Here is a 69,718-nt window from a genome sequence, read left to right on the forward strand (position 1 = left end):
AAAAATGACTGATTAATTTGCCCCCTCCGCCTGGAGGGACAACGCAGAAATTCAGTTGATTTCTCTAACAGGAAAAGAACTGATGCTTTGTACATACCTGAGATTCAGACCTGCTCCATGAGCTTGTGACCTGCACATTCGAGGCTGGGAGTGACTTGGCCAAGGTCAGGTAACAGCAGTCATTTATGACTCACAGAAATCCCAACACATGGACTGTCTGTCTTTGATCCTAACATGAACATCTCAGTATCAGAAAAGGAAACTGAGGCACCCAGAAATTAAGGGACTTGCTCAAGGCCACACCACCACATGGCAGGCCCAGGATTGAGGCCCAGGATAGTCACATCTGTACTTTCCAGAAACCACGCTCCCCTGTCAACTGGCTGCTTGCAGGGGGAGATGTATGTCCCTTTGGATTTCTCCCTCTACTGCTTATCACAGCAGGGTCACATATGGGATCAAATCTTTCCCCACCCGACTGTGGGCTCCCCAGGCATGAAGATGACACCAGCTCCATACCTCTGTGGCCATTGTAAGCACGTAGAAGATGCTCAAGATACTGAGTTGAACCGACTTTGTTGCTGCTTATGTCTGAGTGGAGATCACAGGGGGTTGGTTACCCAGGATAGCTTGTCCCCAGGCCCTGATTTTGTTTTGCCATTTTTGTGAGTCCGTCCCCAGGCACAAAGAATCTAGACCAAGGGAAGTTGTCCTCGCCTGGTACTGGGTAGCCAGTGTTGAAATCTTATCATAGTTTTTTCTAAAAGCTTTTTGTGATTCTTGGCCTGCCCCCGTGGATAAGCAGTTCCAATGCTCTGTGCAATCTGGGGCAGCGCTCCCGATAGCATGCGCGTGAATGCTGTTAGAATGATGTCAATCTCGTGAGTAAACACAGAGCAACCAGGGCTAAGGGATCTTTAGTTTTTGGCTTTGAGGATCACCTTCCAGTGAGACGGATGGCTGAGCCTGATTCTCCTGGCCCTGAGCTGCTGGGTGGGGCTGGGCCCCGGGTGGCGTGGAGCAGGGTACCACAATGCTGGTGTTGTTGACCCCGGAGGGTCCGGCCCCAGATATCGTGCACAGGCACGGCTGTCCCCAGGGGTCTGCAGGGGTCGGCAGGAGTGAGCTAGAAGCAGACCTGCTCCAGACTTGCTATTGCAAACTCGTGAAATTCCCATAGCATGCTGGGCCCTGTGGGGCCGTGTGGAGTGTGACAGACCAGGGATCTTGTGGCCATTTAAACTTCTTCAGGGGCAAGTCCATCCACCTCTCCAAGTCTCCATCTCGTCATCTGCAGCTCATAAGAAAGGCATGGCCCTGCTGTGCCCCGAGAGGGGTGGGAAGACCGTTCACGAGCTCGTTTGCTTAACCAAGCATTTAGTGATCATCTCCTAGGCGTCCTGCTCTCCTGCTCCGTGCTGGTGTGGGGGAGGGAAGACCCAGATGCGGGGCCGCTGGGCAGGACACACAGGCCTTTGAGGAGGGATGTGGGTGGCTGGGCAGGGCCTTGCCAAGGGAAGGCTCACAGCAGGCTGTCTTCCTCACTCCCGCCATCAAGCTCTCAGTTCCCCTGCTGCTGGGCCTCCCGAAGCCCTCCAGTCAAACACGGGACATTCTGGGGCTGTCCCTCTCAGCGTGCCCTGTGTCCCGGGCCCACTGCATGCCTGCCTCGTTGGCTACCAAGCCTGCCCTCTCTGGGCCACTCCCTTCCCTCCCTGACGACTGTCCTGCAGGGTGTCGGCACCACAGGCTCCTGCACACCTGTGGCCCCAGAGCCCCTGCATGTTCCTGCTTTGATCCTTACTTTCCAGCTCACAGCCTTCCCTCTCCACCCATTCTGTGGCTGAGTCTTTGTGTCCCTTTTTGCCCTAATTCTCTCTAGGGTGGTGGCGGGGTGCTATGCTCATCACAAAGCCCTGCATGTGCGCTCTTAGAAGCTCATCTTAGACATCTGTGTGGGACTAGGGTGCCCGCTCTTGGCCTCATCTGCTGCCTAAATCTGATCACCACAGCATCTCTTCCTCCCTCCGTGTGTGTGGCACACATCTGCCTTCCCTCTTCACCCTCGCCAGCACCCCCATGCAGCAGCTCCTGGGATCCAGCATCTACCCCTCACCTTCCCAACACCCTTCTCACTTGGAACCAGGGGACACAGCCTGCACAGTGCAGAGGTCTTGGGCTTGCTAAGGTCTCTTAGCCTGGGGTGACAGATTGAAGGAGCACTCTCTGCCTTGGGAGTAGACTGACTGCTCCCTGGCATGTGGGGCTGGGCGGACTGAGCTGGAGATCCCTGGACAGGGCAGGCTGCTGGCTCCCTGGGAGTTCAGGCCCAGGGAGGAGAGGCAGCTAAGGTAGGAGGGGGGTCTGCTGCGAAGAGACCTCGTTACAGACCCTAAGATGGAATATGAGACAGGTTTCTGGCGGTGATCCCACTGCGTTAGCTCAAGTAGACATGTCTGGAGGGGAAATCAGGTCAGGGAGGCCTATGTGACATTTCTCAGCCTAAAGATCAAGCACATGTACGCTTCAGCTTTGAAGTCCTTGCAGTGGTGGACTTTGTGGCCCTTATCACAGTGGGTATTGGGTACTCTGGCTGCTATCTTAATGTGTTTGCAGAGCAGCCCCAAGTCAGGGGGTCATCTCTGTAGCCCGGGCTTCCAGCCAGAGAGAACCCTGTACCCTCTATAAAAGCTGTGGGGATGAGTACTGGCTCCAGCAGTGGCCAGCCCGCGGTGTCCAGGATGAGGTGTCTCGTGGTGCTACTTGCAGTCCTCGCCCTCTCCCAGGGCAGTGGGGTCACCAGGTGGGTGTCAGGCCCCAGGGAAGGGAAAGGGCATCACTCGCACCTGCTCTGGGTGGGTCTCTCTCCTGGCGTCCCAAAGTCGCCCCCCCGGAATCTTCAGAGGCCATGCTGCAGGTCCCCAGGAAACGCACTCGGTCAATCCTGCCTTTGCATTTGGGACCTTTCCTTCTAAGTGTGCTCCTGCCACTGCAGGGGGGCGGGGGCGGTGAACAAGAACACAGGGTAAGATGGGCAGCCTGGGATATTAAGGGCATGGCTTCTAGAGTCAGACTGCCTGTGGTTTGATCCCCAGTTGCATCACTAACCTGACTATCTGTGCCCTGTTTCCTCTTCCACTGTGAAATTAGGATAACAGAAAGCATCCATCTTACAGGCTAGTCATGAGGAGTGCACGAGTGGGTGTTTGTAAAATGCTTTGCACAGTGCTTGGCACACGATAAGAGCTATGTATGCATTTCTCAACCAAAATAAAGTCCTCTGGGTGAGATTCCCAATTTCTGCTCCAAAATTAATAACTGATATTTCCTTTTTTGATAATTTTTTAAATGATTTTTTAAAAAAGTAATCTCTATACCCATCATGGGGCTCGAACTCACGACCCAGAGATCAAGAGTCACATCCTCTGCCGACTGACTCAGCCAGGCACCCTGTAACTGATATTTCTGGAGCTGCTTGCTACTAGGTGCCACTAATCCTCCTGGATTAGGTAGACATTATTGTTTGCATTTTACAGATGAGGAAGCTGTTGTTTAGGGAGGGTCCCTGAGCTGCCCAAGGCCCATGGTTCATGCTGGAGGAGTTGGGTCTTGGTCCCAAGGGGACCTATGCTCTTGCCACAAAATCATGCTATTTCTGGTTCCCAGGCTCGAGCCCAAGTGGCTCCTCAAGCCCTGAGCCTGGGGAGACCTGAATCCATCCCTGGGAAGCTGGATCCCTCAAAAGGGACCAGGGTGTCTTTGACCAGTCAGAGCTCCTTATGGTCTTGAAACTGAAGTTCTGTTGAGTGCCAGGCATTGGGTGGTCTCAGTGCAGGGACTGAGGGCAGCACCAGCGGAGCATGGTTTCCATGGTGATGGGACTTCCTAGCTCTTGGCTGGGAAGTGGGCCAGCATCCCTCTGAGGGAGGCTCCCTGGGGCCCTGTGCTGGACACAGCAGCGCAGCAGAGAGGCGGCTACCTCTGTGGGAGTCCCAGGCATCCCACGAGTAGATCCTGAGCTGAGCAGGAGCAGGAGCCAAGCAAGCAGAACACAGAGGGGCCTGGACACGAGGACACAGGAAAGGGTGGCTGTAGGATTGGTTCTGGGAGTCTCCTTCCTTTCGGGCTGTGTCTTCTTCTATCATCGGACACAAAGGCTGGGAAATGTCTCAAGGACCTTTTATTTCTGTTGGGTCCTGGCTGAAGTCACACTTGAGGGCTGGAGAAGAAAGGCACCGGAGGAGAGCCCATAAATCACATGCAGGGCTGCTCCATAGGGGACCCGTCTGGGGTGTGAACCCCACGAGAACACCCATTTTCTTTGAGGGTTTTACAGCTGCTGCCATTTGATCGCTCTCCAAGCACGTTCATAGCTGCGGTCTCCACTTGTCCTTCAGTCAGCCCCATGGAGGAGGAGGACCGCATGGCCCTTGGAACTGGGGGGACATGCGGGATCGGCAGCCTACATTCCTTCAACCTACAGGAGGGGGCGCTAGGCACCAAAGAGGTGAAGCTACAAGCTTGGTCAAAAGCATGGCTGGAGAGGGGCTGGAAAGGAAGGAGGTTGCCCATTTTGCAGAGGTGAAGCTGGAGCTCAGAGGGCTTTGAGGGGCTACCCAGGGTGCCACAGCCTACAGAGCTGGATCCAGAAAGCCTCCGCTGGTTTCCCTCTCGATTCTCTTCCGTTGATTTGCTTCCACTGTCCAACATCTAAACTCTGTTAGAAGCTCCCGAGGACCACACTCTGTCCTGAGACCCTTTGAAGAATTTTCACGCTACCCAGAGAGCCGGTCACAGGGGCCACAAGGAGGGAGCGTTTCCACAGCATGGAGCAGCGTCGGGGGGACGCCACCCCTCTCCAGGCCGAGTGCTCCCAGACGGCAGATACCGTACCCCTGTGCTCACACGGTGTCCGGCCTGCAGGAGGCAGGCTGCAAGGATTCAGAGACCTGAAGGAATGCTATTGTATCTCTCAGACCTCGGAGTTGCAAAACTCATTAGTAGGCTATCAATTAAATTAAATCTCCACCAACTTAATGAAAAGAGAAAGGACTAGGGACTGTCAGAGCGCATTGTGGTTAGTAAGGGGGAGCACCGAATTGCGGCACTTCTGGGCACCTCTCGGAGGCCGGCAGCCCTGAGGAGAAGCCCACCAGCATCATGAACTCTTCCCCGTCTCCTCAGGGTCCCTCTGCACAAAGGCAAGTCGGTGAGAAAGGCCCTGAAGGAGCATGGGCTCCTAGAGGACTTCCTGAAGAAACACCCGTATGCCATCAGCAGGAAGTACTCAAATTTAGAGAAGGTGGCCAGCGAGCCCTTGGCCAACTACCTGGACGTAAGTGGCTCTGCTCTCTCTGTGTGAGGGGGACCCCCCGGCCCCTGCCTCTTTCCTCTTCTAGGATTCATGGAGCCCCGTGGGCTGTGGAGGCCGCCCCCATGCCCCTCAGGCAGCTCTGCACTGGGCCAGCAGACCCAGCAAAGGCAAGGCTCTGAATGTCACCGCCAGCAGGGTCTGAGCTCAGGCGACCTGCAGACGACATCCCTGGGGGCACATAATCTGCTCCCCTGTGCACCACATGCCTGGCTTTTCCAGCCCGGGGGACCCATGTCTTAGTCTGGGCCCAGCAGGGATGGGGCACCAGTGCCCATCTGCGGCCACCCAGGACCCGACAGGGATGTGGCCTCTTCCTCTCTGGAGCCTGTCGCCCCCTCATCTGTCACTCTGGCAGTAGACAGGCAGCCTTGTCTCTCCTGTGCTCCTTCCCTCACTAGGTCATGCTCACCCCCGCCCCAACCCTAGTTCTGACATGGGGAGGTGGGCAAGGAGGCATGGCAGGGACAGCTTGGGTCGGGACTTGGGGTCTGTACCTCACTGGTGCCCCATCTCTGAGTCCCTGCCAGGGGCTGGGGGGGTCCCAGTCTTTCTACCAGGAAGGGCTTATGTTTTGATCTAATGTCTGCCTCTGAGGCTGAGGCAGCCGTGGTTGTAGTGCTTGTGGGAGGGGCGGGCAAGCGAAGCGGGTCAGAAGCCCTGGGTGGTGGGGTGGGGGGGGTTGCGAGGACCCTCCCCAGCGATCCTCATTCCCCCCCTTCTCCTTTGCTCTGTGCCAAGCATTGATCCTTATCCCTTTGCTGTCCTTCCCGCCTGCCACACTGCTATCTGTCCCCAGTGTCAGTACTTCGGGAGGATCTCCATTGGGACCCCACCCCAGGAATTCACCGTGGTGTTTGACACCGGCTCCTCCGACCTCTGGGTGCCCTCTGTCTACTGCAAGAGTACTGCCTGCCGTGAGTGAGCTACCTGGCAGCCCCCAGGCCCAGAGCCCAGGACTCTGCTGCCCGTGTGGTGAGGGGGGAGGTTGAACTCCCTCGGAGCCTAAGAGTCCGTGAATCTCAGTGACGTCCACAATGACTGAGGAGGCCCGGCCTCTTTGGAGAAAGGATGGTAAACGCCCCACGCAGAGATGGGGTCAGGCTTCACGCTTCAAGTGCCAGAAGCCAAAGTCAGATGTGGGTCGCTGGATTCTGGCTGCAGCAGGGGCTCCGCTGGGGGCTTTGGACAAGGCGTTGGGTCTGCTGGAAACAGGGAGAGGCTTTGCTTGCATTCTGGCCACCACTCAAGCTGTGGGGTGCTGGGGAGAACGTGGGTACAGGAGAGCTTGCTTTGACATTTCCAGCCTCCTGAATGTGTCCCATCTCCTCGCTCACCCCTTCCAACTGCCCACAGATGGAGAAGGGGTGCAAATCAGGGGCTTAATGCATAAAGCGCCAGCTAGAAATTAGGGGCACTTAGGCTATTTATTTATTTATTTTATTCATTTGAGAAAGAGAGAGAGTACAAGAGAAAGAACAGAGCACAAGCGAGCAGGGGAGAGGGGACAGAGGGAGAGGGAGAAGCAGACTCCCCACTGAGCAGAGAGCCCGCTGCCTGCCGTGGGGCTGGAGCCCAGGGACTCCAGGTCATGACCTGAGCCAAAGCAGACGCTCAACTGACTGAGCCACCCAGGCGCCCTGGTATTTACTTATTTAGTCTTTATGAGGAGCCCAGGCAAGCCGCTGACCCTCCTGAGTCTTTGGGTTTCCTTCCTATAAAATGGGACTACGTATGGTATGCCAGCGGGTGCTGGGGGAATAGAGGGCCAGGATCCGTTACTAATGATGAGTCGATGTTCAATACATGTAAATGATTTTATTTGATGCTTATTAATAATTGATTTCTTCAATAATCCTGGGAGATTGGTGCTCTTTTTATCTCCCTTTACCAGAGAAGGAAGCAAAGTTGAGAGAAGAAAAGGCTCTTGCCTAAGGTTACAGAGCTGGTAAGAGTAAAATGTCTATGGAAACCACAGGGACAGCTTGTTTTCTTTCTTGTTTTGTTTGGCAGCTACACAGGTAGCACTGGGTTCAGAGAGGTGGGCTGAGCAGCAAAGAATAATTTTCTTTACTAAACGTGGGGGATCAAGAGAGAATGCGTTGCTTATTTTCAGCAGGAAGGGTTGGTATTTAGACCATATTCTTACAAGGCCTAGTGAGGTCTCAGCCCTGGCCGGCGCCGTCAGGGGCAAGGAGACTATCTATGGGCCTCGCTAACCCTGGGTCTGTGTTTCAGAAAGCCATCACCGCTTCGACCCAGCCAAGTCCTCCACCTTCCAGAACCTGAATGAGCCCCTGTCCATCCAGTACGGCACGGGCAGCATGCAGGGCTTTCTGGGCCTTGATACCGTCACTGTGAGTGGGGCTTTGGGCCAGCCGGCGCTCACCCTTCCTTCCCCACTAGCTGCTTTGCCACCCAGACACACAGGCTCTGGCCGGCTGCTCCCCAGCTGGGGCTGAGAGGCCCAGCTGGGGCTGAGAGGCCCTTTGGGGCCCTGCCCCTCCCCGACTGGGGGGCCTGGTGGGTAGGGATGCAGGGAGGGATCTCATCCACCCTCTTCTCCTCCCTTCTCTCCTTCCCATGCCAGCCCTCACAGTCCCCCCGAGAGGCTTCTCCATGCCCAGTTTCCTTCTTCCCCATCCTTTGTCATCTGTCCTTGCCACAGTCCGTTCAGAATCCCGAGCCCGCGCCAGCACCGAACGCTTTGGTGTCATATGTGTGACCTCATTGTAAATTAGTTCTCAGGGAGGTAGTTTTCCCCATTGTGCAGATGAGGAAATTGAAGGTCCCATGAGTTGGTAACTTCCCCAAAGTCCCCAAGTCACACAGCCCGTGCTGGGCGCTCTGTGTCAGACCTATGCTTCCGACTCTCTGAGCAATGCCCTTGGCTTGACCTCACTCCTTTGCCCCAGAAGGGCCATCGAGTGGCATCTTTCATGTCAGGGAGCATCTGTGGCCCCTGAGCAAGGCTTCCTCTCCCTTCTGCAGCTCTGTGGCTTCTAAAGTAGTCAACACAGGGACGGGCACATAGTCAGTGCTCAGTACACATGAGCTTTCTGCTTTCCTTCTTCAGCCATTATCTTAAAAGCCAAGCAGCATCCCCTGGTGCTTATCACTTCCATCTTCCTTGAGTTCTTCCTGGGTCTGGCTGAAGGCTCTTTTGCTTTGAGCCCAAAGGGACACACACAGCTCTTCTCAGCTGACGGCCCTCTCCTCAGCCTCTTCCGTTGGCAAAGCAGGTGCCCACCCAGCTCAGGCCTCCCCAGGGGTCAGCACCAGACCGTGGAGGTCCCAGACCACTGGCTGAGGTGGCCCAGCAGACAGGGCCCAGGAAGGCGACTCCCCTGCCTGAGCCATGGTGCACCGGGTGGCCCTCATGTGCCCACCTTGGGCAAGGGATGGGGGAGAGAGCCATGGGGGTCTGGCCCCCCTCAGCGGGCCCACACGGCAATGAGGCCAAGTCGGGGCATGGGAGGAGGGGAAAGGTTGATGGGGGTTAGGGAGCGTGAGCAAGGGGTCAGAAGCCTGAGATGAGGGGTGAGAAGCAGGATCAGAAGGTGACGGTGCTCTAGGACACTGGTGGGGGGTGGGGTGGGAGGCTGTGGAGGGTCGTAGCAAGGGGTGACGTGACTGGACGCCCATTTTCAAAGATCACTTTGGCTGCCTGAGTGGGGGACGGTTTGGTTATAAGGGGCTGGGTGGAAGCAGGCTCAGAATGGCCTGGTGGGCACATCGGCCTTCCCAGGCCGAGGGCAGATTAACAAGAGATGTGGAGGCAGCACTTCCTTAGCATCATGCCATTAACGTCCAACGGCCAAACATTTAGTAAGTGCTCGATACAGGTTCAGCATTAGTGAAACAGAGGCCAACACTGCTGTCAGATGCAGGTGTTATTATTTCATTTAACAGGTGAGGAGATTGAGGCTCAGAGAGGTGCTCGTTCAGGGTCACACAGGCAGCACAGGACAGAGCAAGGACACATAGCCAGGGCTCTTAGATGCAAAGCGTGTATATGTTCTTTCTGTCCGCAGTGCTGCCCACAGCTCTTCGCTGGCCAAGGGCCCCTGTGCCACTGCCAAGGGGGCCGCAGGCTGGCAGGGGGCCTCGGAGCATCCCTCACCCCACCCCGTTCTTTGGGCTTACCCATCAACTTCTGTACCTTGAACACTGCTGTCTTCACTCTTCCCTGGGTCCTCTCAAAACTGGACTCAAAACCACAGAGCAGGGCTGGGAAACAAGGGTGTTCTCTCTCTTGAGCTCCCCAGGGGCTGGGCCCCAGGGGCTGACCCGGATACTGGCCTGCCCCAGATCTTCCTGCCTCTGGCCCAAGGAGGTCACTCTGCTTCTCTCGCATCCCTTGCAGGTCTCCAGCATCGTGGACCCCCAGCAGACTGTGGGCCTGAGCACTCAGGAGCCTGGCAGCGTCTTTACCTACTCTGAGTTCGATGGCATCCTGGGGCTGGCCTACCCCTCTCTCGCCTCCCCGTACTCAGTGCCTGTGTTTGACAACATGATGCAGAATCACCTGGTGGCCCAAGACCTGTTCTCTGTGTATTTGTCCAGGTAGGAGCTATCCCCAGCCAGGGCAGACTTACACGGCCTGGCAAGGTCTGAGGGATATCAGCCCCTTTGGGACACTGCAACTCAAGCCTGCTGGCCAGAACCCAAGCAAACCTCTCCTTGTTTCCAGGCAGACCCAACTTATTTTTTTTTTTTTAAGATTTTATTTATTTATTTGAGAGAGAGAGAAAAAGAGAGAGATCATAAACAGAGGAGAAGGATAGAGGGAGAAGCAGCCTCCCCGCTGAGCAGAGAGCCTGATATGGGGCTCCATCCCAGCACCCTGAGATCATGACCTGAGCTGAAGGCAGACGCTTAACCGACTGAGCCTCCCAGGCTTCCGGACCCAACACCTTGTCCAAAGCCCCCAGCGGAGCCCCTGCTGCAGCCAGAATCCAGCGACCCACATCTGACTTTGACTTCTGGCACTTGAAGCATGATGCCTGACCCCATCTCTGCGTGGGGACGTTTACCGTCTTTTCTCCAAAGGGGCCGGGCCTCCTTAGTCATTGTGGACATCACTGAGATTCACAGACTCTTAGGCTCCGAAGGAGTCCGACCTCCCCGCTCACCACATGGGAAACAGGCCTGGGGGAGACATCACCCTGAACTGGTGCCTAAGTCACACCTGGAGCCCAGAGCTCCCTCTCCTTTCCTCTTTTTTTCCCCTCCCCTCTCTTCCTGCCCCGTGATGGTGCAGCTCAGCTGAACAGAGGGGCAGGTGGCAGGATAGAGAGAAGGGCGCTGCCTTCAGGGGAAGGAGGGTGCTGGGGAACCGAGGTCAGGGGAACCCAGGCAAGGGGGCACTTGGTACACTCATGCGTTCATTCCAGAAGTGTTGGTGGGTGTGACTGTGCAGGTGCTGCGCCAGGAGACGGGGCTTCGTCAGCAAACAAGGCAGACTGGGAGTCCGCTCTCTAGCAGGCGAGGCAGACGACACGCAATTACACAATTATGCTTAGGGCTGCAGGCAGGTCGGGGCGCAGGGAAGGCTTGGAGGTGACGGGGTAGCCCAGTCTAACGGGGGTGGGCGTGCTGGGTGGCGGGGGAAGCTTCGCTGAGGCTCGGGGTGGTGATCCAGGTGAGGCAGGGAGGACAGCGTGTGCTAGGCCCGCGGGTGCGACAGGGCAGCCTCACCAAGCCGGGAGGTCAGAATGCCGCAACACGCCTTTCCTTGGTTTCAGGAATGGCCAGGGGAGCATGCTGACGCTGGGAGCCATAGACCCGACCTACTACACAGGCACCCTGCACTGGGTGCCCGTGACCGTGGAGGAGTACTGGCAGTTCACCGTGGACAGGTGAGTGCGCCACAGCCGCCTCCGGGTGGGGGGCTGCGAGGGCCTGGGATCAGCCCGTGAGCGCTGGGAGCTCATGAGCCTCTCACATCAGACTCAGAGTTAGACACTTCCAAGGCCGGTGACCTTTGTCAGTGAGGACGCTGACGTTTCCTGCTGCTCTGCTAATAGGAGCCCGGCACTGACCAGGCCCTACTGCCTGAAGGCATTGCAATGACTGATATTGGGGCTGTTCTCGTTCATTCCTCACTGAAACCCTAGGGGGTGGGTTCCACACTAGTGTCCTCACTTTATAATTTACTAACATCAAGTCTGAACCTTGTGACCATCCCTCGAGGAAGTCAAGGAAAGAGTTGCTAGCATACCCGTCTTGTGTCTGAGAAGCCCGAGTCCGGGCAGGTTGGTGACTCGCCCAAGACCTGCAGCAAGTGAACGTCAGGGAGAGGACTTGAAGCCAGATCTTTAGGCAACTAGGGCAGTACTCATTTCACCCCTTAGTGCACACAACTTTGCTGGGTTTTAAAAAAAGATTTATTTATTTATTTGAGGGGTGAGCTGGGGGAGGGGCAGAGTCTCTTAAACAGACTCCTTGCCCAGCACGGAGCCCAATTCAGGGCTTGATCCCAAGATCACAACCCGAGCTGAAACCAAGAGTCAGATGTTTAAACGGCCTGTGCCACCACCCATGTACCCATGACTTTGCTGTTCTATTGAAGTTTCTGTCCCATGGAAGGTGGGACAGCCTTGATTTAGCCACTGACTTGGAAGTAAATGTTTTTAGGTCTTTTCTCTGAGCTCAGCAAGTTTTGGGGACTCTAGGAAGGAGCCCAAGGGAAAGGTCCAGCCTTTCCTCCCTGCCTGAGGATCCTGGCGGGGGAGGATGGGGGGGGGCCAGGGAGGGCGGGCTGCATGCTGGACACACTGCGAGGCTGTCCTGTTTCCACTCTGCAGCGTTACTGTCAATGGTGTGGTGGTGGCCTGTGATGGTGGCTGTCAGGCCATCCTGGACACAGGCACCTCTATGCTGGTTGGGCCCAACAGCGACATCCTCAACATCCAGTCAGCCATTGGAGCCACACAGGACCAATATGGGATGGTGAGGCCTGGCCCATTTCCCTGGAGGGGCTGGGATTTCTCAGGAGGCCTTCACAGTGGTCTTCTAGCTTGGCGCATCATTGCTGTCAGAGCTCTCGTGTCTCATGCAGAGGCCGAGGTCTGGCCTCCCGTCCCCCAGGAGGATCGTGCATCCCTGACTCTGCTATACCCCCTTGCTCCTCCTCCACCCACGGGTCTCTTTGCCTCCTCCCTGACAGCTAAGTGCTCCGGGGTCCTGGGGAGGTCTGGCTGAGCCTGGAGAAAACTCGGAGGCCCATCCTCCTTTATCTCAAGCTGGGGTGTGTTCCTGCACTGGCTGACAGCAGGTCCCTCTCAGTGTAACTCTTCTGAGGCCTGGGGGTCTCCCTAGAGTCCTCTGAGTGGGCAGGCCCTCCTACCTCTTGGCTCCAGTGCAGAGGAAGGGGTCCTGGGTTGGCCCTTCTCTGGCCTCACCCAGCCCCATCAGATCTACCGTCCATCTAAGATGACCTCCTTCTGGTCTAGTTTGACATCAACTGCGGGAACCTGGGCAGCATGCCTTCGGTGGTCTTTGAGATCCACGGCAGAAAGTACCCACTGCCCCCGTCTGCCTACACCAGCCAGGTAGGAGTTCTCAGGAGAAGAAGCCTGGGTCCACCTAGCACTCCTCCACTCTCCTGGCAAGTCAGCCAGTTGTAAAGTGGCGGGGCCCCAAGGGAAAATGCAGGAAGTGCATGTAAACGAACTGGCCCTTCTGAGTGGGCCTCCCTCATGGCCGATACAGCTCCATCCTGGGAGAAGCGGGGCAGAATGAAAGTAGAGAGCCCCGCAGCCCAAGGGAGGGTTGGGTTGGCAGGACCACAGCCCGCTCCCTGTGGGAACTGCATCCACCGCTCCAGCTTCTAAGCCCAGAGGCCTGCAGCATGCAGCATCGTCCAGGATTTTTGTAGGTAGCCTGGGCTTCGGGACCCGGCCCTTAACCCTCCTCACCCACTGGCCTCAGCTTTGACCCAGCCCTGAGTACACACAACGGGCAAGGCCTCAGGCCCCTGGGCCTGGTCTGGCTGGTCATCAGGGCAGTAGGTGCTGAGTGGAAGGGGGGTGCTAGAGAGGACAGGTGAGGAGGAGTGGAGTGAGGGGACCCCAGTGAGTAACCTTGCATGAAGTCACTTGATTTTCTGAATATCAATTTCTTCATCTTTTGAGTGGGATGAATCTGATACTTGTCTGCTTCCCTCGGAAGGTGATTTCAAGGATGAAAGAAAATACGAGCTGAGAGAGGGACTGTGGGGTGTGGTAGGGGGAGGCCCACCGTCAGACACGGTGACCTGCCTCGGGCCTAGCTGTATCTCTGCCTCGCCTTTCCCAGGATATGGGCTTCTGCTCCAGTGGCTTCCAGGGTGAAGGCGATTCCCAGCTGTGGATCCTGGGGGATGTCTTCATCCGGGAGTATTACAGCGTCTTTGACAGAGTTAACAACCGCCTGGGACTGGCCAAGGCCATCTGATGGCACTGCTGACCATGGACCACGCATGCATATCCCAAACATGCATGCATGCGTGCACAAACACACACACGTGTGCACTTATAGATCAGGTTTTCAGGCACATGGTTCAATAAATACCATATCTCTGCAAAGTGTGGCTTCTGTGGGGCCAAAGCCCTGCGCCGTTATGATGGTGGGGACTGACTGTCCCGCGGCTCTGACCACAGTGGGGCTACGTGGCTGGGAAACATTGGTGGGTGGAGACTTTCGCAAGGGAATTGGTCACTTCAAGCTTAGGTCAGGTAAAAGCGAGACTTGCCTTTCTGGTCTCCCACTCGAGATCTTTCTGGGGGAAAGGGTGCAGTAGGAGAGACCTTGGCAGGTTGAGGCTTGTACCTGGGGAGCAAGGCATTGGGGTGTGGGGCTGGGAAGAGAATGTTGGCCCAGGGAGAGGAAAACTCTAGGTCTATTAAAGAAAGAGCTTCGGGGCATTTTGGAGAACACAGTGGAATAGGCAGGAGGCATCTGGGAAGGCCTAAGGGTCCTGAGGCTGCCATTAACCTTGTGGAAGAACCACACTTGAGAGCTCCGTCCTCAATCCTAGATGCTCCGAACCTGACTCCCGGCACATGGAGAGGGGCTCTGCCGCTGGGTAGATCCGCCTTCAAGGGCTCTCAGAGGCTGTGACTCAGAGCAGCGGCCAGGGCTCAGTGAGGACTCCTAGCTCTCAGGGGGAATCCTTAGTGCTGGGCTGGGTGGGGGGGACCCCTTAGAGCTCAACGGGGACCCCTAGCGCTCAGGGGGGACCCCTAGCTCTCACTGAGGACCTCTATTGCCCAGCCACGTCTCTCTAGTGCTCAATGAGGGAAGGACCCCCTAGGGCTCAATGAAGACCCCTAGGGCTCAGCGAGGACCCTAGTGCTCAGGGTGGACCCTATAGCTCTCAGTGAAGACCCCTAGTGCTCAGGGGGACCCCTAGTCCTCAGTAGAGACCCCTAGGGCTCAGGGGGACCCCTAGTGCTCAAGGGGACTCCTAGGGCTCAGGGGGGACTCCTAAGTCCACAGCTGTCAGTGGACAGACCATTCCTGCTCCCAGGTCCCTGCAGTTCTTTCTGAAGGGGAGAGGCCACATGGGGAATGCAGACCAGAGAGTTAGAACAGAGGGGGCCAGGTGGATTTCAGAGGTTGTCCCAGGTATGCTACCTTGAGGCCCCATGGGGGTCAAGCAAACAAGCTTCTTGGGGGTGGGGATTTCAGTGCTTGGAACCCCTTTGGCGGGCTCCCTGGACAGTGCTCAGCTGAGCTGCACACATTTGCTTCCTTGACACTCCTTCCTTTTCCTTTGTGCCCCGGCCCTTGGCAGTCTCCCAGCATAATTGATCAGGCTTCTGTTTTCCAAACAACAGCCAGTCTGGCCCCTAATTTTGTGATTGGGCTTCAAGTTACACCTTTATAGTGGCTGAACTCTCAGAAGGCTTGGAAAGGTGGCTGGGGCCAGGTTCACACCTAGCCCCCACCCCCCCTTCCTGACCACGCTTGCCCTGCAAACAGCTGGGGAGCAGGTGAGTCATGCAAGCAGCAGTCCCAGAGAAGGAGCTTGAAGCTACAGATCTGGCCATGACATTTGACCAAGGAGACTGTCCTTTAGGAAGAGAAGAGGGGGAGGAGCTTCCAGCAGAAGCTGCTGAGGGGTCCTGGGGAACCCTGCCCGGGGGCTCCTCTTGGGGTCCTTCTCGGCTGTATGCAAAGACAAACAAGGTGAGGGGCACAGGGCAGTGGAGGTGCTGTCCCCAGGGCCTTCCTGGGTCTGTGGCTGAGCCCCCAGTGGCCTTGGGTAGGCAAGGAGCAGGGCTGAGCTGCGGGGGTGGGGTGGGGTTGGGGGGTGGGAGTGCCTGCAGGAAGAAGAACTCAGGCTGCAGGTTCAGGTGAGCTGAGGAGCCTGGGGTGAGCTGGGCAGCGGCTCCAGGAGGGGGTTCAGAGCGAGGGCCTTGATGCTTGGGTCTTACAGGGTCAGGGAGGACAGCATGGTGCCAGGGGACAAGTTCTGGCTTTGGGTGACTGCTCTAAGCCTCACTTTTCTTATCCAAGACCAATACTGCCTGTTTGCCAAGAAGGAGACAGAACTGGGCCACTTGCATTATTTTTAGGCTTCTTGTAGATTAAAAAAAAATGCCAAACAAGCTCACAAAAATTGTGTCATATTTCAGTGGTTTACACTTAGCAAATTGCATTTTAAACATCCAAATTTCCGGAAAGTCTATACTTGATGACTTTGATAAATGGGAAACTTGGACCAAGGGGCATCCCCCCGCAGCCCCCGGCCCACTTGACCAGTGGCACTCCCCGACCCGAGAGCCCCCAGAGCGTGGAGGCCACGCGGTGAGGCAGCCCCTCCCGGGATTTCTCGTGGCTGCAGAGGCCGCCTGCCCGCAGAGCTCTCCACACCCCAACCCCTTTGTCCAGTTTTTACTTGTCCTTCAAACCTCAGCTGCATGCAAATCTCAGTGACGCTTACTGGTCTCACATGGGGTTCCTGTCTACCTTCCTCACTGGCTGGGCTCCCCGAGGACGACTCTGCGTCTTGCCATCTTGGGCGCTGAATTCGTGGCCTGTGCTCATCCAGTGTTACCGAGCCAGCGACTGAATGAACCGGCGATGGGTGGGCGATGGGCCTCAAGAGACGCTGCCTGCGGCCGGCCTTCCTCCTCCCCTTGGGTCTCACGCCCCTGCTCGGCATTCGGGCATTCAGGCATTCAGGCATTCAGGCCTGCGCTGCACCTTCTCCCTCCTGTTGCTAAGCCTAGAACACTCCTCATTCTTTGCTGTCCCTGGGGAAGGACAATGAGGGAGAGAGAAGGTGGCCCAGCGGGCTCTGGGGTTTTAAGGTTCTGCAGGGGTGGGGGGGGGGGTGGGGTGGGCAGGGGCCCGGGGTGGGTTCTGTACCAGGCTCAGCTCTCTGAGGGGTCGGCCAGGTGTTGCAGGGGCCTGGGAAGGGCTGTCAGCCCGCGGATGTGCCTGTGAGGAGGGGCAAGGCGAGGCCCGTGGGGGGCTGTGACGCTGGCTCAGGTTCCCGTGAGGCTGGGCTGCCCCCTGCCCGCTGTCCCACCTGCACTGTGTGCCCGGGAGAACCGGGTCAGGGAGGCCGCTGTCTGCCCAGCTGTCTGCTGCCCTGGCCACCGCCACCCCCTGGGCGCAGGCCTCTGGGCCCTTGTGCCTGCTGCTCCCTTCCCCAGCTACGCCTTCCGCTCTCCCTGACCTGTGAGTTGCTCCATGCTTCAAGATCAGCTCAAGTGTCCCCTGAGGTGACACTGCACCCCACCAGGCTTCTCTTCGGGCTTCCGACTTGCTCGGCAGGCACCTTCACAACGGCTTCTCCTGTTGGAGTTACTCACTTGCACATGGGTCTCTGCCGAGCTTCTGCTGGAAAGCACGGGCCTTGGACCTCTCTGAGTCCTCAGCTCCCCGGGGAGTTCCTGGCACACCTGGAGGCTGAGCGAGCGCCCAAGGGTGGCTTGTGCTTTGTGACATGAGCGGGCAAATCTATGACCAGGTAGCATGAATCATAAGTTCTGAGAAACTTGAGTTCACAAAGACACGAGCATGCACACATGTGGTGAGCACACACACACACACGTGCACATGCACACGCAGGCACACGTGCGGCCAGCCCAGCGTCCCTCCTGGCCCCGTGCACACGGTGCACACGCAGGCAGAGGCCTCAGCCCAGAGTCCTGTTTCCTGTCCCTGTCCCTCCCCTATCACTCAACTGCCTGCCAGTTCTTCTCATGCTAATGAGAGGAAGCTTTGGCCAGAGAGATGCTTGGAAAGGAAGCCTTTGAAATGGAAATGTTATGACAAAATGATGGATTGTTTTCTGAGCTGTGCAGTTGGTTTCTTGCTGGCAGCAGCACAAGGGAGGATATAACCGCATGGGAGTGGTAGAGGTTGCCCCTTGTCAGGAAGCCCGAGGAGCAAGACAGGCAAGGGAGACACACACTCCAAGAGCAGGAAGTGGGCCCTGGGAATGTGGGCTGGGGGATGGCCTGGGCAGGGACAGGGGCTGGCCTGGCCACCGCCCCACGGCCCCGGTGGTGGCTGCTCCCCTTCTCCCGTGCTCCCACCCCCCCCTGGCCAGGGAATGCAGCAGCTTCCTGCTGAGAACAGGTGGGTCTGACCTGCCAGGCGTACCTAGCACCCTGCAGACCTGGCCTCTGGGCCTTTGCTCAGGCCATTCCCTTTGCCTGAAGCCCTGTGCACTTTCTCCCACTTGTGAACTGCTCTTCATTCTTCAAGGCCAGCTTAAAAGTCACCTCCTCTGAGAAGACCCCTACTGCACACGATGCCCACCTCAACCAAGCCCTCCAAACCTCAGCAATACATGACCCCTGGCTGCTCGGTTGACGTGGGGCTGATTAGAATGGTCACCTTTTATTAAAAAGTAGTTTTTGAGTATGTACTGTGTATGAAACTTTGTCCTACGCACCATGTCCCTCAATAAGCACGACAGAGGCAGCCTCCGCTCTCATGGAGCTCTGCGGGGTCATGGATGATGGAGATAGTACATGTGGTAACTGTGTAGGGTGTGGGAAGGCTTTGGGTACCGTGGGAGATAGGGGAGAGTGGTCACGAATGCCACGAGAACAGCATAGGCTTTAAAATGAGGGGGGCAAGAAGGCTCCCCGAGACCGAGGCATTTGAGCGAAGGCATGCAAGACGGGGTAAGGCCTGAGGATATGGAAGAGGGACAAGCGTTGTGGGTAGAGGAACTGTGGGTGAAGGTTAATCAGTACTTCACAAACAGAAGCTACCAGTAGAGAAATATGATACATGATTGTTTGCTTACCTCTTACCTTTCTGAGATGACCCTTTGAGGGTAGGGGTCACATCTCAATCCTTTTGAATCCTTCACAGCGCTCAGTGTTCAGCGGATGCATGTTGAATGAATGAATAAACTCCCAAGCTGTCCTTTTTAAACCCCTGCCCCCGACTCAGCTCTTGTCCCCGAGCGCCCTCTACGGGCCTAAGTTAAACGCCAGCTCCGCACATCTTTATCCTGCGCGTCTTCTCTCCGCCCCAGGCCACCTTGGGTGGGGGTGGGGGACACAATGGCCAACCAAATCATAGAATTTACCGAGTGCCTACTAAGTCCAGGGCACAGTGCCGACTTCCGCAGGAGGCACAGACACAGGGCCAGGGTCCCTGCCCTCAACCCCCTCCCTGGACCTCTTGGTGGCTAGCTTTTCCCTTCTCTGTTTGTTGGTATCCTCCCTCTCTGATCTGGCCGGCGAGGATGTGCCTGCTGTGTGTGTGTGTTTGGGGGTGGGGGTGGGGGTGGGGGGGTGGCTTGGGGATAGCATTGGCCCTTCCAGATCGTCAGGACAGGACTTCCCCTCCAGAGGAGTTGCAGCCTGGGTCTGATGCACAAGGCACTCACTCCCTGGAGCCTGGGGGCTGGGGCCAGGGCCAGATGAGATGCAGGCCAACCACCGTGGTCTCCCCAGCTCTGGCTGCAGAATTGTGCCTCCTCCCGGAGGACTGCTCATGGCCCTGCTGCCTCCTCTGGGCTGTCGGTCTTGGTCTCTTCCACTCAACTCTGAAGGTCCATCTATAGGTGCTGAGCTCCCCACCTTTTGTCCAATGGCCCCAGCCATGAAACCCAAGAGCCCCTTTCTTTCCCAGGGCTTTGTTTAGCACTGAGATCAGAATAACTGTGTCCTTAGAGCTTTATTTTTAGGACCTCTGAGAGGGAACAAGGAGCCTCCAGAGAGGCCGCTTCTGCATTGGAGAGTATCCCAGGCAAGGACCAGCCTCACCTTCTGCAGCTTTGAACTGTAGCCTGGGAAGTTCTGTAAGCCAGGCCCTCCCATGGGAGTGCCAGATCTCAGCCACAGGGCCCGCATCAGCTCCCTCGGGGGCATTTCTCATCTGATAGCATCATTCATAGACAGGGAGTTCCCCTGGGACTCCCTGAGTCGCCTTGGAGGCCAGTCTCTGGGCCTTGGCTTCCGAGACAGTGAAGCGGCCGCCCCAAGCTGAAGCGATGCTTGAGCCAGAGCCCCATTATCTGGACGTAAGGCCCTGCTGGGTTTGCCTAATATGCAAAGAGCTGAGAATCCTCATCCGCTTTCCTGAGTCTGCACATTCCTGGGGCATGGCCACAGCCACTTGGGGGAGACACAGGCCAGTCAGGGGGACAGTGAGTCAGAACTTGAGAAACCAGGAACCATGGCCTTTGAGCTGAGAGTCACTCAGATGGACCTATGAGCAGGCTGGTGTGGGCTGCATGGATATTGTGGTCACTGGGTGGCCACGGGGCCGGGGATCTGGCCTGGGTCCCAAGGACTGGCTTAGACCTGTGCTGCCCACGGGGTGCTCCCTGGCAAAGGCCACTGGGCACTTGTGCCTGTGTCTCCCCCACGACCCCTCGCTCTCTCTGACCCCCTCGTCCGTCACCTGGTGTGGTGTCCCAGCCCCACTCAGGCTGCCGTACACATCACCACAGACCCGGCGGCTCAGACTCAGACCCGGCGGCTCAGATACAGGCATTTGTTTCTCATGGTCTTGGAGGCTGGAAGCCCAAGATCAAGGTGTTGGTGGGGCTGGTTTCTCCTGAGGCCTTGCTTCATGGCTTGCAGAGGGCGGCCTTCTGTGCACACACCCACCCCTCATGTCTCTTCCTCTTTTTATAAGGACACCAGTCATATCCAATCAGGTCTCCATCCGTATGACCTCACTTAACTGCCTCTTTATTTTTTAAGGGTTTTATTTATTAGAGAGAGAGAGAGAGAGAACACAAGTAGGGGAGTGGCAGGCAGAGAGAGAGGGAGAAGCAGACTCCCCCTGAGCAGGGAGTGGGACTCAGGGCTGTTCCAGGACCTTGGGATCATGACCTGAGCCGAGGGGCAGATGCTTAACCCACTGAGCCAGCCAGGCACCCCTTAACTGCCTCTTTACAGGCCCATCTCTAAATGCAGTCACGATGGGGATTACGACTTCAGCAGATCCATTTATTTGGAGGGACAATTCAGTGGCTCACAAGTGGCATTCTGGGGGGGTGTCCCCCCCTCCCCACAGTGTCTGTCCATCGGGCTCCCCAAAGCAGCCTCTCCCCTGAGGCTGCCGCTGCCCTGGCTGCTCGGGAACCTCCAGCTCATTCTGGGATTGGCCGGCTGAGGGGTGCGGGTTCCAGGTGGGATCCGCCTGTCTCCCCAGGTGAGGGCAGAGGAGCACTGGAAGCACCAGAACCAGAGGAAGCAGGGGGCTCACGTGGGGCACCTTCTGCATGGCCGGCCGGGCCTGGTTGTTTTCTCCCGTGGCGGATTTACCCGATTTACCGATTTACCACATTTACCGAATGCCTAGCTCGAAGGGGTTTGAGGCCCAGCGAGGAGCGAAACACGAGGTCTGTGCCCCTAGAGTTTTGCCGGCTTGAGAGCTGTGGGCAGCTTTATCACGGCGATTTAGGCAGTGGGACCACGCTTGACATCTCAAATATTCTGTCCTATTGTCCTTTCAGCTGGTTGTGGCATCCTCAAAAAGGCTGGTCATCCCGAAATCACACTCCATTTGGCAGACCGTATCTTTCACCAGTGAGTGTCCCACTTTTTGGTCTAGAAGGTCTGGCCCCGTTCAGCCGGTGCTTCTGAGCCCAGGACGTGGGGCGGGTCCGAGGGAGCAAAGGGAGGCCCAGACTCTGCCGACCCAGCCAGAGGCTCTGGTGGGGCGCCCTGTCGCTCACCGACCTGTCCCTTTCTCGGAGGCGGGGCTCTTGGAGCACCCCCCCTGCTGCTCCAGAGGGGCCACCTGGAGTTGGACAGCTTCTGGGCAACCTCAAAGGGCCCCCAGATGAGATGTGACCTTTATAATCCCAGCAGGGGTTGTTGGAGGGTCTGAGAGCCGAAGCCAGAGGGCAGCCGACAGCTGGGACAACTCGGGACAGTGGGGAGGGGGCCCCCCGCCCCCCTCAGGCCGCAGGGAGACTCCGCCCTGCTGCAGGGCCCACCGGCCTGGCCCCCTGGAGAGGCAGCGTCCTTACCACTTGCCCTTGAGGCTTTTGGCGACTTGGACAATCCCCTAGGTCTGCTGGTGGGCAGCCCCCTGTGTGGGGCCTCGGAGCCGAGGACTCTTGCAGCAGGCTCCCAGGTGCTACAGGGGATGTCGGGGTGGGGGGACACCCCCACAGCCTTTCCTGATGAAATAAGAGCCAATCCTCCAGGCTGGGTGTTTCCAGAGGCTCTCGTTGGACAGCAGAGGCTGGACCTCTCAGGTGAGTCTCTTCCTCCTCCGGCAGGGGTGGGGGGTTGGGGGTGGGTGTCTGGTAATCACCAATGCCATCTCCACCTGACTTCCTGAGGAGCTGCTCCCTTTAACTCTCTGGCCCACTGTGGGTACACTACTGTAGTGCACAGGCTCTGGGGGACTCCGAGGGGGCTAAGCAAGAGCACATGTTCGCAGACAGCTGAGTTTGAGAGCTATGCTGTTGATCTACTCTGTGTCTTGGACAATTTCTTTTTTTCTTTTTTCTTTTTTAAAGATTTTTATTTATTTATTTATTTATGAGAGAGAGAGAGAGAATGAGAGAGAGAATGCATAAGTAGGGGGCAGGGGCAGAGGGAGAGGGAGAAGCAGACTCCTCGCTGAGCAGGGAGCCCAAAGAAGGGTTCAATCCCAGGACCCTGAGATCATGACCCGAACCAAAGGCAGATGCTCTGCAGACTGGGCCACCCAGGTGCCTCCAGCTGATTTCTTTATAACAGATACGATCAGTTCTCCCTTGCCATGGCATCGAATTAGTGCAAATTTAGTGACTGGAAACAACGCAAAAGTATGATCTCATAGTTCTGGAGGTTGGAAGTCAGTGGACTAAATTAAGGTGTCAACAGGACTGCCTTCTTTGGGGGAGTTCTAGGGGACAATTTATGTTTTTGCTTTTTCCAGTGTCCACAGGCCGCTGGCATTCCTTGGCTGGGGGCCTCATCACTCCGATCTCTGCTTCCATTGGCATATCTGACTGTGGCCTCTTCTGCCCTCGTGTAAGGCCCCTTGTGATTCCATTGGGCCCATCCACATAATCCAGGATCATCTCACCACCTTGAGATCCTTAACTTAGCCACATCTGCAAAACCCTTTTTGCCACGTTAAGGCAATATATTCAAAAGTTTCAGGGATTAGGACATCTTTGAGGGGGCATTATTCTGTGTCTCACATCATCCTATTGCCCTTACTCTTAAGTGCATATCGAGCTCCCTTCCATGAGGTCCAGATCCAAGGGAAGGAGGTTCTAGTAGATGTGGGGGCTCTCCCTCCACCCACCTAAGACTGTCCTCCTTGGACAACTGATCAAGAGTCCACTTCCCCTTATCCTCCAGGGGTGACTTTTCCCTATAGTTTTTGTAGGACAAGCTCATTAGAATACTATCAGTACCCCTGACATTGGCACCCCAATCCACAGCAGGATGATCTCCTTATAAAAACTCAGCTGAGCACTAAGATGTCACAGCCAGATACTTGTCCTCTCAAATCCCATGCCCAGCCTACCAAACTTCATTGTCTTCTTCACTGAGAATTGTTTCTGTGAAGAGAGGGAGAATGTTTAGCTTATCAGTGCCTAACTTGGGGAGAGGATACCATTGTGGAGGAAAGGAAAGAAGGAGTGTCCTCCAAAACTTGGAACTGCCAATGCCTGGAGGCCCCTCTGAGGTCCCAGAGCTGGTCTTTGGGCCCCTCTGGGGATTAGACTTGATTTCAAGTGGTCCAGGAGCATGTGGTCATTGAAGCCAAGAGTCTGGGGAAGACAGTGCTAACTTGACACTGGGTTTGGGGAAAATAAATAGAAGGTCCTTGTCCTCACTGTAGGCTAGAACTGTGTGGAACTCCTTTCACTGAGAGGTGGGACTGTCTTGATATAGAAGCAAGTTTTTAAAAGTTGAGATAAATTTGAGGTTGTCAGATGGGGTTCATCTCTAACCTTGACATTCATTAGGCTCTGTGATCTTGACATTTGTGGGCCTCAGTTTTCTTAGCTGTCAAATGAGAATATAAGAACTACTCACTGAGGACAGTAATAAGGAAAGTGAAGAAATAGATGTGAAAGCGTTTTGTATGAAGGGATATGCTACATGGGAATGTTATTGTTATTAAGGGAGTGTGAGCAAACTGGGAAATAGTCGACTGCAAGAGTCAAGGGACCAGGGGCAACTTCACCTTGGGACATCCATACCCTGTGGTCACAGTGGTCCCGGAATTGAGCTGATGTGGGAAACCTTATATTTTCCTGTGGTGAAAAAACCCACAGCCCTCTCCCCATGTGCTCCTCTCATTCTTCTCCTTTTTTTTTTTTTAAAGATTTTATTTATTTATTCATGAGACACACACACACACACACACACACACACACACAGAGGCAGAGACACAGGCAGAAGGAGAAGCAGGCTCCATGCAGGGAGCCCGATGTGGGACTCGATCCCAGGTCTCCAGGATCACGCCCTGGGCCAAAGGCAGGTGCCAAACCGCTGAACCACCCAGGGATCCCTGCTCCTCTCATTCTGACCATCCCTTCCTCTGGACCAGCTCCACTTTGGTGAATAATGTGCTATGAAATGCTTTACCCCATGTTGGTTGACAGCCTTCCAAAAAGGCTTCCAGGAATCCCTGTCTCCATGGATTTATTCACCTGTGTAATGCTTCCCCTTGAGTGTGGGCTGGATTTAGTGCTACAAAAAGAATACCCAACGTGATGGAGTACCACTTCCAAGGCTGTTTTGCAAAGACAAGCAACCCTCTCACTTGCTCACTCTGAGGAAGCAAGTCGCCCTGCTGTGGCCTACTCTTTGAAGATGTCAAGGAACTGGTGGTAGCCTCTAGCCAACAGCCAGAGGGCACCTGTCCCCCTCACTCCAACAGCCTTGGAGAAACCGAATCCTGCCCACAGTCATGTGAGGGAGCTGGAAGCTCCTGCGAAGGGGTTGGAAAGTCATGTGTGGGGCTGGAAGGTCACGTGTGGAGGCTAGCCGGTCCTCGAGGGGGCAGGAAGGTCATGCGAGGGGGCTGGCAGATCCTGCGAGATGGCTTGGAGGTCCCGCGAGGGGACTGGGAGGTCATGTGTGGGGGCTGGAAGGGCTGGAAGGTCATGTGTGGGACTGGAAGGTCCTGCGAGGGGGCTGGAAGCGGATCCACCAGCTTGGAGCCTTAAGATCACTGCAGTACCAAATGACACGTTGTTCAGCTGCATGACAGCCCTGGAGCCAGTGGACCCAACCGAGCTGAGCCTGCTGACCCACAGAAACCATGAGACAATAAATGTATTTTTTAAACTGTTAGATTTTGGGGTAGTTTGTTACACAGCGATAGATAGCTCCTGCACACTATTCAGCAAGAAGGCCTCACAGTATTATTACACTTTTAATTTAGTGCATACACCTGAACACTTCCTCTGTGCCAGGCACATGGTATCAGGGTTCTGATGCTAGGAGATGAACCAGACGTACCCCACTCTCCAGGAGCTCCCAGTGGATGGAGACAGACACACATGGGGTGGGCAAGGTGAGATCAGAACAAGCTTCATGGAAGAAAGAGTGTTTGGAATGTCTTGGGGGATGGGAAGGATTTCAAAAGGCAGAAATAAGGTGAAGGGGGGTCGCACCTAGCCTGGGTGGCTCAGTCGATTAGGCATCTGACTCCTGGTTTCCCTCGGGTCACAACCTCAAGATGGTGAGAGGGAGGCCCACCTCGGGCTCCTCGCTCTCCAGGGAGTCTGCTTGGGATTCTCTCCCCCACCCCGCACCCCCGCTCTCACTCTTTCTTGCTTTCTCTCTGTGTCTTTAAAATAAATGAAAAAAATCTTAAAAAAAAAAAAAAAAAGAAGAAAGAAGGTAAAAGATATCGCACGGGGGAAGGAACAGGGGTGGTTAAAAGTGTTCTCCAGCACATGACACGGAGCTGCCCAGGGAGGAGAAACAGCCGGGCAGATCAGGCTCCCCTATTCTGCGTGGGGTTAGCACCAGGCAAAATTAGAGGGAGGATGCCTCTTCCCATAGCCTCCTAGAGACGGGATGACGGGGTGACGGGCGGTCAGGCTGGTGGGGGCGGTGGGGAGGGGAAAGGGGGGGATGCGTGGCTCTCCCTGCCTCCTGGGCTTGCCATCCTGAGCCCTGAGCCCTGAGCCCCACGGCGCCACGTGCAGCCCACGTCAGCTACTGTTCTTTTTCAAGGGACATGATCTGCTTTCTGCAATGTCCCTCCTTCTTTTACTCTCCTTCTCTCGTTTGTGGAGCATCCGCTGTGCGCCAGACGCGGTGGGGGAAGGTGGCACTAAGGGGCACAGCCGTGGCTCTGGAAGGGTGTGCAACCTACTGATGATGAGTTTTCAGTCTAGATTTTACCCGCCTTTCACGTGGGTCAGATGCACATGAACTGCGCCCCCCTTTGGGTAGCACCTCTTACCGTTTGCTAAGCAATTTCATGTGTTATCCAGTGAATTCTTAGGCTAAGAGGGCTCGGGATGGCGGCCCGTGGGCCCGCAGCCAGCACAGAGCGTGGGTGTCCCCACTCTCTGGGGCCAACGGAGCACAACCCCAACAAAGGAATAAAGTGACTGCTGGAAGGGACGCATCTGCTCTTGCCGAGTGTGTGCTCGGGGAGGTTTGTTTCCTGGGTGCGTGGGGCAGAGATGGAGGGTGCGGCCAGCAGAGCTCGAGCGCCCAGGCCCAGCGAAGCAGCGCATCAGGTGTGTACGTCCTCTCGCTGGAAAACACCTTTGTGCCTGCGGCCTGCTTTGCCGCCCTGCTCTGTCCCTGAACCTCCTTACGGCTCCCACAGCCCTCTTGCCTCCCTCCTCCTTCCCCACCCCCAGCCCCAGATGCTCCTCCGGCCCTGGGAAAGGACTTCAGGGACATTGTGTGCGAGCCAGGCCAGTGGGGTGTGCCGGGTTAGTCGACCTTGACCTCAGGGATCCTTCACTGGGACTGTAAGGCCATTAAGAAACTCCACAACATGACTCAAGCATCTGAATAAAAACAACTTCACTGTACTGGTCACGAGTGGGAGCTGTTTCCAGAAGCTGCTCAGGCTCTGCTGAGATGGTGGCACTCCAGGCTTGGGAGGAGGGTGGGGGCCCACCCTCTGGGGACTTGCCTAGTACCCCCAGCACCCGTAGTGCTGGCTGCCTCCTCTCCTCTCCCTCCCACCCACACCTTGCCTGTCACGCCTTCCCTTCTCTTGGTCGCTCCCCCTGGCCTGAGGAGGCAGCAGGGGGAGGGAGGACAGCCCTTCTAACCCCTAGCCCACTCTACTCCTTGACATAGTCGTGAGGGGTAACCCTGCCACCCAGCACCCTCCACGGAGGCCTAGCCCCTGAGCCAGGGGCAGTGTTGTGGGGACCACACAGCCTCTGGTGTCAGTGCTAGTGGCTGTCTCTTCTCCTAGCTGTGTGACTTAGCTGCTCTGAACTGGTTTCTCCATTTGCAAAATGGGAGATGATGATTTTTTTTAAAGGTTTTATTTATTTAATTGAGAGAGTGAGAACCAGAGAGATCACAGAGCGAGAGGGAGAGGGAGAAGCAGACTCACGGTTGAGCAGGTGAGGTCATGTGCTGAGATCATGACCTGAGCTGGAGGCAGACGGACACTTAACCAACTGAGCCACCCAGGTGCACGGAGATGATAATTTTCATGGATTGAATTGTCTCTCCCACCCCCCCAAATGGTATGTCCAGGTCCTAAGTCTTAGTGTCTCAGAATGTGACCTTATTCAGAGTTAGGGTCCTCACAGAGGTAACCAAATTAAAATGAAATCATTAGGGGGCGCCTGGGTGGCCCAGTTGGTGAAGCATCTGCCTTTGGCTCAGGTCATAATCCCAGGGTTTTGGGATCAAGCCCCAGGTTGGGCTCCCTGCTCAGCAGGGAGTCTCTTTCTCCCTCTACCCTCCCCCTGCTCATGCTCTCTTGCGCGCGTGCTTGCTCTCTCTCACTCTCTGTCTCTCTCAAATAAATAAATAAATAAATAAATAAATAAATAAATAAATAAAATTTTTAAAAATAAAATAAAATGAAGTCATTAGGGTGAGCCCTAATTCAATATGACTGGTATCCTTATACCAGGGGGAAATGTGGACACAGAAACAGACCCAAGGGGAGATGATGTGAAGAAATTAGAGAGAGGAAAGCCGTCTGCACACAAGGAACCACCTGGCGGCACTGTGATCTTAGACTTCGAGTCTCTGGAACCATGGGACAATCCATTTCTGTTGTTGGAGGCACACGCCCCGAAGTAGTCCTTGGTGGCAGCCTGCGTGTAATGCACCTGTCAGAAGATGCACATGAACATCGGCCCCCGGGGAAGGCCAGCTCCCCATGGCGTCCGGGGGAGACGCCCCGTGGTAAGCTGCGTTGGCCAGACCCGCTCTGCTCCACCGACGCCTAGATGCTGAGATCTGGGGAAGTCACTGAACTTGTCAGGACCTCCGTTTTATCACCTCTAAAGAAGAGCAAATCCCAAAGCCCTCCTGAATACCTTCCAGGCTCCTTGTGAAGTTCAAATGAGATAAAAACACACACAGGGTGATTTTATCCACCCACCACCCCGCATTAATTACTGCTGCAGTTAATCCTGGGACTGGAGGGGGACGCCTGGGAGGCTCAGCGGTTTAGCGCCGCCTTCAGCCCAGGGCTTGATCCCAGAGTCCGCGGGATGGAGTCCCACATCGGGCTCCCTGCATGGGGCCTGCTTCTTCCTCTGCCTGTGTCTCTGCCTCTCTCTCTCTCTCTCTCTCTCTCTCTCTCTCTGTGTGTGTGTCTCTCATGAATAAATAAATACAATCTTTAAATAAATCCTAGGATAGGAGGGGATTCTAAGAACACAGAGAGGTGTCCAGGGAAGCTTGGAGGTGGGCATTCCTACTCTGTGGGAGAATGAGAGTATCTTAGGGGCCCGCAGTGGCTGCTGGTACCTACTGCCCCATCTTGAACTCAGGTATGCTGCAACCAAGAGGCAAGGGCCCTACTTACATTTTGAACAGTTTTTGGAGATCCCTCACGAAGGGGGAAATTTCCTTATTTAGTGCCTATTCTACGAAAGGGGGTTATAGATGACGTCTCATTTGATTCTCTTGACGTCCCTAGTAGGCACAATGAGCCCCAATTTACAGTTGAAAAGGGTTGGGTCTCAGAGAGTTTGAGTAAGCTGGTCACAGTCACACAGCAAAACTGCGATCCGAACCTCGCGCTGTAAAACCAGGGCTCCTTCCACACGCCGACGCTCCAGGCAGCTTCCCTACCAAGTAGAGTGATCCATGTCTGATTTCCAGGAAAAAAGCTCCCACCTACTATTAAAACAGTCGAATGATCATTTCACTTACATAGGATGCTTCAGAGGAAATCGTAACCAGCCTCGGGTCATCCCAACGCCTCTTTGCTGTCCAAGTAACTATTTTTAACCTTTAGTCTTTTCTGTCTTTTGCCTTCTTCATCCAGCTTCCAGGAAGGCTCCAGCCCATTGCTCTTTCTACTCACTTACTGAAGCTTTTAAAGAAAAGCCCTTCGGTTTCCAACACGCTGGACTCGGGCACCCCGCCCCCAGCTCCCAGGCCTAACTTCCTCTGTGGCCACCTGTGGTCCCAAAGAAGAGAAAGAGAGCCACAGCGCCCTGGTCCTCCAGCCCTGCGGCGGTCCCCACCGTCTCCAAGATGAGGCGGACACTGTGTCGGGAAAGGGAAGCCATGTCCTCCCTTTCTCCACCCAGGGAAGCATCCGGTACTTTAGTCCTCAGGACCACGAGACCGTCCCCATCCCTCTCCTCTCTCCAGCCAGGCTCCCTCCGGCCAGGGTTTGTGGACCCTGCCCGGCCCCCACCCCCAGCTTCAGAGTCTTCCCAGGGGAATATGGTAACGGGCTGCCTCCCAGTGGGGCTGACTGTTGCTTAGCCTCACTCCGAGGCTTTGTCCCAGGCCACTCGGCCTCCGGGATGAAGGAGTCAGGGAGCAGACCGGTGGCTTGCTCCTATTCACAGGGACAGCTCTAATTCGTAGAGAGGCCGTTTCGCCTCCCCAGGGGCAGACAGAGCTGCAACCTGGAGACTGTCTGAGGGAAGAATAGGCCCGCTGTCTGTACCCCCCAGAAAGTGCAGTGTGTGATATGGTGGCTACTGCTGACCTGCTGCTGCTTGGGAATCTTGGAGAAAATTGAGAATTCAGGCCCCATGGAAAACTCTGTGCCAGGAAGTTACTTTAGCCCAAAGTCTCCAGGTAACTGGGTCACAAGTATTGTCATTTGGGGGAGCCGGGGGCCTGCACCTCAGCTCTCCTATGGCCTTGGCTCTGCCTTGGATTGTTTCCTTGCTTCTCTTCCTCCTCCACTCCCTTCATCTGTTGAGCATCTATTATGTACCCGACGCTGTGCCGGGCTTATAACCTTAGGAAAGGCACAGCTGTGGCCTCGCAGGGTTTACAAGCTGTGAGGGGGTTTTTATGCTCAGCTCCATCTACTTCATCTGACCTTTGGCATGTTTTACCTTTGCTGAGGGATTTAATGTATTAGCTCACGTGACAATCTTATGGGAGCCTGGTGTCACTTATTATTTCTGTTATTTTTTTCCCTGCTGTATTTGTATTTATTATCTGTTAACAGTAGAGCCCTAGGGTGGTGGTGGGAAGGAGGGGGCTCAGCCCCGGCCCGCAGCAGGTTCAGAAGAGCAGAGGATCCACCCCAAACTCCCAATGAGGGTTGCTGCCCCGTTCTCTGCGTGCATCTGCCTGGCACCTCCGCCACGGGAGTAAAATAGCATTCATCATCCGCTGACATTTCGCAGGCAGCTTTTTCCCTCTGCTTCTCCTGAGAGGCAATGACAAAAGTTGGTGTGATCTTCCTTTTACCCATCACCCCAGGTCCCTGCCACCCCCGGTGCCTTTTCATCCCCGCGTTTGAGGGCAGCCGTTCTCCTGTCTCAGGGATGTGGCTGGGCAGACACTGTGGTCTCTGGGGACACTGGGTGGCTTTACTCCTCTCACTTCAAAGGGCCTTTGGAGGCTCCACTCCATGGGGGAATGCGTTTTATTTTTTAGAAGCCTGGAATCAGCTGTGGAGGAGGGCAGGGGCTCCTTGGGTGTCCCCTTTCCTCCTGTCCTCCCCGCCAGGACCTAACAGAAAGGGAGGGGGCCTTGTCACCAGTGGGCAGACCCCACTGGTTCCTCTGCAGCTGCTGGGAGGTGATCTGGGCAGGACTTCCAGGGAGAGAGGACTGCCTTGGGCCTGGGCAGAGGGCAGTGTGAGGGGAGCAGTTCAAACTGCCCCCGGAGGCCAAACTGCCAGGGTGCTTGAGGAAGGTGGCCTTCTGGAAGCTCAGGTGTTGCCCTGGGAAGCTGCAAAAGGGTCTGAGACATGGTCCTGTGAGTGACCTTCAGAGCTAGGCCTTTAGAGAGAGAAGGGGTCCTAGGTCCCCTTGGGCTCCTCTGATCCTGTCCACCAGGCAAAGCAGCCCCAGGGAGAAGGAGGCAGGGGGTATGCTCCAGGCCAGGCTTCCCTGTGCCCCTTCTCGGCTGCACCTGTACAGGCTGTGATCCTGTAAAAGCGATGCTGCACCAGCCAGGGGGAGCAATCCGCTCACCAGGCCACCAGCCTGGAGCCAGAGCCCAGCATAGGGCTTCAGCATGATCCCACATGTGTGAATCCAGAAGTGCCTTGTGACATCTGGCCAACTCCACACACTTGGGAATGAGGGATGGGTAGGGAATTGGAGAGTGGTCTGAAAGAGAGCAATTAGAAAGGGACTTAGAAGATTGTGAGGAAGATACCCCAAAGCCCAGAACCCTGAAGCTCAGGCCTAGGACAGGAATCCTGCTTGTCCAGGTCTTAGCTCAGTGATGTCTTATCCGGGTTTTACATGACTCAGTACTAAGTGAGAGCTCGAGGCTAAAGTATGGGAAAGAGATTGGGGTTTTTAGAGCACGAAAGGCCATACAGATGACTAAGTCCAGCTTCTTAGGGCATGGACTAAGGACAACAAGAAAGAAGAGAAGCAGTGCATTTGTTAGGCTGTCATGGAATGGGAGATGGTGGTGGTATATCTGGCTGCAGCACTGTGTCTGGCAGGGTGTGTGGAGCTGGGTGTATTCCAGATTGTGTGCTGTGTGTGGATTGTGTGGTTTGGACTGTGTGAAGTGGAACTGGGCAGTGACCTGCAGCCCAGATGCCCAGAATTCTGATGCTGATGCACTTTTGAGATACGTCCAGACTTAGGCATTGGGCCTGAGGAAGGTGCAGGCCTCCTTACTTGAGGAGATGAATGGTGGTGGTGGTGGTGGGAGCATAGAGTAAAAACTTCCTTCTCTGTCTTTTGGGGAATTCCAACTCCATTTCCTAATCCTGGGAGTGTAGTGTGCTGAGCAGGATCCACTCCCAAGAGGGCAGTTCCTCGGGTGAGCCTGCTATAACCACCCTCCTTAGGTGGGCCTGGAATCTGGGCACATGTGTTAGGGCCTTGTTGCTCTCACTCCAGCTGCCCCACGGGCTTGTAGTCAATTGCTCATAACTCAGTGGGAACTGAACCCCAAGGCAGGTGGACAGGTCTATTTTCCTGGAGCAGAGCTCCGAGGCTCTGGTTGCACACATTTCCCACACTCAGGATTGCCAGCCTGTGCATGGACTCACAGAGATGGGCCAGGTGAGAAGCACCTGGGAGTGCTTCTTCTTGTCCACTGCCCAAGGAGGGGACTGAGGAGCAAAGGGCCAGGCAGGTTGTGACTCCCCAGGCTTCGTGGAGATGCTGGAGTCCCCAGGGAAGAGTGTTCCTGCCCAGAGGTCTGCTGCCTGGATCCTCTGAAAGACAGAGCCCTCACGTCCCTCTCTTTCCAATTCCAAAGCATCCACAAACAGAAAGAGCTCTAGACTAGTAGGTAGGTGTGGGTTCTGGCATTGATTGTGTCACCGTTTCTGAGTAAGTCGCTGTCCTTGGGTTTGCTCATCTACAATGTGAGAATAATAACCAAATCTGTTCTACTGGTTATTTTGAGATGCAGTGAGATACTGTTGGTGAAAGAGCTTTGGAAAATTTATGCAACGTGACACAAGTGTAAGATATTATTATTAAACAACCCGGAGCTCTTACTCATTGCTCACAGCATTCCCCGGCCTTTTAATATGCCTCCTCTTGGGAAGACCAAAGCCAGTGCTTCTTCATCTTTAAGGTGGAAATGAATCACTTGGGATCTTGTTGAAATGAGAATTTTGATTCAGTAGGTCTGAGGTGGGCTCAGATTCTGCATTTTCTTGCTCCCAGGGATGCCAATACTGCTGGTTCTGGGGACCACAGACGAGCAGCAAGGACCCAGAAGTACCCCTCACAGAAAACAAGGATGAAATCTTCCAATTGTTGGTTGAGAGAAAACAGCTTAGAAAATGCAGCAGAAGTATGGATTTATTCAAACAGCTTGCAGTCCAAGATGGCCTGCTATTCACAAGGGATAAACTTCGGTCTTTGGAAAAACAGAGAGGAAGAGGCAGGGAGGGGAGAGAGAAGCTGTGGGTGTGGGGACAGAGACAGAGAGATAGAGAAGGGGAGAGACACATAGAGAAAAACACAGAGAGAAAGACAAAGAGACATAGACAGGGAGACTCAGGGAGCCATGGAGCCCTGGACAGGTCACTTCTTGGACCCCTCAGAGGAGCAGCCACCGTTGGTCTTGCTAAGAGAGTCCGTGCTGCCCAGTCTTGAGCCCATGCTGTTGAGGATTTTATCGATTTCACCGGGGATGCTTTGCTTCTCCTCATTCTCAGTCTCCCGATGGTAGAAGTAGTTAAAGTTGGAGACAATGACAGGTACAGGGAGGGCAATGGTGAGGACCCCCGCGATGGCGCACAGAGTGCCCACAATCTTCCCCCCAGGGGTGACTGGGCACATGTCACCATAGCCCACGGTTGTCATGGTGACTACTGCCCACCAGAAGCCATCAGGAATGCTAGAGAAATGGGACTCTGGCTCATCCACCTCGGCAAAGTAGACGGCGCTGGAGAAGAGGATGACCCCAATGAAGAGGAAGAAGATGAGCAGCCCCAGCTCCCGCATGGACGCCTTGAGTGTCTGGCCCAGGATCTGCAGCCCCTTGGAGTGCCGGGAGAGCTTGAAGATGCGGAAGACCCGCACCAGCCGGATGATCCTCAGGATGGCCAGGGACATGTTCTGCTGGGTGCTGGGCTCTGTCTCCTGGACCAGCTCTGTGATGAGGGTTGCAAAGTAGGGGATGATGGAGATGATATCAATGATGTTCATGATGTTCCTGAAGAAGTCAGCCTTGCTGGGGCAGACCACAAACCGGAGCACCAGTTCGAAAGTGAACCACATGATGCAGGTGGACTCCACCATGAAGAAGGGGTCAGTGAACATGGTGTGGGAGAGGACTGTCTTACTCATGTTGAGGCTGGGGTCTCTCATCACCTTCAGCTCCCTCTCCTCCCGGAACTCCGGTAGTGTTTCCAGGCAGAAGATGGTGATGGAGATGACCACAACCAACACAGAGACCACAGCCACACCGCGGGCAGCGCTGGAGCTCTCCGGGTACTCGAAGAGGAGCCAGAACTGCCGGTGGAAGTCATTGGTGGGGAGCGGTGTTTCAGGGTCCTTGATGAAGCCTTCATCCTCCCGGAACTGGTCCATGGCCTCGCTACCCAGTTCATAGAAGGAGATTTCATCAGCAAAGACGTCGATGGGGACATTGGCAGGGCGCCGGATTTTCCCACCTGATTGGTAATAATACAGGATTCCATCAAAACTGGGCCGGTTCCTGTCAAAGAAATACTCATTTCTCATGGAGTCGAAGAACTGCATCCTTTTCTCCCGGTCTCCCAGGAGGGTCTCAGGGAACTGACTGAGGGTTCTGAGCTGGGTCTCAAACCTCAGCCCAGCAATGTTGATGATCACCCGTTGGTTCCCTTCATTCAAGACCACTGCCTCCGGCCCTGGGGAATCGACATAGTCTCCTGGGAGCCTGCAGAAGGCCGTCTCAGGACTGGTGCTGTCGCCGATGAGGATCCTCCAGTTGGAGAAGGGGCTGCTTCCAGGCCGGCCTTTTGGGCTGGTTGTGTCAAAGTCTGCGGCATAGCCTGGCCCTTCCTGGATTTCGTCTGAGTTCTCGAAGTTGACCAGAGCAACCTCCATTTCCTTCCAGCCACACACATGGGGCCTACGGGAGTCCGGAAAGCAGCATGAGGACCCTCAGGCTTCCCGGCCTGCCTCGAGCTGTGGAGAGGAAGAAGGTCATCATGCAGGGGCCGGGGTCAGCTACGTGGGCTCTGGACCATTGAGGTAGGACACACCAAGGGATTAAAAATGACTTCTTTTTAGCTTGGGAAGGAACCTCGTGGCTGCTAGGACACCGGTCTTCCCTTGAAAGCCACTTGCACCCGCTGAGCTTGCTACTAATCACGAGAGCGGACGGCGGAGAAGCAGCCTGGCTAAGAGAGGAGCCCTTCGTCCAGCAAGAGGGTCTCCGCACACGACGGCCGGAAGAGGGCATAATGAAATAGCAAGTTAACTGATGAAATAGCAAGTTAACGTTTCTCAATAACAAAAGAGGTAATTTTGTATTTGGATGAAGTGCTCCAATTCTCCTAACACTGTTCCCTGCCACCTCAGCCGGCTGCTTTCTCTCACGCTGCAAACATTTCTCATGACCGCCACCATCCCTCTTGGGCCAAGTGGTGGGGCAGGGTGGACGCAAGAACCCAGCTGATTCTGTCCGGAGGGCAAACAAGAGGACAGAGGTGGGGGGCAACCGGCAGACCCCTGTGGCAGCGCACGCCGGCCATCTGGGCCTGGGCCCCTCCTCCGTGACGCCCAGGGTTGTTTGGAGGCGACGTTAAATGAGATAGCATATGTCAAATGCTATATCTGGTGGAAAGATCATTAAGTCATAGCTATTGTTTTTGCCGAATTCTTCACATAATAGGGACTTCAGAAGCTCCAGCCATTGGCATTCTTTTGGCATATGTCTAAGATGTTTCTGGGGAGTGATTATTTGTTTATCTATCTGTTTTATAGAGTTGGGGAGCGAGATCACGTGCAACGCAGGGGAGGGCAGAGGGCGGGAGATAAGCAGACTCCTGAGATCATGACCTGAGCTGAAATCCACTTGGGCACTTAACCAACTGAGCCACCCAGGGGCCCCAAGAATGATTTCATTTTATATATATATATATATTTTAAATTACAACCCCACAGGCGCCCAGGGGGTTCCCACCTGCCCCGCCCCACGCCACACCGGGGACGCGGGGAGGGGGGGCCCCGCAGGCGCACACGGGCGCGGCACAACGGCCACCGGGCAGGGGGCGAGCCCCCTCCCGGCGGCCGCGTGGACCGAGCACATGGCGCGGTGACACCCCCCCCCCCGATTTCATTTTAAAAAATCATTTTAGGTAGGTAGGAAGTAGGGGTGTGTGTGTGTGTGTGTGTGTGTGTGCGCGCGCGCGTAAGGAGAGCATGCCCAGCGGGCTCACATGCCCACAAACACAGACGAAGATTCCTTCCTCGGGGCCACTCAACTTCAGTTTTGCCCCAAGGACACTGAAGCCAAGAAGGCTGGGGTGCAGGTGGGAGAGAGATAAAATCTGTGGTGGTCATGACCTTGGAGTTTCAGATACAAGGATTCCTTGCAGGATGCAGTGTTGTAGTCTTTTTGAAGTGGTTTCACATTTCCGTGTCTCACTGAATGACCATAATTGTGTGAGGCTGAAACATGTGATTTCTGTTTTACAGGTGGGAAAACCGAATCACAGGGGCTAAGTGGCCTCCGAAGATCACACTAGTGGTACAGAGTGTGAGCTGAGCCTGCTTTCTGGCCTGGGGCCTTTCCTGCTAGACCGTGGGAACCCTGGGGTGGAAGCTGAGGCCTTGTCGGGGGCTGTGGGCCAGGGTCACAGAAGTGGGGGCGCTTGGAGGCCCATCAGTCCCATGCACTCTTTTCTCAGTTTGGGTGTGGACTTCAGGTCTGGGTGGCTAGGCCTGGCTGAGCCCCTGCACTCCCTCTTAGGAGTGCATGGCCTTCGCAAGCTACCTGATGTCACTGAGCTGTTGCTTCCTTGGCTGTGGAGTGGGCGAGGATGTACTCATCACCCAGCACGTCAGATTCGAGTCCTCAGTGGCAAGGGCTGGCCCCTGGTGAGCAGAGGGTGGTTGGAGGCAGGATAGAGCAGTGGTTAGGATCTCTGCCTGGGAACCAGTAGATGTAAGCTGGAGTCCTGGCTCTGAGCTCAGTAAGCCCTAGAGAAATATTAGTTTCTCCTTCATAAGTGACCTATGTGATGAGTTAGGGGCTGGTCCTGGGGGTGCACCTGCTTATCTGCTTCTTGGTGTGAATTCCATTCCACTTTCTCCAGGCTGACAGGAAGGGGTACCATCCGGGTGCCTCTGGGGCAAGGGCTTGGGAACCATTCTGAAAGGCTAGAGGCGACCCTTATTAGGAGCCTTCTCTGGAGGCCAGAGGCAGAAGGCATGTGGGGACTAGGAAGGGCTTCCTTGGCCAAAAGACTAACTTCCTCTCCTGGAAGCCAGGACACTTCCTTCCTCCCTCCTCCTGATCTCTTCTTTGTCACATCCGTCCCCAGCTCATAGTGGGGTGGCGAGTGGGTCAGGTGGTACAAGAAGTGGTGGGACGATGCCAAGTTCGAACAATGTATTCTGTGGTCTATAGAAGCATGCTCATGGGCCCCATTTAGATTAGTAAATTTTGATAATTATAGACAAAGGGAAAAGAGAGGACTGGTCTTGGGGACAAGAATCCTGGCTTGAAGCTTTGCCCCATCACTTAGGAGTTGTTTATTTTTGAGCAAATTACTGGATTTATATGAGCCTCAGTTTTCTTATCTGTAAAACAGGGAAAATAATGGTAATACTCACCTCAAAGAGTATACTGAGTAAATAAGATAATAACACAAGAGCACTTTGTCAATCGTAAATGACTACAAAACTGTAAGTGTTATCCTCCCTGCACCCCCCTGCCCTCCATTCTGCACAGAAATGCAATGCAACATCCTCTTGGGCAGAGTGCATGTTTTCGTGGCCTCCTACTTAGCCAGAGAGAATTCTCAGCTCACTGTCTTCCTGCTGGGCTCTCCCTGGCCCTGCCTCTGTGTCTTTGTCTCCGTTTTGCTCCCACCTGGTGCACCATTCCCCTTCCCTCTGTGTCTCCTACTCCTCTCTGCTCACCCAGGGACCGCTCATGGCCCACCCTGTCTGCAGAGCCTGCTCTGGCCAGTGGAGCTTGGGGAGGCCCCCACCTCCCCTGAGCTCCTGGCCTCCCTGCCTGGATCACTCACGTTTGCACTCAGTTTGGAGTGATACCTTCGGCAAGGTCAGCCTTAGCTCTTTAGCAATCTCATGGGCTTTCCCAGTGGAGTATAGTATCTTAGAGTTTTTCCTTCTGCTTTGGATGGCCCTAGAGGACAGAGCTCACCTCTGATGATCCCCACCTGCATCACCCCACTGTCCAGCTCGAAAAGACAGACAGGAGGATGGTAAATGAGCATCAAAGTGGCCTAGGAGGTGGTGGGGCAGTGCCAAGTTCAGTTTTCTGTGGCTGTGCACTGAGTATTTGTTAAGCAGGTGAGTGAGTGAACGAATGAATGAACAAGCAAATGAATGACGTGCAGTCTCAGGGAGGGTAGGGATTATGTCTGTGTTGTGTGCCATTATGATTCTAATACCTAGTTCCAGGGCTAAGCCCACCCAAGTGCCCAATTACTCTCTGGTGAATGAATGAGTGAGCGATGAGTGAAGTGGTGCAGACAGCATATTAGGCTCAGAGCCAGGACACCTGCAATGCCTCTGCTGCTCTATGATTGCTGACTATTTGCATTTCCTCATCAAGGCTCCATTTTTTCCATCAGTAATAGGAAAAAATGCTGAGTCAAAGAAACCAGATAAAAAAGGGTACATATAGCATAATTCCATTTAGACAAAATTCTAGAAACTGCTAACTAACCTAGAGTGTCAGAAAGCAGATCAGTAGTTGCCTGGGGCTGGGGGAGGAAAGGGAAAAGGAGCCATGGCCCAGGAGCCAAGGAAACTCTTTTAGGGGTGATGGTGATGTTTATCTTCATTGCGGTGATGGTTTCACAGGTGTATACATATGTTCAAACCTATCAGGTTGCACAGCTTTAATCTAGTGTGCATCCATTCATCTCTATACATATATATATATATATATATTTTTAATTTATGATAGTCACACAGAGAGAGAGAGAGAGAGAGAGAGAGAGGCAGAGACACAGGCAGAGGGAGAAGCAGGCTCCATGCACCGGGAGCCCGACGTGGGATTCGATCCCAGGTCTACCAGGATCGTGCCCTGGGCCAAAGGCAGGCGCCAAACCGCTGCACCACCCAGGGATCCCCATCTCTATACATATATTAAAAAAAAAGGCAAACAAGCAAAAACAAGAACCAGAACCACAAACCAAAAGCCCTAGGAAATAAAAATGCATGGTCTGCAAGAGATTATTCCAGGTTTTGATAAGGTCCAAGGGGCTATGGCGATGCTGTGAAACTGCATGGGTCGTGGGGAAAGAGGTGGTTACTCTTCCGTAGTGCTGACCACAGTGCTGGGCCGTCCCCACTCATGCTGCAGGGGCTCCACAAATGGTTTAGAAGGAGTCAATGCACCAGAGAGCCGGGGTCGAGTGTGGCCCCCAGGGGCCAGCTGGCAGGTGGCACCCCTGCAGAGCAGACAGGGGAGCCCACCCTGTCTCAGAAGTGTGTGCAGCATGCAGGCAGGCCCCGGCCCCACAGGCCGGCTTCCCTCAGCGTAGTGCTGGCCATCCTGCCTGTTCGGGGGCGGGAGAGAAGCGGGGGGCTGCGCTGGGAGATATCCGCTCCTCTGCTGAGGTTTCTCTGCTTTCAATAGGCTGTGCGGTGACCATGTCGTGGGAGCCAAAATGGGAGCTGGCTCTGCCCCTGGGCCTACCCCCTCCACCCCACGTAGGGCCCTGGGAGGAGACAGATGGTCTGAGTGGGTGAGGGGGAGCTGCGGGCCAAGGGCACTTGGGGCCAGCTCCCATGACCCTGGGCAGGGTCCTGGATCCTGCTCTGTTTGCACACTGAGGGTGTGCCCGTGGCTTTCCCGGAGTCTCACACGTTTCCACCAGCCTGGTGTTCTCAGGCTTCCTCAGAGTTAGCACACCTCGGGGGGAGCTCTCACCCTCTGGGTCTGCCCGGTCCACCTCCACTCATCATCTCCGCCTGCCTGACATGTGCCCAGCCGGCGTGGGTTAAGGCAGCACCTGCCGGCCGCCAGCCACCGGCCACCGGCCACCGGGTGCACCTGTGCCTCCCCCCGCAGGCCACTCTGCGCAGCTCCTGCCCCCTGCTCACCTCACTCCTGCCTTCATCTGAAGGTGAAGCTTTCCCTAAAGGAGGCCAGGTGATGGCCCTCTTTCCCTCCAGAGAAGTCCCTAGACAAGGTTTTGGCGCGCTACTATCTGATCCATGAGCTCTGTCTTCTTTGGGTCCCTTGGCATCTTTGTACCTGGGGGCAGCGCGGCCCACGGCATCTTCCACCTTCCCATGGTCCGGCCTTTGCCCGGTCCCCTTCCCCCAGAGCCAGGCAGGCCTGCGGTTGACTTTCAGCCCCGCCCTTACCAGGTATGCAGCCTTGGGGTCACCACCTCTGTGAACTCTGCTTTCTTCCGGTCTAAATGGGTCACACCATTGGTGTAGACGTTGTAGATGGTGACCCCGGCTGCCTCCCTGTGTTCCTGGCACCTCCTGCTTGAACCAGGGCTGCGGCTGTGGTTGTGGTGCTGACGGCCCCTCCCTGACCAGAGGACACCTCCTCCAGGCCTGGCCTCGCGGGGGTTCAGCCCTGTGCCCCTCTAAGAGCAGATGTTCCTGAGATGTCTGCGGGGCTGCCAGGCTGTGGGCCGGGCTCCTGGAGGTCACAGGAAGATAGCCCGCAGCGTCCGGGGCCCCCCCAAGCCACCCCCCGCCCCCGCCCGCAGTCGCCTGGGTCGCTGAGCAACCCAACACCCCCACACCGCAGGTGAGGCTGTGGCCTCTGGGAGCCAGAAGACAGGCTGAGAGAAGTCGCCGACAACCGTGTGCATGACCATGCAGGGCCGGGAGAGCCCGAGGGACGGAAGGCAGAGCCGCGCACCGGCGGCCCCATGGCACCGGGCGGCGGTGGGGGGGGGTCGCGGAGGTGGGGACGGGCGGCAGGTGGGCCGCGGGGGGGCGGGGACGGGCGGCAGGTGGGCCGCCGGGGGGTCGGGGGGGGGCGACGGGCGGCAGGTGGGCCGCGGAGGGGGGACGGGCACGGGCGGGGGGGACCGGCGGCAGGTGGGCGGCGGGGCGGGGAGCGGGGAGCCGCCGTCGCTGTGCCCTCGGCTGTCGGAAGGAGGCGCTGTTGCCCCGCCGGAAGCCGGCCCTGGCCCCTCTGTAGGTCTGCGCAGGGCTCCCTCCTTCCATCGCGGGGCCACCTCCCTTCCCCTCTTCACCAACCGGGCCTGGGCTTGCTCGCTCCCCCCACCCTCTTCCCGGTCTCTGCCCGCCCCCGCTACGCCCCATGACATGGCCCCAGGACCCCAAACCATTCACCCAGCCCCAGTCCAGGCCCTGTTCCTGTCCACCTTATCAGTGAGGATGATGTGAGAGCCTCAGTTTCTCCAACTGAGGAATACTAAGGTGGAGTCTCAGGAAGGGACGTGGTGGCTCAGACGCCCGCCTGCGCCCTCCTGTCCCTGTGGCCGAGTACCCCAGGGCCAACCCTCCCAGCCCTCTGGAGTAGAAGGCAGGGCGGAGGGTGCAGCCAGGGACAGGGTCCTGCCGGCCGCGTGAGCTCAGGGAAGGCGAAGGGAGTCAGCAGGCTGGCGTGGGGCCCGCAGGGGTCAGCCCCTCCTAGGGAAGAGCTCAGGCTCTGGGACAGATGGAAGGGCCAGCTCACAATCCTAGCTTGGTCACCTCCTGTCTGTGTGACTGGGACAAGTGGCCTTACTGGTACCTGTCTCATGAGTCCGTGGTGAACAAGTGCCACCACACTGAAAGCTGCAGCGTGTAGCAGGTGCTTGGCGGCTGCTGGGGGCTAGTACCTCCGGGGTCAGGGACGGGCCATGTTTCCTTGCCTTCTTCTGGCGCTAGTACAACACGTGTGTCATACCTTTACTGGGGCAGCGACCGGGCCTTTCAGAGGCTGAGCCTGCTGGGGCAAGCATGCAGGTCAGGGAGGGGGAGACCTGGGGGCGGACAGAGGCTGCACACAACTTGTATGGCCCAGGGTTTCAGCCCCACAGTGTCCCTGAAGGCAACTAGGGATCATCTAACAAATGGAGGACCTGAGGTCTAGAAAGGTATGTGACCGGCCACAGGTCCTCTGGCCACTAAGACACGAAGCTGTGACTCACACCCAAGTTTTCTAGTTCCCACACCAGCACGCATCCTTCTACCCAACAGCCCCACACTAGCACCCCCACTGCCATGTGCGGCCCATGCTCACTCAGCCAGGGACTGTGCCTGGGACACACACACACAAGCGCGGATACACACATGGCCACACATGTGCAGCTACACACAGCCGGTCACAGACACATACTTGCTGTACATGAAATTACCCAGGCCCCTGAACACATGCACAAATATGCAGACACACATGAGCAGGCTCCCATGCACCACCCTGCAGCCCCGGAAACCACCTACATCCACAATGTTTCTGTTCCAGGTGAGCCCTGACACCCCATCTCCCATCTAGTCTGTCCGCCTCTTGGAGCAGGAGGATGTTCTGTTACTTGGAGCAATTGAAGGAAGACAAGGGGGACTGGAGGGGGCTCAGGAAGCTGGTCACATGGCGTGCTTCCTTGTTGGAGTGGGGTGGGCACTGCGTGGGCAGGCTGCTCTCTCCCTGCGGGGACCGCTCAAAGCCAGAGCTGTCTTCCTAAAGAGGCAGAATGATAGGGGCAGGAGCTCTTTCATTTACAACCTGAGCAGCAGCAATGCTGAAAAGAATGATCGCAGGGTCATGCCTTCCAGCAGGAATGGAAGGGCTTACAAGTTAACAGTTATTAACCACGGAGACTGGACCGGCCCCCTGCCCCACCTGGGGGGATACTTGCTCTGGAGATCAGCAGGGAGGCAAGACTCCTGGATCTCTTGATTTTGTGCACCATAGACGCCCCCTATTGCCTTCCTGTTTGCCCTAGAGACAGGATGCATCTGTCCCGGATGGTAACAGGTACAGTTTCCAGGTACAGGAAGAGATGGCACAGAAGTCCCAGGCCTGGGAGCCTTCTTGAAGGTTCTGCCCATGCATGGTGCTGCCGGGGGCTGCTCTTGCCAGTGCCTGCACCTTCTGTGATGCGGCTTCTGCTGGAGCCTGCCACTGGCACACCTTTTGGGCTCTGGGAAGTGGAAAGCACATCTCGGTTTTAGGCTGGCTCTGTCCAGAGTTTGAGATGAGGAAGTAAGACCCTAGAGAGCGAGACTGAGGCCCGCACCCTACACACTCACACCTTGCCCTGCCCTCTGGTGGGCCCATGTCCTAGCCTGTCACTCTGCTGTCTGTCGCAGGGGTTGGAAGAAGGTACCGCACAGCATCCCTCTAGGCCACCTGGACTGCGGGGTGTGAGTGGCAAGGGCCAGATCAGTGTCACATGTTGGTAAAACTCCTGCTCACCCCTGCCCCCCCGCTCTCTGAGGGTGGTTTTTTTTTTTTTTTTTTTTTTTTGCATTCCCAGGAATATAAGAAGGGGTGGCTTTAGATAAAATGATAAAATAAGGAACATTTCTATTTCTCCCTCTACTGCCTGCCTTGCCCTCGGCTACCGATTGCCATTCGTTTAGCTGGAAGGAGCAGGATTCTTGGGATCAGTACACCTGGCTCAAGTCTGCCTTTACCTCCCACCAGCTGTGTCCTCTTAGGAGCGTCACATTAGCTTCCTAAGATTTAGTTCCTTTATCTTTAAAGTGAGCATAAGACCACCTGCCCCACCTGCCCACCCCTATGTCCTGCCTAGAGTGGCAGTGCAGGGACTCAAGCCTCCTTTCCCTTATTTGAGACCTAACACTCACCCCATGCTGCTGGGCAGCCTCACCCAAGGCAAGGGACGGATGCACTCCCTGAGCTTCCTTGATTTTCTCAGAAGCATGCTGCAACGCATCACTGATGAGTCCACCTACACTTGCCTTGTCCCTTCCCCGCACCCTTGCTGCATCCTCCCAGGAGGCAGTTTTAGCTCCGTGGTTATAAGCACGGCAGGCCTGGGTTTATAACTAACTAGTCATTTAATCTCTGGGCCTCAGTTTCCTCATCTGTCAAATGGGGAGGCTTTGTGTATCATCAGGCTTCCAGGATGATTACAGGAGTGAGTGGTTGTCAGACACTTAGAACAAGTGGACGCATGGTAAGTGCCACGCAGAGGTAGGGGCCTGTGCCTGGCTGCCCTGGGAGTAGCTGCCTTGCCGTGGCCTGGTTTTGAGAGCATAACCAGTGTGATTGTCTGAGCCCACACTGTCTTCTCCTTCCCCAGATGTGTGCCCCAGTCTTGTCCCCTGTTCAGGTGGAGGTCTCCTTCTCTCCAGCCTTTGCACCGCATTAGTTTCCAAATCCTGGGCATCTGCGGCCATGAGGTCCCCCCTTCCTTTGCTTCCCTCCTCTCCTGAGGCTGGCCTGCTCTGGCTTCACCTCTTGCCTGGATGGCTGCTTCCCCTGCCCTTCCTGTCTGCCATCCCATCCAGGTGGTTACCAGGGAGGTCCTCCTCACGCCGGGTGGGTCCAGTCGCCCTGTATCAGGGCTCCAGCGGATTCCTTCACACGCACCTCAGGGCTCCCTGCTCAGCCCTGCTGCGCATGCATCCTGTGAGTGCCTCTTTCTCTCGTGCTGTGATGGAATCCGGCCTCCTCTGGTCTCTACCACCAATTCAGGGGTCAGGGAACAGGAGGGGAGGAGCGACGTGGCCCCATTCCGTCTGACAGTCAGTCGGACACCCCACCTTCTCCCTCCCTTTTCCTGCCCAGGCCTCCTGAGGGGTGGGGGAAGAAGCGGCAGAGCAGGTCCTATGGCTGAATGTTGACATTGAATAGCACAACGTCAAATGCCAGCCTCTCCTTTTTGCAGAGACCCCCAATCTTGTGTTATTTTCTTGGGATCATCCCTCTAAAGAACCATCCCCTTAGCTGTATTCTAGGATGTATTTATTAAGCTGTAGGACCTGGGGCAAGTTGCTTAATCTCTCTGTGTCTCAGTGTCTGGTCTGTGAAGCAGGTATAATGACGGTGCCTGCAGAGAGGTCTGGGGGAGGAACTCCTGACCTCCTGTCACCCCAATGCCTTGCACACAGAAGGGACTCTGTCAGTACTTGTTGGATATTCATCGATTGGTACACAAAGACATGGCTAATGAAACAAAGCACTTCCCCTTATGGTGGAACTGCAGGCTTCTGCCTCCGTGGGTGGGGCGGGCCACGGAAGCTGCCGTGTGCCTGACAAAATACCATGGAGGCTACTGTCTACTCTCCTGATTAAAGTGGGGCATTGAGCCTCAAGAAGGCTCCAGAGTTTCTGGAGCAGAAATGGGCATAGTGGGTGGAAACCTGGGGACAGCTCTGCCTTCTTCTGGCACAGAGAGAAGGCCTAAGCTTAATGGAAGATTGGAATTGGTGTTCTTGGAAGGCTCCAAGCAAATTGAGCTGGGGCTGTAGACCATAAGAATAATGTGTCTCCCTAAGAGCATGCTGGGAAACAGGCCAACCTGGGTAGCTCATGCTGGCTGCCATGCATGCAATTGAATTTCCCCAGAATGCTTCTGGAACTCTGGGGGAAAGATGTTCAGGGCCCCTTGATACAGCTGTTAAGATCCAGTTGCAGAGATTGAAGTGTGGGTGAGAGGGGGGAAATATGGCCAAGAACTCACCAGCAGGAGCAACGGAGAAGGTACTTCTTGCTCAGCCTGTGTGAGCCTTGCACGCTTCGGCGAGGTCAGCTCTCCATGGCTGAGGGCATCTGCTGGTCTCAGGGCAGACAGAGGACTGGCAGGAAGGACCCTGCCTGGCTGATGCCTGGGATGCAGAAATCCTATCCTTCTGTGAAACAGGATCGCCCTTGCTGTGTCTGTGTCTGGATGAAGCTTGAGAAAGGATCTGGTCAGGGTCGGCTGGCAGGTGAAGGTGCAGGCACCCATGGCAAATCAGGCAGAGTGAATTTGGAAAGGGTGACCCTCACCCTTCCTGGCCAGCGGTGCACAGATCAGATTCTGGCCTGGAGGCTGAACAAATTGTTGGCTTGGGACATTTCCGCAAAGCCGGTAATAACATGTAGGTACAGAGGGGGCAGCGGTGGCCTTGTGTCTCCTCGTTGTCACCCCTAGCCTGTAGGATACTTTGCTCATAAGTGAGTGATCAAGTCAGGCATGGTTTTGTGGGGCTCCTCAGTGACCCCTGGCATTGAGGTTCTTAGGACAGGATATTTCTTTCTTTTTAAAAATATCATATTTATTTATTTGAGAGAGAGAGCACGAGAGAGCGAGCATGAGCAAGCGCATGAACAGTGGTGAGAAGCAGAGGGAGAGGGAGAAGTGGGCTCCCCACCGAGCAGGGAGCCCGACTCAGGGCTCGATCCCAGGACCCTGAGATCATGACCTGAGCTGAAGGCAGATGCTTAACAGCTTAACTGAATGAGCCACCCAGGCACGCCTCCCCCCCCCCCCCCCCCCCCCGCCTTAGGACAGGTTCTTGTGTGAGGTTTCCCCTGAGGTTCCTGTGAGACGGGCCAGGATAGGGGTAGGGTTAGGGGCTTGCTTCAGTCCCATTGACTCTCGGGGCGACAGGAACCTTGACCCTACTAACTGGGGAAGAGTCCTCTCTCCAACTCCAATATATCCCTTCAGGTTCCCTGGGAGAGCTCCGGCCTGGAGAAGAGAGGACCCCTCACCCCGACAGGGCCATAAGGAGAGGGCACTGGCCAGCTCCCTGCCCTCACCGTCCTGAGGGGCTCCATTTGGTCACAGCGAGGAGAGGCAGAGAGGTGCGATGGACCGAGCTCGTGTTAGAAGACTTGGTGTTGAGTTTTACATTTACTAGCTGGTCACCTTGAGTGCACCCTTTAATCTCCCTGAGGTAACACCACACAATGGTTTTGGACACAGGCTCTGGGGCTGATTGCCGGGTCCAAACCCAGGCTCGCTCAGCTACTAGCTGTGTGACCTTGGGCAAGTGACCTAACCACCCTGAGCCTCCATTTCCTCATCTATAAACAGGAATGAGAATAATAGGACATCTGCCAGTGTCGCCATGGGATCTCACTGAAGTGATACATATAAAGCACTCAGATCAACGCCCGGCAAGGTGAAATTGCCTATGGATATTGTGGCTTCTGCTTCCAGGGATCTGTGGATGCACAGCGCCTTTACTCCACAAGAGGCTCTACTCATGGATATTTTGGGACATCTTGGGACACTAGATCTTTTGCTGTTTTGCATGGGGGTGGGGTACTGGCTCGTTTTCCTATGTACAGAGCAGCCAGTGCTCTGTGGGCCTCCACCCTGGAGAGGAGTTGGTGCCCCACAGAGCCTGGTGACCCACCAATTCCTTGAGTCAGGATCTGCGTTCTGGCTCAGGAGGTATTGTAGCCCACCGTGAATGCCCTGGCCCCACCACAGCTCGGCTTTCTGGGACAGGCAACAAGGCCAACACGAAGGCCATTCTCATCAATAGCTAATGAGCCCATCAATAAAGGATGGCCTGTCTGTTCCCTATCCGCATATCCTCCCTGCCCCCTCAGCCTTTCCCTTCCCCTTTGTTTCTTCTCCTTCATGGTGCTCAGGTGGCCTTGTCTTGTGAGGAGTGGATAAGAGGCTAGGATCCCAGAGGCGGAAGGACCCAGGATACCTGCCATTTCTTCTCCCACCCAGAGGGCGGTGGGCTGTGCCCAGGACTGTTCCAGGTCACCCCTTCTCTCACAGCCCAGTACTGGGTTCTGAACAGCCCCTGGGGAGCAGGTCAGCTGTAGGGCTGAGGAGCAGGAGATGGAGGGAGGGGGTGGGCTGGATAAACTGCTCACAGTTCTGCTTAGGGAGTTACTATGGATCAGATTCATCATCCTAAAGCTGTGAGTGCTGTATCTCAGCACACGTGACTAAGCCAGGACCAGGAGGAGATGGTTCTCCCAGGCCAAATGAGTCACACAGGACGACACTTACCTATTCAGTTTAAGGACACCAGGCTTTGTTGTGTCCCCATGTGTCCGGGGCCGAGCCAGGAGCCGGACAGACAACGAGGTCCACGGGTGCGGCTGAGGCTGTGCCTGTGACATAACCTTGTAATTTGTTACTTCCTCCCCCCTCCTTTTTTATTTAGGGGTGGCGGGGTGGCTCAGTCGGTTTAGTGTCCGGCTCCTCGTTTGGCTCAGGTCATGATCTCATCAGTTGTGGGATTGAACCCTGCATCTGGCTCCCCACTCAGTGCAGAGTCTGCTTGAAGACTCTTTTCCTCTGACTCTCCCCCTACTGGTGCTCTCTCTTTCTCAAATAAATAAATCTTATTAAAAAGCTTTATTTGGGGCATCCGGGTGGCTCAGTTGTTGAGAGTCTGCCTTTGGCTCAGGTCATGATCTTGGGGTCCTGGGATCGAGTCCCACATTGGGCTTCCTGCATGGAGCCTGCTTCTCCCTCTGCCTGTGTCTCTGCCTCTCTCTTTGTGTGTCTCTAATGAATAAATAGATAACATCTTAAAAAACTAAAACTAAAAGTAAAAAAACTTTATTTAGATAATTGGCTATGTACATATTAAAAGCGTACAATCTGGTAAGTCCTGATATAAGTATATACCCATGAAACCATCACAATCAAGGTACTGAACATCTCTATCACCCCAAAAGTTTCTTTCTTCTTCCTTTCTTTCTTCTTCCTTTCTTTCTTTTTCTTTCTTTCTTTCTTCTTTCTTTCTTTCTTTCTTTCTTTCTTTCTTTCTTTCTTTCTTTCTTTTCTTTCTCTTTTTGTTTAAAGATTTTATTTATCTATTCATGAGAGACACACTCAGAGAGAGAGGCAGAGACACAGGCAGAGGGGGAAACAGGCTCCATGCAGGGAGCCCGATGCGGGACTCGAACCTGGGACTCCAGGATCATGCCCTGGGTCAAAGGCAGGCACCAAGCCGCTGAGCCATCCAGGGATTCCCCCATCTTTCTTTCTTTCTTTTTTTAAAAGATTTATTTATTTATTCACAAGAAACACACACAGAGAGGGGCAGAGACACAGGAATCCTACAGTATGTACTATTTTCCTGTCTGGTTCTTTTCACCTGGAAGAGTTATTTTAAGATTCATCTGTGTTGCGTGTATCAATAGCTCATTGATACAATAATAGCTCAGCCTTTGTATTGCTGTGCAGTATTCCATGGTGCAGTTATAATACAAATTGTTTATCCCTTCATTTGTTGATGGACATTTGAGTTGTTTCTAGTTTGGGGCTGTTACAAATAAAGCTATTATGAACATTCATGCTCTAGTCTTATGCTTTTGTTTCCTTTAGGTAATGTAGAAGTTGAACGGTCCCTACCAGTTTGATAGAGTTAGATGCCCAGCATCTACAAACAATCCCAGATTGGCTGAATCTTTCAGAATCTCTCCAGGATACCAGGAAAAGGTATTTTTGTTTTCTCAAAGAGAAAGCAAGTGGACAAATACAGGTACCTGAGAACAAGCAGAAGAGGTTGGGAGGAGGGGAGATGCTTTGTAAGTGACCACAGCTAAACATTATTTTCCTTTGAGCCAGTAGACTATGGCCCTTTACAATGTCATTACCAGGGCTAAGCAGCTAATCATCAGCATTGACCTCCAGACTGCGTTCCTGGGGCACAGCTGTGGCCAGAGAAGAGGTCTGGTCCTAGGCACCGAGGGGTTATGGGACCTGGGAGAGATGCTAACACCTGACTCTGGAAGCCAGGGTAGTTGGGTGGTGCTGGGTACCAGTGTCTGCACTGAGCTGGCCTAAGTACAGAGAGCAAACTCTCCCCACCTCTCCGACCCAGATCTCCTGCCACACTTTGCATATAGTTACATTTGGTGCCAAGTAATCCCTTCCCTTTTCTCAGGCAGCCCTGAGTCTACACAGAGAGAGCTTGCCTGTGATACTGGGGTGCCTCCTTCCATCCGGGTAGCTGGGCTCAGCCTGACTGGGGATCGGTCCCCCCTTACCCTGAGGGGCTTGAGAAGTGGCTTCCAGAAACAAGAATCATAGTCTCAGAGGCATGGAGATGGAGTCCCACTGGCTTCTCAGCACCTCTAGTGACTTATTAATTGGTTACATTGTCCATTTACCCAACAACCAGTTATGAGGCACAGAAACTGTGCTGGTGCTTGGGTTATAGAGGGAATAAATGTGAAGACCCTTCAAAGTGATCATGTCCAGGGGGCACCCCAACAAGATGCTAGTGGCAAGTTCACCACTGGTAGATGAGTGAGCACCACTTGGCAGACAAGCTCTGGGGCTGTGGGCGGGGGGCTACCCAGCCTCGAGGGTCTGATTCCTCTGGGCTGAGACCTGAGCATGGGGGTTGGTAATCTGCAGAGCAAGGAGTGGAAGGAGTCCTGAGAGGGGGCTACTTCACGTGGTAGGGCCCCGCTGTGTGTGAGCCCAGGAAGGCCTCTCCCAGACCTGCAGCCCCACATCCTGCTGCCTGAGTCTCTGCCTCTCTCACTCTATGTCTCTCATGAATAAGTAAATACAATCTTTAAAAAAAAAGCCATAAAAATTTACCGTTCTCATTTCTTTTCTCTTCCTGACATTGCTTGTCTTCTCTACTCTCATTGGCCCAGCAAACTTGTCATTCTTGTCAAGAGTCCATTGCGAAGCTCAAATGTATTTGAGCTGTGTGTGCAAAGGTCACGGTGGAGCAAAGATGTGGGAAACAGAGCTTGGGACTGGTTGCAAGAACTCACTGGACGACAGGAATAGTCACAGCAGCTACCACCTATTGAGCATCTGCCCTGTGTTAGGCACAGGGCCTGCTGCTTTAGCTGTCATATCTCAGGTGATCTCCCCAGCAATAGTAGTAGGTACTATCAGCATCTCAAGTTTGGGGAAACTGAGTCACAGGGAGGTTTGCTTGCTCAAGGTCATTTAGCTCCTGAGATGGTAGAGCTATGTGAACCCAGATGCACAGGCTTGACCGTGTGCAATGTGCAGGGCGGCAGGCAGGCGTGGGCTCGATGTGGCACGACCTGTGCCCGACGTAGTCCCTGAGGGCTCCCTGGGGAGGTAGCAGTGGAGCTGAGAGAACAGGGATCCAGGCTAAGAAAAAGACACAAATAGGAGAAGTGATGGAGGGGACATTCCGGTGCAGCTGCGTGAAGCCCAGAAGTGATCTGCTGGAGACTGGAGTGGAGGCCATGAGGAGGATAGGGGTCCAATTTAGGCAGTGTCTACACAGGCTGCACAGGCTGTAGAGTGATGGTGTGCACCATCCACCGTCTGGTGTCCTCCTGCTGAGCCTGAGGCTGTGACAGGGAGGAGGAAGGAGCTGAGGTCCCAGATCCGCGCATTTACAATCCATGGTAGGATCTCCCCCCATCCCTCCTCGTCATCCTTATTACTACGACCCTTTCTCTCTTCAAAGGAAATTTTGCATGAAGGTTTAATATGTAAAACAGATAGAGAGAGTAGGGGTGGGGTGGGGATCCTGAGTCCTCCCTGCTGGTCCCTTAATTCCCTGTTCCTTGGGGGCCTCTTCAGCTCCTCAGAGCCACACAGTCTGACATCCACTGGCTAAGGGGTCATTCCTGTCCAGGGCTGTCCAGATGAGGTCTGACCTTTCCTGGATATGTCCTGTGGCCCCTTCTCCCCAGCGTGCAGGCAAGTGACACGACAGTCAGTTTGGTCCTTGCCCAAGAACCCGATCGCCTTGCTCTCCACTCTGACCTCTGGCTCTGTTACCAGCAGCATCCAGGAGCAGGGCCTGACGCCCTGGGCTCCATCTGACCAACTGGACACCGAACCATGAAAAATGAACTCCCCTATCAGGTCCCGGGACCTCTCAGACTTCGGCCTGGGCTCACCTCCTGACCTAAATGCCCCCACTCCAGTTTCTGGGGCAAAGGATGAGCAGGGTTGTGCACACCTCGGGGGAGTCCCCATCACCCCAACGGTATATGCCGGAACCGGAATCAGTGGAGAGAGGAGGCCTGGGGGCAGCGGGAGAGGGAGTCAGGGGTGGTAGTGAATAGAAGCCGCTTTCCGCAGGTCGGGGACAAACAACCATCTAGTCTGAATGGCTCAAGCTCACATTTCTGTGTGGACCTGCTCCATCTCTCAGCACCTGAAGACATTAGGGGTGCGAGTGAGCAGGTGCTCTTCACGTGAGCACATGATTACTCCGCACATAAGGTATGCCCAGTGCTGTGCTCAGTGGTGGAGACAGAGCCGTAGTGGGGGCTGGGGGCCAAAAGGCCAAAGGGTGTAGATCCATGGGAATCTCAAGGGCCACCCTGCAGAATGCTGACAGGACAGGATGAGCATTGCCTGCACAGCATCCAGCTCTGAGCCTGCTCCCCGAGAACCTGATGGAAGCCTTTGCAACCAGATCACAGAGGAGAGGATACTTAGGTTGGGGTGGAGGAGGAATACAAGCAAAGGGAGGAGGGGAAGATTTCATCTCTTAGGAGCAGCCTGGACTGAGTCTTGTAGGACAAATGGGATGTCCCAAAGCAGAGAAGAGGTTTGGTTCGTGGAGCAGAAGGGACATGGGAAGGGGCATTTCAGGCCTGTGCAAAACAGCCTGTGTGAGGGGAGGCACAGATGCACGTGGAAGCCTCATTTACCTGGCACACTCCAAACTCAGGAATGTCCCGCCGGCGTGACATCAGGGTCCCTTCGATCCTACATGGTACAGTGGGGAGCTGCTCTGGGCTCAGACAGATCTGGCTTAAATTCTAGTGGTGTGGCCTTGGGGCATGCTGTAATCTTTCTGAGTTCAGCTCCTCATCTGCAGAGGGGGGTTTGCTGTTTACCTTGCTAGTCTGTTGTGATGCAAGGGCAACACGAAATAATGCAGTCACAAGACATGGCCCACGGGACTTGGCTCCTATCTCTTCTATGAGGTGCAGAACCTGATACTAAGAGTTCTGGAATTAGGAGGGTTCAGGAGTGGTCTGCACAGGCCTCTTGTCAATGCAGGGAACCCCTCTGTTGCTGTAGAGGTGACATCCAGACTCTGCGAGGCACTTCTGGCCTCATGCAAGTGTCATTGGTGAACCACAACCCTGACTGTAGCCATTTACTAGCTCACTCTGACCCTGTTCCAGGGGAGGGGTGAAAAGGGGAAGAGAGTGAATAGGAATAGTGACCCCTAGCTCATAGATGTGGAGACTCAGAAAGGGGCTTGACAATCAATGATCCTAACCTGAATTATATAGATGCCGAGGGCTGCAACTTGTGCAAGGTCTCCCAACGACTTACTCATAGGTCTCCCTACTTCCCCTTTGGCTGAGCTTGCTCCACTCAGTGACATCACAGTGAACTGATCAACCTCTGCAGGTTCTAGCACCTGCCTCCCCGCCATACCCTGGGATCTAGGGGGCTGGGTACTTGGAGGGTCCTGTGCTACATGTCATTCAAATCGCTGTTACTGTCCTGGTACCCTGGAAGTGTGGGATGGACCAGGCAAGACTGGGAGCTCTGGAGGCAGGACTGGGGCCTCGCCCCTGCATAGTCAGGGACAATGGGGCAGAGGGCAGACTGGGCAGTGGGTACCCACTGCCCAGGTGGGGGCAGGCCAGCAGTAGTTTCAGGAAGGATGTCATGTTGAAGAAGTCAGAGGTGTGCAACTGTAGCTAACGAGTTGGGGTTGGAAGCTGGGCAGAGATGGTGAGGCCTTACCACAGGGTAGGGCCCAGAGACCCCATGGGATCCTGGCACAGGTGGAGCCACTAGGTAGGAGTTAGCTTTGAGGTATCCTTTGTTCCTGATCTGGAGGACCAAGAACTGGCAAGAGCACTGGAAGGAGGGGCCACTGGCTAGGTTCCTGGATGTGGGCTCAGGCCCTGGGAACCTGGCAAAAGTGAGTTGTGGCCTGGGTGAGGCTGCTAGTAGGGTCGGTGGCCTAGCTGTTGGAGAGGGAGGCTATAAACTCTGGAAGCCATGCGGATCACCAGCAGGCTGCACAGAAAGAGCAGAGCCTCCAGGCCAGAGCTCATGGTGGCATTGGATTAGAGGTATGGCTGGATGACTCAGGTGCTCAACTTGCTGGGTGACCTTGGGAGATTCCTTTACCCTCCATAGGCCTCAGTTTTTCATCTGCAAACTGTGGGTAATGATAAGGTAAAATTATGCCTTCCTCCCAGGTTCTTTGAGGATTAAAATAAAAGCTACGTGACATTGTACTGAAGTGACACACCGCCTCTGTCTCATCATGAAGTCCGTGCATCCTCAGGTCCCCCAGTGCAGTGACCTGGCCTCTGGCTTCCTCTGTGTCCCCCAGCATTCAGGACAGGGCTTTGGTCCACCATGCAGACTCAGTGAGAGGACAGGCCACAGCTGAGGCCAGCCTGCAGGGCCCTGGCAGTAGGAGATGTTGCAAGAAGGGAACAGCCCAGTGATGGATGATGCTGCCAGCCCTTGCCCATCTGGCAGCCTGAGCAATTTGCATAAAAACAAAGACAGCTCCAGTGGCATGAAATATTGATGCTCTGAGACTTTCCAGAGTGGCGTTTTGGTCTGGCTCAGCGAAGGCCTGGCTCCTGGCCCCCATGGTAATGGCGCCTCCTGCCTTTTGAGGTTGATTCCAAGGGGCTGCAGGAAGGGAGAGTGCCCCGCTGGAGAGGGCCACCTGCGAGTCCCTGTGCACATACATTAGTCTCAGGTTTCAGGTGATACTGACTTTAATCAAATTGGGTTGGAAAAAAACACATTGGATCAGGTTCTGAGTGGCTCAGTTTCTTGTATGATGAAGGCAGATGGGAGCTCAGTCCCCTCAGCAGTCCTTGCTTCCCTCCCTGACCCTCACAAAGCAACCCACTGACCAACTGGAAACCTTTCAAGAGTATCAGGGTGGGGAGGGATGAGGCCCAGCTCTGAGGAAGCTCTAAGATGGGGAGGTGTGACTGTGGGGGCTACAGGCTCATCAGTGTCCTGGAGGGTGCACACTACTAATATATGCCGACAGAGTCCAGCTGGTGCCTTGTAGGGCAGCCCTCAGTGCCTTACTTGCTCACAGCAAGGTTGGTGGCCAGGTGCAGCCCCCTCACCCTCAAATCTCAGGTGGAAAGGGGAAGGTGCTTTACACAGACACAGGATTCTGGGTCTCTGTCCCTAGGGCAGAGCTAGGACTCTGTTTATCTCCAATTTGGCTTCCCCCAGGAGGTGGGAGTGGTAATATAAAATCTGAGCTCCCTTCTCAGCTCTGTCCCCACAGGCACTGCCTTCTGGCCCAGACCCCTCCATCTCCATCTGCCAAAGGAGTGTGAACATTCAGCTCCAGCCAGATTCCTACCGCCAGAGCAGGCCCGTCCTAATAGGTCTCTCTGTGTGAACACCTCCGGGCTGCCGGCCAAGGCTTAGTCATCTTTGTATCCTCAGCTCCTGGCACACAGGAGGCACCTGAAAAATGTTTGATGAAATTAACAGTCTTGGAGCGAGGGGCAGGGCAGGACCTAGACGCTGACCAATAGGATGACGGGAGCATCCGCAGGCCAATAGCAAGGTCTGCTAGCTCCTGGCAGAGAGGTTTGGGAGGGGAGAGGGGCTTTTTCTCTTCCTGGTTAGTTGGCAAGAATCAGTAAGCTGTTTTTTGGCCAGGGGTCCCACCTTTCATCAGAGCTACAGTTGGCCAGGATTTGGGGCTGGGATGTGTGTGTGTTTAAAATTTTATTTAAAAAACAATACATACAATAGAAAAATTGTGAAAAACAGAAGAAGAGTATAATAGAGACAAGTACCATGTTCTCAACTAGTTGAGTCATTTCTTAACATTCTTCTAAATATGGCTGAGTTGGCTGGAGCAAGGGTTGGAGACATACCCCCTTCCCTATTCTGCGAGCAAGTGATGCCAATCCTGCACCCACCTGCCCACCCCTTGGCTCAGGAAACAATACCAAGCCTTCTTGACTTGGTATTTCCTACTCCATTGGTTGAAAACTAGAACAGTTGGCCCATTTTGAGTGGGTCCAGCAAGGTCTTTGTGAACAGGCTGAAGAACCCAGATCCATTTAGGGCCCTCTGTTTACCTTTGTTCAGTGACCCAGCACTGGCAGCATCACATCGGATCAGGGTCAGGATGCTGACTGATTCCTCACTCAAACTGGTGTGCGGAGGAGGGGAGTGGAGGAGTGGGGAGCCCATTAAACAGAAGATGGTCCTATTGGGTAGAAAAGACTGTTAACCTACAGCCTTCTCTGAGACCAGAGGTTTTATATCCACTTTCTGAGAGCTTACTGTGTGTTCCACGCTGTTCTAAGTACTTTGCAAATGTTATTGAATCCCTCATAAACACTCTTCGTTTATGTTTTTATTTAACTATTTAACAGATAGTTATTGAGCATTGGTATTGACTAAAGTTAGAGATTGGGGGTCATTCTTGACGCCTTCCCAGGACCCATTCTCTGTATCTTTTGTCTTTGCCCCACCTTCCCCTCTTCTGCTGGCCTCGGGTGCTTCAAAGGAGCCTTTGTACAGATTCTTCTGCTGTTTCCTGCAGTCTTTTCTCCACAGAGCATCCGAGTTCCGAGTGATTGTTCCAGTGTGCAAATCACATCTGTCACTCCCCTCCTCAAAATTCTTCAATGACTCACCATCTGCTATGGTACAAAATTGAAGCTCCTTTCATGGTGTACATGGCTTGTTGTCCCTGAATATTGGTTCTCCCTTCTTGCTTAAGCCCATCATTTTTAACTAGGTGGGTGTGGGTGTGTGTGTGTGCGAGAACAAAGACCATATTTTCTAACCACCCTCATCACTGGGTATTGTCAAGTGACCAAGGTGGGAGTAAGTGAGGTGTTACCTGGCAGCTTGCTGGGCACCTTGTTTTATGAGTCGGCATTCACACACACTCTGCCCTCTTCTTTGTCTATTTTTAAACCTCTGCCAGCTGGAATAAGATGTCCTTTCTTGATCCTGAGGTTAAGTCCATGTAAAAGGAAGCAATAAGATAGGAGACTAACTCCCTGGTAGTAGAATCCAGTCCAGCTCTGGATCACAAATCTGGCCTTTATGCTAGAGAACAATAATATTTTATCTTGTTTAAATCACTTTTGTTTTTGTCACTTGCAGTCAAACCCAACCCAACTAATGGGCACACAAGACGAGTCCTACTTCATTTTGTTTCCCAACGTTCCTGTGTAGGTCATTCAATGCTACAAGGATGACATGTCCCTGGACTCCACCCATGCTGTTCCATTCACTTGGGATGATTCCCCTGCCCTGTTTCCTGAAACCTCATGCATTTGGCAAACTCTCAGGTCCTTTGACATCTGGCTATGGCATTACCTTTTCAGGGCTTTCTCCTGGTCATACATGGTTGCTCAGGCCCTCCTTCCCCTGTGCTCCTATGGAATCAGGTACACACTTGAATATAGCACTTGTCCTGTTATAATTATGTCCCCTCTTCCTATGTCCAAGAACAACATCTAATTCATCTTTGCATTATCTCTAACTAGCATGCTATTTGGCAAACAGTAAGCTTCTAATCAATTCTTCCTGAATAAATGACAATGAGTTTCAGAGAAGGACCAGAGTTGGTGGGACCCCAAGAGAGACACAATTCCTTGTCACCTGAAAACTCTTCTCCTTGAGTTTGAATTATGTCCATGCAACAATAGAGTGGTCTAGAAGAAAGCTCCTGAAAGTACAACCTGAGATCCAAATTCTCTGCTTTTTAGGACAGTCTCAGCACTCCCAGTCTCTCTGGGTCATCCAATCCATGGTACATAGGCCAAGGCCCTATAGCCCTGGCCATTCTTAGAAAAAGCAACCACAAGAGGGGTCGGGCAGAGAGCCTACCAGCCCAGGATATCACCCAGAATGGTAGACAGGAGGTAATATACATCAGAGACATTGCTCTCGCCACACTAGGCTAGTGCTGGAGGGGCAGGTGGGGCCAGTGTGGGGAGGTACCAGACAAGGACTTCAAGGAGTCAGTGAGGGGATGCTGACTCAGAACTGGAAGTCTGGTATCTGGCATAGGAAGGTCCTATAGGATCTTAGGAAGAGGCCCAGGGAACACCTGATTCTGCATAAAGGCCCTGTCTGGGTGAGATGAAGCAGAGCAGTAGTAGGGGAAGAGCTGTCATCTGCGGTCAGATGAATTAGAATCAAGGCCCTTGAGCTCAACTTACCAAAATCCTTAAGAATTTCAGTTTCCTCATTTGTGAAGTAGGGAAGGCCATGTCAAGTCCTAATTTATGAGGTTGCTGTGAGACAAATGAGACGATATGCATTAAAGTAATTTCAAACGCAAAACTGTCCCAACAATGCTAGTGTGGTCATTCCTTTAAGGGGTACATGGGGGCAGGAGCAAGATGCCTATGGTAGAATGTGTCATTGGCTTCATTCTATACTCTTGTCTATATTCATGCCCTTTGTCATGTGACTTTGTAGTTCCTCCTATTCCTTGACTTTGGGTTCAGCTAAGTGACTTCTTTGAAAAGGAAGAATAGAAGGAAGTAGATGGGACAATGTGCCAGTTCTAAGCCCTTAGGAGGTCTGAGGGGTTTCTTCTTGGTTTCTTGCAGCTTCAGTGCCTTGAGGCGAACATGCCTTTTCCAGCTGAGGGAAGTGACAGCCATGAAGAGCAGCCATGCCCAGCTGAGTCCAGCTTAGATCAGATGATTTCCAGGAGACCCCCTAGATATAGGAACAGGCCTGACCAAGATCAGCTGACCCAGAGATGCATGATAAATCATAATTGATGGTGGTTTCAGGCCTGAGTTTGAGGGCTGTCTGTGAGGTTACCATATCTAACTAGTATAGTGCCCCTCCTCTAATTCTCAAACTTGGCAAACAGATAGTGGTCAAACTACATGGTCAATATATGATGGGTCAGAGTAGAGGCATGAAGATAATCTTAAAGGAAGAGAATGTCAACAAGACCAAAAAGACTTGGTGGTAAATGAATTTACACACATACAAAGAAAGAGTCAGTTAGAAGAGAAATTAGTCAGAAATTGAAGCTGAAGGAACAATCAGTCATTTAAAAGCAACAGAGTCCCTCTAATCCCTGTCTGGGTAGATCTTGTCTGGCAGGTGTTGGGGGGGAGCAAATCTGCTGACAGGTAAACCTCAGGTGTAGAGATGGTTATGGCAAGGTAAGAGCCTAATGCCATTAAACAATCAAGTATTTTAATTAACTCATCTTAGGCAATTCCTCAATGTTTCTATAATTTGGCTCCCATGGAGAAGTTGTGGTCAGCTTAAGTAACTTTCCAATCCATTTGACAGTTACATTTCTCACTGTGATTTAATTGAAATCCTGGTCTTATTTCTTGGTCTTCAAGTAAGGTTTGTTAGAGTACATCAGTATTCTGAAATCTGACCAAATTTGACTTGGGATCCTTTTTTTTTTCTTTTTTTAAAGATTTATTTATTTATCCACAAGAGACACACAGGGAGAGGCAGAGACATAGGCAGAGGGAGGAGAAGCAGGCTCCATGCAGGGAGCCTGATGTGGGACTCGATCCCGGGACTCCAGGATCACGCCCTGAGTGGAAAGTAGATGCTTAATCACTGAGCCACCCATGCATCTCTGACTTGGGATCTTGACAGAATTTAAGTTTATTAGTCTGTAATAATGAAGACTAGAATCGTGTTGGTAGCAAGCTCATCAGAATAAAAGCTGCCTTCTGATGTCCAGCCAGCTCACCTCATGTAGCCTCTGCATTAATATCCATTTTCCTTTCCAATTCTATAGTTAATGTTGTTATCTAGGTATATACAAATCTCCAGTGAGATCAGAGGAGTGACTGCTCTTGGTTGGTAGGAAAAATTTGGGGAAGGAGGCACTAAGCTTGACCTACAGATTCAAAGACCCACTACCTAATGGTATCTTTCCAGTTCTCTGAATCTTACTTAGGAAGGTAATCTTGGGATGACAATTTACAAAGTTTAGACCATTTAGTTCATTGTTCTCTATGGAAGTGGATAGTCAGGCCCAGAGAGCTGGTACAAGTTGTCCAAATTCACATAGTCCCCTGAATCCTTCATACAGGAGGATTCCCATTTGGGGGAGCCAGATTTATGCTTCTTGTGGTGTGGCTGCTTCAACAGAGATCTGGCATGCTGGCCTGAGTGTCTCTCCCAGGGCAGAAGCCATGCCTGTGTTTAACACCAAGAACCTGCTATTGTGTATGTCTATTGAGGTCTCAATATGTGAGGCTGACTGGCTGAGGTTTGGAGTGGGAGAATGGTCCCTAGGCCCTGTTCCTGAGTCTTGGGTTTGACTGGCTAGGGCCTCCCATATGCCATTCATTCTCTCAAGCTGTGGTCGTGGCAGGAGCAATCCACTTACTTGTGCTTCATTACCTGTACTCTCTTTCTAACTGGTCACACTCCCAGAAGGTAATAAGAAAAGCTTCCTTGACTGAGGAACCATGGAGATTTTTACAATCCTTTGTGTTTTCTATGCTGCTTCTTCTCCCCAGATATTTACTCTTGGCACTAATGTTGACTGAACCCCCCACCATATCTGGAAAAGTTTCTGTAGAGGAGCAAGGGAATTATCTTGAACCGAATGATAGAAACATTGAGAAATTGGCTAAGATGGGTTAAAGCATTTGATTGTTTAATAGCATCAAGCTCTCCTACCCCGCCATGACCACCTCTAACAATTGGAATCCACCTGTCAGCAGGCCTCGGTATGGTGTGGAGAGAGCACAGGGCCCAGGGTTAGGAAGCCTGGGTCCTGGTGCTCTGGCTTTGGGATCATTTGATTTCTTTGGGGTCCAGATTATTCCCCTGTAAAATGAAAATGTTGCACTACTTTACTGCTTCTAGCACTAATATTCTGGTTTCATTTTGAACTCACAAAAATTTCTTGTCTGCAGAATTGAAAAACTGAACATGCTCCCCGATTCAGTGAGCTCTGTCCTTGGTGCTGAACCTTAGTTATTATATCATCTGTTAACTTCAGGAAAGAAGAATCAGTTTCACAGAACATGGGCACTATTGGCATTTTTGACAACTGTTAGGATTTGGATCTTAAAATATTGCTCCAGTAATCAGGTAATAGACCTGGGGTTTGAAGATTTTTCACGAGCCCTTTGTTACAGAATTTGATCTGTACTTTCCAGGCCTGCAGGATGATTTGGCAAAATGTCTTCCATGAACAGTCTGCATTTTGATGGTATGACCATATATATCCTGAATTTTCTAGTACTTTCCTAACTTCAAATATGCTATTACATGGTTTTCATAAATCATTGCAATGTGAAATTCTAATATTTGCTACCTAGACCATATCTCTAGGCTGTCTCTTCTTTATAGAAGTAGTTTAACAAGCTTTTGTCCAATGATGTATCTAGATTTCAGGCTTTAAAATTTCACAGTGGTATAGATATTATCTGTTTGATATCTCTTGTGTTGAGATTTTAAAGCTTCTAGATGAAGAATTGTCAGGATTCTTCTTTTTCTTTTTTTTAAAGATTTTATTTATTCATGAGAGAGAGAGAGAGAGAGAGAGAGAGGCAGAGACACAGGCAGAGGGAGAAGCAGGCTCCATGCAGAGAGCCCGATGTGGGACTTGATCCTGGGACTCCAGGATCACATCCTGGGCTGAAGGCGGGCGCTAAACTGCTGAGCCACCCAGAGATCCCCAGGATTCTTTTTTTTTTTCATAAAAAAATTCTACGAGTGGAGGGTATACCTAGGTTATGATGTGAGCTCCCATTCTCTGAACAAGAAGGCAAATAAATAAATAAGCATTTCTACATGTGTCATGCCTGTTAAGTATCACATAAGAACTAACATGGATAAAACATGAGTGATATTTGGAGCACCAGAGAGCCTGGGTGATCATTCTCCCACCCCTACTTACTTGACCAGTTTCTTTGACAGGGTTGACACAATAGTGGTGACAGAATGGAGACTGTCACCCAATGAATGAATCAGTCTTCTGGTGCTGGGTGGAGAAGCTGGACAATGGCAGGAGGCCAGTGATGGCCCACAAACAACCTGTGGATCTCTTTGGAGTGTTTCTCAAAGCCATGTGAAAAAGGGCCCCATCTCAGGTACCTCAGCATTCATCAAAAGCTCTGGCTCTCTGCCTCCCCTGAGATTGAGTTTCCTCACTCTCCATGTTAGAGAACCCAATCCAAAGCTGATACCAGATACTTAATTCAGGAAGCATTTATGAGCATTCACCATGCATGTATCATGTGCTTTTACCATGAGGTGGTGGAAGCTGGGGGCTTACTGGCAGTGAGAGATGCAGTGGGCAGGAGCTACCATAAAGAAAATAGGGGTGGGCTGAGAGGTAAGAGGAGGATGAGTGCCTGGAAACTTCAGGAAGGGAAGCAGTGGTATGGGGTTACCAGTATGGATTCTAGAGCCAGTGATCCCCAGGTTCAAGGTCCAACTTAGCTGCTTAATAGGTAGCTTTGTGACCTTGGGAAGGTCAGTTGACCCCTCCTAAGCCCCAACACATGAATTTATAAAAGGGATGGAGTAAAAATGGCACCCCTACCTCACAGGATTGTTGTTGGAATTAAAGAAGTTACTTTGTGTAGAGTTTAGTTCAATGCCCATGAGTGCTTAATAAAAGGCAGCTCTCTTTATTCCCTGTGTGTGATGTATACATAATATGTGGACTGCTTGAGAACAGTAACCAAGTAACTCAACATTTATCCTATCTGTCATCTCCCTCCTGCCTCCTTGAAGTGTGAGATTGTTGCATTTAGTCTTGCAGTTTCTTCTCTCTCAAGATACATTAACGATCTTGTCACATCTTGTTATCTTGCAGGTGATAGCAGATGGATTGTTTGGTCTCCCTGGTATATATTGAGTTGTTGGCTCTGTACCTGCAAGGTTCTCAGTGTCAGGGCTATCTCAATATCCATTCCATGGCAGTCCTCAGGGATGACTCCCATCCTCCCTGAATTTCAACAACCCCCTAATGCCTTGGCCAAATACTCAGTTTCCTAAGTGCCTTCAGGATCTAAGGCAGAGGGGCCAGCTAGTTATGGAACAGTTCCTAAGAGTCTTCTTTAGTTATTCTATGTTCTAATCATGTATGGCTTTTCATCCTTCTATCAAACAAGTTACCTCAATTATATGATTATAGTTGACCTTTTAAAATAAAGACGGTAGTTAAAATATTCTTTGTCTTCTCATTGTCTCCTGTTATTCTGTCATTCAGCTAGGTGGAAGGGGGTGGCTGCAGGGGTGGAAGGAGTATGACTTTCCCTTCTTTCTCCTCTTTTTCCTTTTATACATGAGGAATGTTTCCACCTTTCCCTGGCAAGATCTTTCTTCCTTCTTGCACCACCGTTTATCACTACGCAACTAAATATGTGTTTCTTTCTTTTGGCTCTTCTGGTCTGATGAAAACTTCAGCAATTCTATCAAATTTTCAGATTCTTCAGGTACCCTCTGTTAGCTTTAGACAGTATCACGCTGACCTAGAATTGGTGGTGCATCAATGCAGCCAATAATAACAAACAAGACAAATACGAGTAGTTACAAGTATGAAATCATGCTAATTGTGCTGGCTAGTCCCTTCTCATTCTCCTTTGTTGGTTGCTCCTGGGCCTCTGGAGCCCTTAATGTGGGAGAGACCCAGGGCTAAACCCTTGACCTCTTTTCCATCTACATTTGCTCCCTTGGTGATGTCATCTAATCTTATGTGTTCAATGCCTTCTACATGCTGATGACTCCAAAATTACTGAGCCCAGGCTTCTCTTCTGAACTCCAGGCTTATAGATCTAACTGCCTTCCCTGTATCTCTGCTCATTGTTTAATAGGTATTTTAAGCTTAACATGTTTAAAATGGATCTTCCGATATTTCCCATTAAACCATCTTCTTTTGGTGCTCGGTTGCTCAGCTATTCTGGTGCTCTCCTTGACTCCTCATTCTTTCACTTTCTACATTCAATCTATGGCAAGTCACATTGCTCTACCTATAAAATATATCTGGAATTTGACTTCATTTTGCTACTCACACTGTTCTACCTTAGGTTTAGCCATTATGATCCTTCCCTTGGATCCTTCTTCCTGGCTGATCTCTCCGCATTAGCTCTCCATCCCCCCACTACACCCAGTATATTTTCCTCCAAACAGCGCCAAGGTGATCCTATAAAAACATAACTTATGTTTCCAAACCTTCCAATGGCTCACATACCAGAGTATGGGTCATAGTCCTCTCAGTGGTCATGAATGATCCAGTCTCCACTACTTCTCCAGAGCTCTCCCTCTTGCTCACTCTGTGCCACATTGGCCTTCTTGCTATTCTTTAGACAAGGCCATGTGCATTCACCTCAAGGCATTTGTACTCAATCTTCCCTCTGTTTGGAGTGCATTTCTCCTAGGTGTCTGCTTGGACACTTCCATCAGGCCCTCCTTGGTTGTCTACTTAAGATTCAGTCCCCACCTCAGCCTAGCCCTTCACGCTACTTTATTCATCTCCTTAGCATTTATCACTACCATACTTACCTTCTTACATCCATTTCTGCCTCTCCATGAGGGCAGGCACACTTCTTTGCTTTGACAGCTAGATACTCAGTCCTGACACAGAGTAAGGATTCAGTAGATAATTGTATGTGCATTAACTCATTTAGTTCCCACAACAGTTATGAGCCCAGATTCGTACATGAGGAGACTGAGGCACAGATAGGTTAAGTAAATGGCCCAACATCACATAACTTGTAGTAACAAAGCTGGGATTTAGTTCCAGGCTGTTTGGGTCTAAGCCCTTGTGCTTTGCCACTAGGCTCCACTGCCAGGCTGTGGTATGTGGTTTTCTGTCCCTGTGCCTGGGAGCTGCCACGTATGGGTCATTGCCTTAGCTCAGGCTGCTATAACAGAATACCATAGCTTGGGTGACTTCAACAATAGAAATTTACTCTCTTACAGGTCTAGAGGCTCAAGGTCTGAGATCAGGAGCCAGCATGGTCCAGTTCTGGTGAGGTCTCTCTTCCTGGCTCACAAAATAACTACCTTCTAGCTGTGTGTTCACATGACCTCTCCCCAGTGCATGTACATGGAGAGAGAAAGAGATCTCTTTCTCTTCCTCTTCTTATGAGGCCACCAGTCCTATCAGATTAGGACCCCACCCTTATGACCTTATTGAATCCTAATTACCTCCTAAAAACCTTGATCTCCAAATACAGTCATAATGAGGATAAGGCTTCAGCATATGAATGAATGGTGGGGGGTGGGGTAGGGGTGGGGGGATGGCACATTTCAGTCCATAACAGTCATTCTCTGGATTAAGCATGTTGCCTTTAACTGCTCAAGATTTCCTATGAGAAACGGAAATAACCTCTGCCCTCTCCCCTCCCTCCTTGCCCCTGCCCAGTTCCCCAGGGACCAGAGTGGAGAAAACATGAGTGCACCAGGGAGGCTGGAGCTCCTGGCCTGCCTGCCCTGGTTTCTGATCCAGATCCTTCTACCACAAGCACAGTTCTCAGCTTCTCAGGAATAAGAATGGTGGCTCTGATGAGTGGGTTTGCCATAGAGGCATTTTCCAGTGTTGGAAGGAGACTGTGCTGGCCCTGAGGTCTGGCCACTCTCCCACTCCTGCCATCTCAAGTCACAAAAACGGTGGCCTGGGCTGACCTGTATGTTTGGCTTACAGACCTGGGTGTGCTGGGATCAGCAGAAGAGAACCCACTGGGCTAGGGCAGTTTTGCAGGCAGTTGCAGAAGATGGGAGGCTGGTAGGAGGGTCAGACAGAGTGGGCCAGCACAGCCTCCTTCCAACACTGGGAAACGGGCACAAGGAACCAGCAGGGGAAAGGGTACCTTGGAGTAAAAGGGCTTCCCGTCCCCTTTCCCTGGCAGCTCAGGCTAGACACTGCCATTCCAGACCTTCTTTGCCCACCTGTGGTGAGTGGAAGGAACTGCAGCTGCCCTTCTTCCAACTGCTCAGCTGAAACCCATAGGAGTGGCTTGGGCCCAGGGTTGCCAGATAAAGTATAAGACCCCCAGTTAATTCTAGATAAACAATGAATGATTTTTCCCAATCCCCCAATTCAGGGCTCTGAACCTTGCTTCTGCCAATTTCGCTTGAGCCAAATGTGCACATTGTTTCTGTACGCCTCTGATCCTTTTCCTAGTAGTCCAAAATGGTTCAAGGTTGAGCTAGTTGTATTTGAAGGATGAGGCAAGCTCAGGGTCTCCCTAATATGCCACCATCCTGGAACCTCCCCCAACAACAAATAATTTTTTAGTTTAGTCTAGTCTAAGTATGCCACATGCAATACTTATACTAAAAAATGATTCTTTGCTTATCTGGAGTTCAAATTTAACTGGACGCCCTATATTTTTATTTGTGAGACCTGATACTACTACCTGGACCCTAACAGTAGCTCTCACAGGTCTGCTTCTGCCAGAGAGACTGGGCAGGAGCCTCAGGCAAACTACCCATGACCGTGCATAAGTCCTCATGGAGCAGAGAAAAGGGGCCAACTTTGCAATGGAAGTCGAAGAACTTTCTGGCCTCTGCAATGCTTCACGCATCTGGTAGGTTGTAGCCTGAAATTCCATTATAATTCTTTGGTCACTTAATATAAAGTAGTGGGAAGCCAACTGGACTGGAAGGCTGAAGCTAGGAAACTCACTGCAGTCATTTAGCTACAAGGGGAAAAACGTAACCTCCTCAGGCCTGTGTGCTCCTTCACCTGTTGAGTGGGTAGAATAAGACCCATTTTCTAGGCTTACTGTAAAGATCACAAGATACGATGTATGTACAAGCCACTTGGCATATAGAAAGTACTCAATAAGAATTAGCTGACACCATTTTTAGTGTAAAGAGCAGGAAGCTATAGAGAACCTGGAAAGTCTAGCAGAAAGAAGGAGCCCACCGAGAGGGAAGAAGATGCAACAGAAGGAGAAGGAAGCATCTGGGGATGACTCTGCTTCTCACTGTGGTCCTTACATTGCTGCTGCTATGCTGGGATCCCTAGGAGGGCTGCGTGCTGGCCCCACCTCTTGCTGGCTAGAAGCCAGGCCACCAGCTATGAGGTAGAGAGTGGGAGGAGGTGGATTTCTGTGGGACAGAGAGGTAGAGGGACTTGAGGATTGGGAAGGATTGGCAGAGAGATCAGGAGTATCAAGACTTGGCCATGACATGTGTTGGGGCTGGGAGAAAGAAGGCATGGTGGATGCAGGCCACCATGGCTACTGGGAATATGGAAAGGACAATTATCTCTTGACATATACAAATGTCAGTATAGGATGAGGATTACATGATGCTTGGTATGAGAAAGTAACATCTCCATTGAGCCAGTTATAAATACTGGAAATGTAACAAGGGAAATGAGAACTATAAGAAGGGGCTTGGCAGTAGAAATATAAGAAAAATACAATCACACACTGCCATTTTTGTCTATTTGTCATGCTTTCCGGAAATGATAATGAAAATCATTGCATATGCATTATGCTTGACTCTGAAGTTTAGTGTGATTGTGACATTGGACAGCCTTAGCCTTCAGAGTATTTAAAGAGCTCTCTCATATGGCCATCCATAGATAATGAAATATCGTGAGTGCTGAGCATAATGGAAGGTGGTGGCCTAAATGTCGGTGACCATGAGAGAGTTAGTCCTGAGCCTTTCCTCTGGGGGACTCTTGCAAACAGTTGCAGGGCCTGCGGCAAGAGTGCAAATGGTGGCCCAAGAGCCATATGTCCACATATTTAGAAGTCAGAAGTCAAGATAACAACTGTTATATAAAATATGTTTACATCTTACCTTGACACAAGTTCCTTTGTAACAACCTTGGATTCCATGTTCAAATTCAGAACCCCTAGATTTCTTGACATTCTACGGCACAATGTGGTTGAATGTTCTGTCCCTCTCTCCCCAGCCTGCAACTCATTCCCCTTTGCTTCCCATTCCTGGCTCTGTCCAGACCTTAAGAGTCTGTATTCTATTGCTGCTGTAACAAATTACTGCAAATGTAATAATTTATGACAACATAGATTTATTCTCCTACAGTTCTGGAGGTCAGAAGCGGGGTCTCACTGGGCTAAAATCAAGGTGTCTTCAGGGCTGTGTGTCTTTCTGGAGGATCTAGGGGAGAATTTGTTTCCTTTTTGTAGCTTCTAGAGGCTGCCCACATCCTTGGCTGGTGGCTGCTTCCCCTACGAAGGCAGCAATGTAGCATCTTCAAATCTCACTCTCCTGCTTTCCTCTTTCATTTAGAAGGACTTTTGTGATTACATTGGGGCCATCTGAATAATCCAGAATAATCTCCCCATCTCCAGATCCTTAATTTAACCACATCTGCAAAGTCCCTTTGCTGTGTAAGGAAACATATTCAAGGTTTTGGGGATTGAACATGGACATCTTTGGGAAGGGCACTATTCCACTTTCTACAGAGTTCTTGTGCACAGTTTGGATATCCACTCTCCCCAACAAACAGCTGCACTATGGACCTAGGGACTAGCACACAGGTGGAACATTCCATCCCTGAGAGGATGAATTGGGTGAAGAGTAACATGCAGGCCCCAGAAGTGGATTTGGATCTGTCTGGGTAAAGAACGAATGGTCCCAGGTGCCTGGAGAATGGTTCAGAAGGGGGCATGAGCTCCAAGTGTGAACACTCTTTTGGCCCTAAGGACACCTTGCCCCATAGGGAGGGATAAGGACCAAGAAGGACCAGAGTGGAGCCCTATAGTGCTTCAAGCATGAAGTAGGGTCCTCTCTTGGCTGGGCCTAAGGATGATACCGTCTGCTGATCCATGGATTATTTACCTGGGTTCAATGGACTGAAGTCATGTGCAAAATCTTGTTGCTTTATGTGTATGTACCTTTTTGGGAATGAAGTTTTAGTTTTTATCAGATTCCCAGAGTGACCCAGAAAAGTTAAGTACTGCCACCCTAACCATTCTGTTTACTCTCAAATGGCCCTTTCTAGGTCATTTCTGAGTCTTTATTATTTTTTTAAAATATTTTATTTATTTATTCATAAGAGACACAGAGGCAGAGGCACAGGCAGAGGGAGAAGTAGGCCTCCAGCAAGGAGCCTGATGTGGGACTCGATCCCGGATCCCCGGGTCATGCCCTGAGCCAAGGCAGACGCTCAACCACTGAGCCACCCAAGCATCTCTATTTCTTTTTTCTTTTTTTTTTATATAACAAATGGGTTTTATTTTATTTTATTTATTTATTCATGAGAGACACACACAGAGAGAGAGGCAGAGACACAGGCAGAGGGAGAAGCAGGCTCCATGCAGGGAGCCCGACGTGGGACTCAATCCCGGACTCCAGGATCACACCCTCAGCCGAAGGCAGGTTCTAAACTGCTGAGCCACCCAGGAGTCCCCAGGTGTCCCTATTTCTGAGTCTTTCATTCCATAAGGATATAGAAGCTGCTTTATCTCTAAGGTATGGGTCCTTGAGTTGACTTCTGCCTACACAACAAGCCTTCACAGTGAGAATTCTGGAGTACGGTGGGGGCCCATGTGGGTTAACTGAAGCTCTGGCCTGCCTGTGGGGAGAAGGACCACTTGGGAGAGGAGATGGGAGTAGCTGTTACTTTCTTCCCTAGCAAGCAGATGTTCAAACACATTTTCCTGGTCCCTAAATTCACCTGTCAAACAGAACTCAGGACAGCGGCCAGATGGAGGATTGCAAATTTGGATTTGGCCATCATCACCCAGGCCCCACCTGCCTGGTGTGCCTGACAGGTGAGCCTGAGATGTGTTCTCCTTGGGAGGGAACTGGAGGACAAGACAAACAACAGCAGTTTCCACCATATGTTTTTTATTTTCCAAGAAATTAAGCAGGGTTTCTTCCTCCCAGTGAATTTCCTTAACAGAGATATTTTAAAGCTTT

The 69,718-nt window shown here is 53.0% G+C and overlaps 2 protein-coding genes across 2 annotated transcripts; one reads left to right on the forward strand and one right to left on the reverse strand.

Moving 5' to 3' along the window:
* The first annotated feature begins 2,722 nt into the window (after positions 1-2,722).
* Positions 2,723-13,941, forward strand: LOC144318085 (chymosin-like). The gene is made up of 9 exons (XM_077904912.1): positions 2,723-2,803; positions 5,185-5,335; positions 6,171-6,288; positions 7,610-7,728; positions 9,738-9,937; positions 11,119-11,232; positions 12,181-12,325; positions 12,829-12,927; positions 13,673-13,941. The coding sequence occupies exons 1-9, from the start codon at positions 2,742-2,744 to the stop codon at positions 13,808-13,810; spliced, it is 1,146 nt and encodes a 381-aa protein (XP_077761038.1). The 5' UTR covers positions 2,723-2,741; the 3' UTR covers positions 13,811-13,941.
* A 19,478-nt stretch (positions 13,942-33,419) lies between these two features.
* Positions 33,420-41,228, reverse strand: KCNA10 (potassium voltage-gated channel subfamily A member 10). The gene is made up of 3 exons (XM_077906999.1): positions 40,918-41,228; positions 40,404-40,529; positions 33,420-34,956 (listed from the first exon to the last, which is right to left on the reverse strand). Exons 1-3 carry the CDS (start codon positions 41,226-41,228, stop codon positions 33,420-33,422), a joined length of 1,974 nt encoding a protein of 657 aa, XP_077763125.1.
* Between the last annotated feature and the right edge of the window lie 28,490 nt (positions 41,229-69,718).

The sequence above is a fragment of the Canis aureus genome, chromosome 8, assembly GCF_053574225.1.
Source record: "Canis aureus isolate CA01 chromosome 8, VMU_Caureus_v.1.0, whole genome shotgun sequence".
Classification (NCBI taxonomy): Eukaryota; Metazoa; Chordata; class Mammalia; order Carnivora; family Canidae; genus Canis; species Canis aureus.

What these genes read in the sequence shown, in the direction of transcription:
- LOC144318085 (XM_077904912.1), top strand. Translation starts at nt 2,742, where the DNA reads ATGAGGTGTCTCGTGGTGCTACTTGCAGTCCTCGCCCTCTCCCAGGGC. An exon ending in CAGGGCAGTGGGGTCACCAG is followed by an intron (nt 2,804 to 5,184) that starts GTGGGTGTCAGG and finishes CCGTCTCCTCAG; the next exon opens with GGTCCCTCTGCACAAAGGCA. An exon ending in TGGGCCTTGATACCGTCACT is followed by an intron (nt 7,729 to 9,737) that starts GTGAGTGGGGCT and finishes CATCCCTTGCAG; the next exon opens with GTCTCCAGCATCGTGGACCC.
- KCNA10 (XM_077906999.1), bottom strand. Translation starts at nt 41,228, where the DNA reads ATGGAAGGAGGGAGCCCTGCGCAGACCTACAGAGGGGCCAGGGCCGGC. An exon ending in CCGGTGCCATGGGGCCGCCG is followed by an intron (nt 40,530 to 40,917) that starts GTGCGCGGCTCT and finishes TGGTTCAAGCAG; the next exon opens with GAGGTGCCAGGAACACAGGG. An exon ending in ACCCCAAGGCTGCATACCTG is followed by an intron (nt 34,957 to 40,403) that starts GTAAGGGCGGGG and finishes GGACTCCCGTAG; the next exon opens with GCCCCATGTGTGTGGCTGGA.